This window comes from Toxorhynchites rutilus, chromosome 1, assembly GCF_029784135.1.
Source record: "Toxorhynchites rutilus septentrionalis strain SRP chromosome 1, ASM2978413v1, whole genome shotgun sequence".
NCBI classification, from domain to species: Eukaryota; Metazoa; Arthropoda; class Insecta; order Diptera; family Culicidae; genus Toxorhynchites; species Toxorhynchites rutilus.
This window is the reverse complement of record NC_073744.1, coordinates 152,379,326-152,430,716: the sequence shown is the minus strand read 5'-3', so window position 1 is coordinate 152,430,716 and position 51,391 is coordinate 152,379,326. Positions and strand designations below refer to the sequence as shown.

The following is a 51,391-nucleotide window of genomic DNA, read 5'->3' as shown; positions in this document are numbered from 1 at the left end:
CAGACTCATGTCTAACCATTATTCTTCGAAAATTTTCGCAATAAGGGAATGCCACTTAATTTTCCAATTCGCGACGTTCTGGCTACTCGTAATATTGATGCTATTTCTTTAATTTATGATTTTTTCAAATCCATACACTTTCAAATATGAATATATATGTTTAGTTTTCCTTTATTGTTTTGATTTTTATTATTAGCGTTTCCTTTTCTCTATTGCAACTTTCTTCTTCAGAATTCGAAAAGTGAGCAGATTTTCATCCCTTCCTCAGTCCCAAGGAGATAGCAAGTTCCTAGGAGATGGACATCTCTGTAACAAGAAGCTTAAACAAGAAGCCTATAATATTATGTTATTGTGAATTTTGTCATTATCCATATTGTAACATTTTACGAAAAGATAATAGGGTTTTTATGCCTTTTTGAGAGAGAACATTGGAATTGTTCTACTCAAATAGGCTTTTCCCTATTCATTAACTCGGCTCATTGTTACTTAATGTTGCTGAGCCATTTGAAAATAAATTTAGTACAAAAAAAAATAAAAAGCTCTCCGGTTCTCCCTTGTATAGTGATTGCTCTTTCGTTCGTTTATTAGCCACTAAGAATTATGTAGTACTGAAAAATTAGATAAAGGTTCCTTTATGTTTTCGCAGCAAATTCGTGCCGCCATTGATGATGAATAAATCGAGGCGTTGATCAAGGGCAATCCCCAGAATGCGACAAGTGAATTAGCAAATTTAATACAGATATCTAAATTCACCGTTGATGAGCATCTGCTGAAGCTTGGTTACATATTTCGAGACGATATGTGGGTTCCACACAATTTAAATGAAATGCCTTCAATGGACTGTATTTCAATCTGCGACTCGATTTATAAATGTAACCGTTATGTTATTATAAAAAAAAATGCCGTTTTGAAACGAATCGTCTACGCGATAGACGTCGTCTTTCCATCAGGCCAACGCTAAACTGCATGTCTCGATAAATTACACAATAAATTATTTTGGAGTCATGGTAGGAGATCCTGTATCACAATTTCTCAAACTAAACGGTTATTATACCCTCAGATTATCACAAGTTCAGGTTTCTGCAAAATTCATGCAAGGGCAAGAACTTCGATTCTATGGACAGCATAACAATAACTTGAACAGTTTTCAACGAGAAAGCGCACATGATCTGGTAGGATTACATTTTAACGCTGTATGGAACATAGCGATAGATTATGGAACAAAACTGTGCACATAAAATTGAATAAATGTATGTCTGCATATAAAAAAGATGCTTTTGTTCTCCTAAACATCGGCACGAATTTTCCGGACATTCCAAAATGAGCTATCTTGATTTATCATGATTTTTATTTTCATTTTTCCTGATTTTTGAAAATTACAGTTGGCAACCCTGTCTATGAGAATATATCATGAGAATATACATTTTAGAAATGATTAACCATGTATAACAGAATATTTTTCGCCAAAAACTGAAGTTATGGTATTATTTTCATCATGTTTTGAACATAATATGAAAAAGTCTATTTGTACTCAATAAATTGTGCATGAATGCAAAAAACACATTGTCACTTACAAAACAACGACAATTGCTGGCCTCTCCAAATAAGGCTCACAAAAGTAGACAGCAGCCCGCGGAACTTTTAGCCACAGATAAACGAAAGCATCTAATTAACGAATGAAAGGAAAATCAATTCAATCACACCTGGAAACTTGAAATTATGTCCACCATGAGATGATGTGGATATAATATCTAATCCGTGATCCCATTCGACGCGAACAATTAGAATGTTTTCAAAAGCGAACAGAAATTATAACTTGTGGTTTGAACCTCGCAAATTTAGTCTGGAAAAAAATAATGCGAAATTTGATATCTTTTACATCTTGCGCTCGATCAAGGGCGATCAAACAATTGAAAATGTGTTCAATCAGCCGCGTAATGTCCAGTCTGATGATGTTTTCTCATTTGTTTTTTTTTTCTCAAACAACAAAAAACTTTTGGTCTGACCGCTAATAAAATGCTGGCAGATAAATACCCACGGCTATTCTTTACAATGTTGGATGGTTGGATCTAGAGGTCATTTCACGCGTAACTCAGAAAATTCCCATAAATGACAGGTAACATAGTTCCAACACCACCCTCTGTTTGTACGCTTCGAGGAAGCATTCACGTTAAATCCCTCCTAACGAGAGAACAGGTTTCATCGTAGCTGTGGGCCCATCGGTCACTAAGGTGTTGAGTAGAGCTCTACAGATCACTCGCAGCCGGGCTGTGCTATAGACCGGATCGTTGTGCTCAGTGTTCCGCGTTTCGCGATCGTCCGAGTGGTCACACGACAGATTTGTTTTGCGATGTACAGAAAAGTGCTATTTGGAGGCGCGGTTTTGCTGCTCATCGCGACAGTGTCCATCAACGCCAGGCCTGAAGGTGTTCCCGCAACGGTAGAGCCCCTCACGAGTACCACAGAAGTGGTGGCTGGAAGCAGCACGACAGTGGCACCCGAGTCGAGTAAAATTACAAGATTTTTCGACGATGTCTCGTCCGCTATCATGCAAGGCACAGCAAAGGTCAAGGAGAGCTTCGAGAGTGCAGCTTCCTCGGTGAAGGATGGTGTCTTAAGGGGCTATGACTACGTGAAGGACAAGTTTCAAGGTTCGAACGGAGACGTGACGGAACCGGAAAACAACGGAACTGTTTCTACGTCAGCCATCACCACCACCACGGCCACCAGCGGATCAGCGCGAGCGCTTAGTTCGAGCACTGATGCGCTCGTCACCACGGTCACCTCGAAAACAACATCCCCAAGAACGGTCGGTTCGCTGGACAGTGCGGCCAAGAAGACAAGTGTGTACAAAATTGAACCCAACGATGAGGAACCCGCGGACGATGATCGAATTGTTTTCAAAGATGCAGAAGAAACCGGCACCGACTCGCCGGTAACGACGACAACGCCGAAGAAAAACCTAGACGATCGGTTCATTATCGACGGACCCCTGGCTTGCAAAACCGGCGAGACACTGATTAACGGAAAGTGTCGAAACACGTTCTAAACAGAGCAGGCAAACCAATTACGCAGTGCTTCACTCTCTTCCTGCTCTAGACAGACAAACGCAATCAGCACCAGAAGTCTAGAACAAGTGTGATTTTATAATTTAATTCTATTGTCGAGGTAATCTACTCTCTTAAGTGCTTGTGTAACCGATGAAATCGAGTCGAATAAATTGAATTTATTCTGATCAACCGTATTCATGGAAGCAGTTGTTGTTTGCCTGTCGCGAGAAATTTCACTCCTCAACTCCTGACTAATCGAGATACTGAAAGGCGGAGATCGTGACGACAATGAATCGCGTATTGTCATCTCGTTGAAGTTGTTGATTATCATCAGCAATCACGGCAAGAACCGGGGGTCCCTTGCGGACTTGGGTATGTGGCGTGTGAGCATGAATTCACTTAACGCTGGTTCCGACTATTGTGGATATCATCTTGTGCTGTACTCACGAAGATGCAAATAAGCAAGAACGGATGCAAATTAGCTTAATCCACTCACGAGCTATGGTTTGGTTATGTGTTTGGGTGACTTATCGTCGCGAGATTTCAAATACGAACTGTGGTGGTTCACTGGAAAATCCCAACTTATCCAAAATGATTAGCAAACGGTGGAAAGTGATGTGGCAAGCAGATTGATTGCAATTTACCTTTTAAAATACTAAGCAACCACGGTGTATTTTGCTTTCCAACCGAAAACCCCACGAACTTGAAATATTAATGAGCCCTGGATGATGAGCAAACAAAACGGCGACTGATTAATTCAGGTACCAGGCAACTTCGTTTGCAAAATACTCGTTATGATTGGGTGCAACTGCGGCTAATTTCAAGCCTTTCCCATCAATCTTGTAACGTTGGTAACATCTCCGCTGACCGATATTTTAGTTTTCCGGTTTCTGAAGATTTCCCACCATAGACAAACGTAAAACAAGTTGCTTTGACTATTGTAGACGCCCCTTAACAAGCTACTTAGCAGGTATAATTCATTACATTAGATCGATTTCTCAGAAGTGGAAAGAAACGGTACATAATCTTGATAATGACCCAGCTCTAATGGCATGACAAGTGAACATCAAATTTGCTGGCACCATTATCGAATGACTTCAGCTCTGTTTTTTTCTAGTGACCTCATATGACATAATGCGATGTCTTTTTGCTGTTTCGTTTCATTAGCATCCGGTTCGGATTGGTTTTATTTGCAATGAAGTAATTCGTTCTCTCTTGTGCACTTTTGAACACTAACATTTTGCATCAAAATCTGCTCAAACGTTCGCATTCTCGGCAAAGCGCTCGACGAAACATGCTGTATAATGGCAAATATGATCTGATGATTCACAGGTAAGATAAGGTGGCAGAGGCGGTGAAAATAGCCGCATGCACAGCATTAAACATCATTACGGTGCAGTTTGTCGTTTAGAACTAACAACTAACATGCGATGATAAACCTGTAATGTTTCAACAATGAATGTATTATCAAACGGTTTTGGATCTTTTGAAAGCAATGATTTAATTTTTTTGTATGGGAAAATTCATGTCAGGGATATAAATTGCGAAGGATGTTTATGATACCCTAACTCTAACAGCCATTTTCGTGCAATTTAAATTTCATCGACTCCCTGCCAAATTTCCATTTGCGAATCGCGATAAAATATTAGGTTGGAGAAAAAGTAATCCATTATTTTTGCTTGAAATTCAAAACTTCATTTAAAGGTAGCTTCATTATGCCTATCTCATAGACGTCCTTGCTGGTGAAAAACTCTAGTAATCGATTTTTAAATCTTGTCTTGATCCCAATTTCTAATCACCTAGGAAGTTTTGCAATGTGAGAAAACGGTTGTAATCACGTGGTTCAGACTACATAGTGGATGCATTAAAACTTCCCAACCAAGCTTTTAGAATTTGTGGTGAGTCACTATAACCCTGTATGGCCTTGCGTTATCCTGATGGAACACAACATCTCTTCTGTAGGCCAATTCTGGCCGTTTCTGGTCAAACAAACGGTCCAGTTGTTGACAGTAGATATCTGAGGAGCTTATAATGAAAGGGGTGTTAGTGATTTGATCGATATCTCTACATCGACTCTCTCTTTTGGTCATAACTTAGCTGCAAATACATTCCTAGCTGTATTTGAAAATGTGGAAGATAGGTCAGAACCTCATCTATCGGATTGTATAGCAAACTTAAATTGGAACGTTTTTGCAATTGAGTTATTAACTAAACAAAAAGTTGATGAAGAGAAATCGATCAAGTCACTTACACCCCTTGCATTCTGAGCCCTCATCTGAATTTACGCTAGATATCTAAATTTAGGGTCTCATAATAAATTATTCCTTTCAAGTCCCACCAAAACGCGGTAGAACCTTCCAAGCCGTTAGACCTGGTCTGGCCACCATTTGAGGCGCTTCACTCGAGCGTTTCGATGCAATATTTGTTGCTACAAATGTTAAATACAATACTTTCAACCGAGTTGAACGTCGGATGACTCTTCTTTCCCGGAAGATAGATGGTCCAATACTTCTTCATGATCATGACGGATCTCACTTGGATGAAAAACTCAAAACAAGGGACTCGGAACTGGAAACGAAACATTTTGAATATGCAGGAGAATTGTTAGCTGATGTGTGGAACAATATCGTGATCGATGGATATCCTGTCAATGCAGAATATATTGACTCCGAAAACTCCCAAAAATCGATGAAGCGGAATTAGTAGGATATTCAGCCGATTTAAACTTGGGTAGATGTCTGTTTTTTACGTTATTTTTCGCTTATTTTTTGTTGGCCTATTTCCGCCAATCACTGACATCAGGGAGGCGACGCCACCTGTTCCTACCTATCAGACTCAACAACTCATGAACCGGGGCAACAATATTAACAATATTTACAATATTTAACAATATTTGTGCACCCGTGGCCGAATGGTTAGCGTCATAACTAACATGCCGGGTGTTCGGGTTCGATTCCCGTTCTGGTCGGGGGAATTTTTCGTCAAAGAAATTTCCTCCGACTTGCACTGTGATCACGCGTATTCTAGAGCTTGCCACTCAGAATGCATTCAAGGCGTGTTATTTGGCATAGTAATCTTAACTAAGTACTAATAAAAATGACGCAAGTAATACTACGTTGAGACGGCGAAGTTCCTCTAGGAACGTTAGTGCCATTGAAGAAGAAGAAGAAGAACCGGGCCAACAAATTTCTGCATAACTCGAAAACTAATCAAGAAAGTGCTAAAGTAAAAGCTAAAATATCATGAAATTTTTTCAAACGACTTTGACTTTTTGCACAGGCGCTTTGTAGGCGCTACGAAACTCAAGGGTAAGTGGAGGTTCGTCTTGCGTTACTTATTAGGGAGCGGGAGGAGGTCCAAAAGCCACATTTTTAGCGTTACGTTATTTGCGTACCACGCTTAATATCATGCCGGTCATCTTCGATTTTTTCTGTGATTTTGTAGACGTTTCCCAAGGTATTTAATATGCCTGAACGTTATTGACAAAACCAAAATTGGACATAGTTAGCTGTAACATTATCGGTACCATAAACACCATTTTCAATATCAGCGGCTTAGCTTGCATTTTCATATTTATCGAAAAAAAAACTGTGAAATGTACCGAATTTTCTTTTTGTTGACTTGCATTGTTAACACCCTGTAACTCACAACTGATTGGAACAAACAAAAAAAACAGCAAAGATATTTTTTAGTGTGAAATGTACCCTTGACAACGAACATAAACTTGAAATGGTATGATCTATATTACGCTTTTCACCTTTGTTTATTTTATAGAGGCGTGAGCACGTAGAATTCACCCGTTCATAAATATTTAAATATCTCCCGTGTTTTATCAGTTCTCATCATCGTTAACAGTTTACTGTGATTGCTAGGTAAGTGTTTCGCAGTTGGCTATGAAACATAATCAAGTGTAATGTAATTTTCGCCCAATAAATTACGAAATAAATTGTCCGAAATTTGAATTCAATCTGTCCGAAATTTTATTTAGTGTCCGAAGTTTGATTCTTACTCGCTTCATTTAAAAAGCCTTTTATTCGATGATTTTTTTATGTTTTCAATCAAATAGGTATCAAAGTTGAAAGCTTAAAAGCATATTGAACTAATTTATTAAAAATATCAACCAAATAATACCTGTGCATAAAGTTTAGATCTGTTTTCTGCATCATATGCCTTAAGCGTCCGAAATATGATGCAGAACGGTATTCCAACCAATCATGACAATTCAAAATTTTCGGAAAACTCTGAAGGAAAAGGGAAAATTCGGAAAATTAAATTCCCATATGTTCTACGATTACATAGTGACAAGGGCTGTTGGTCCATTTGATGTTTGCGCTAGCGAAATTGATCTTTGTTCGAAACTGGAAATGGATTTTAATGTGATGAAACGCACTCCTATATTTTCTTCTATCTATACAAACAAGGATCGCCCGATGTGTTGATAAGAGCAGAACTCGTGGAAGGAATTTAACGATTTAGGGCTGTCTTTATTCTATCATATTTTCTGTATCAAACATTTATTCCATGTAACGGAGAAACATGTTTTTGGCAAGTGGTTGAAAAATCTTGAACGAGAATTGTGTCTGAAAATATTCTGATATTATAATGATGAGTTTTGGTAGAAGTACTAGGAATTTTTCAGTAAAAGGTAAATTCAACGTGGTCGATTAGAAGATCAATCAATGAAAAGTTCTGCGATTGGACTCATGAACTTGCGCTTAGTAAGTAAACGTGAATGTTTGAAGGTATTGATAACAAAAAACAAATTTTAGGCGGGACGAAGTTTGCCGGGTCAGCTAGTGTAAGTATAAATATTGACTCATCAATGCATAAGTAGAACCTTTTTTACAACACGCGTAAGTAAGTACTCAAATGGATCGACCAAATGTTCTGAAATCGGAAGAATTTGTTATGGTTATGTCTTCGACATTACCCACCCTTTTTTGCCTAACAACTCCATGAACAGGAATATTTGATTTCTTCTATCCATTTATTTCAAAATTTGAATGTTTTTTTTTGTGAGTTTCAAATTTGTACTCCAGATTTGGGATAAATTCGAATTGGTAGCCAAAAAAAATCCAATAGAAATGTCAAAACAAATTCAATAATAAGGACTGGAACAAAGTGTTACTTTTCTTATAACAATCTACTACAGAGTGAAAATATTGTTCTTAAGACAGTATTCTACTCTAGAAGCTTGAAAAAAATTCCTTCATATTTCTGTAGTTTAGGCATTCAGGAGTATGCGGCATCTTTACTGATCCAGAATCTGTTCGATTTTCTTGTTTCAGATAACCATAAGGGCTGGAATCGTGTACGCCATGGAACAACTTTTTTTGAATCCTCTCACTTCATCAGCTCTCAACTATTCTAGTTATGAATATTTTTTCTCCGTTCAATTTTTGTTCTATTGTTAAAAGATAAATGAACAAATGATGATATAATGGATAGTAGAAATATGCTTTGTTTTATTTTTACGGAGCTCAAAAAAACATCCGAAATTCGTGTCTTTACACTAGAATATCTCCTTACTGGCTAAATAATAGGATTAACAATAATGAACGAAATTAACTTTTTTCTTTCATTAAACAACTAAACAAACGGATTACACAAATTACAACATTTATTTTATTCGAGTTCATTCAAAAGGTAAAAAATCAGAATACATAATACTTTAATGGACGTATTTTGGCTGTAATGATTTGTTTTTTTCATTTTCCAATGTTTTTTTCGTGTTCATTGTGTGCAGTTAAATATAACTATTGAAAACTGTGAACAATGTGAATATTTCGAATTTTCAAAACCTTCAACTCTCAGCTGCGTGTAGCAGTAATATAACGTCACAAAGGTTTCTGCAAAAAGATCTTCCTTGGGTGTATTCTGGTTCAGTCAAAAAGGTAAACGAACAAAGCCCGAGTCACGAAAACGTTTGTTTCTATTATCGGAGAAACGTTTGATAGATAGTGTATGGGGAAAAAAGTTGCAAAAAGTTTCAAAATGCACTTGAAAAATATATTCGATTGACTCCGCATGTTTAATTATACATTTTTAGGGAAAATAATCATACCATAAAATTTTCGCACAAGATTCGAACCTACAGTAAAGTACCGAATTGCACCAAAAATCATAATTCTTTAGGCCTTCCCGGCCTGAAAAGTTTAATGTTTTTTTTAATAAAATATATTTTTCATGCGAAAAACCACTTTTGATTTTTTTTAAATACATTTCCAATACACTTTGGTGTTTTTTTAATAAAATATATTTTTCATGCGGAATTCACTTTTTGGTGTTTGCATTTCATGTTTAGGGGCTGTCCACATACCACGTGGACAGAAAAAGCACGGTTTTAGACTTCCCCTCTCCCTCCGTGGACAAGCGTGGACCTTTTCGTACCCCTACCCCCCTTTGTCCACGTGGACATTTTTCCTTTTTAAATTAAAATAATTAAGGAAATAACTGATTTGTGCCTAAATTCCATTTTATTTCCATTTAAGTTGTTTTTATTTCAAATTTTACTTGCTGTACCCTGTACCTGCTTTGTTGTGGCCAATTGTTCTTGTATGGTAGCGAAATGAGTGGTATAACAAAGCACATGCTTCTTGTGAGTTTAATTTTGAAACACTTGTGAGTATACAATATTTTTTGTTTTTCCATTATCAGCGAAGATACAAAGGCTATCTGGTTTGCTAACCCGGAAACACGCAATGTACAGTTAACCAGGTGAGGAACAATCCGAATCTGAATATAAGCTACACAACTACAAAGATTTATCTTGAGCTTTGCTAATTGAGATTGCAAGCTCCAATCAAATAGAAATAGATGAAATTAAAATCATTCTCAAATACATTTTTAGTTCACGATTTTCTAAACACTTGCAAAAAAAATGTGTTGATATCACATAGACGCCAGTAATAATCCAGTCAACTTGATTATTTCGCCATTTGATTCATATTGAATTCCAGTAGAACATTTTACTACAGAGATATTCTCGATCGAATGAAAAGTTATCATTTCATTTTGGATTATGAATATTTTATGACATAACGATCGCACAGCAAATCGAAGGGCAATTGTGGAAACTTGAAAATGTTCTATACAAGATCCAGTTATTGCTTTGACAAATGCATTGTTACAGTGTTACAGTGTTACTCAAAATTTTAGATGAAACAAATCTTTGCCCACTCCGGAATATGATCGATCACAGTAAATGCCGATTCATCTTCACTCTGGATTTTCGATTCACCTTTAGTCGGTAGCGCAAGTCAAACCTTTTTCCGCCATAGTTCGGCGAATTTTCAGAGGGTATTGAAGGCGTTTTAGAATATTTTTTTTCGAATCCTTATGGGCCATTCTGCACTGAGTGTCTAGATGACTTTCAAAGTGCTTGCGGGCAAAAATGACATCAGACAACTTACGATACATTGAAGTCTCAACTGTGAAAGTTGAATTTTTCTTAAGACTCATTTTTTTGCTCTAAATTGAGCCCAATTCAAAATTACGCAACTTAGAAGAATTTAATTGCATTCATTTGAAAGATGAGAAAATTTTCTGTTGTGACAACATTTTAAATAGTGAAATATAACAATAGGAATAACATTGTGGTGTCGTGGAAGGAATTGTAGAAGGGTTGGAGAGCTTTAATTTTGTTGATAGAAACAATAAATTTTATTTTTATAATATTTATAAAAAAACATATAAAAACCCTTGAAAAACGACAAATTTTAAGCATTTTTAACTTCTGAAAGGTACTTCAATCCATCAATTCAAATGTTTTACAACTGCATTATATGCGAAATTTTCTGAAAAAAACAGAATACTGGGTCAACTGATTCAAGTTTGACGACTAGTGGTGCATGGATCAATTCACGCAAATGTAAATATTCATTACTAGAAATTGACAGAATTCCAATACTTTGAAAAATTCTACCTGTTCGAGAAAAGTAATGCGAGAAAAAAATTTCACACAAAATTCTGCATGATAAATTATACAGACATTATTATCCTAAGACTAACTGTTCTCGAGATAGAACAAAATCTATAGAAAATTATATTTGATGAAAAAACCATATGTGTAATATCATGAAAACATAACCATTATGGAATCGTTTATTTTTTATAGGTTTGAGCTATGAACGTCTATGCATAGCCCGCAACTATAAAATTATAGGATCATACAAAATAGCTCTGTCGCTCACAGTTTACATGAGTTATTTTCAGAATATAGATTTCAGTGAAGAAGTTCAATGATATTAGTAAAAATATATGAAGCACTCTCAGGCTCAATCCGTTTATGGATAAATACGGAATACTCAGGATGGGCGGAAAGTTTTAAAATTCTTGAATACGGATCAGTTTTTATTTAATTTAGAATGTATCGGTGATTATATTTGAACAAATATTTATTTTTCGTGTCCACGTAGACATAGTCTATACCCCCACCTCCCTCACCGTGGACAAGCGTGGACATTTTCATACCCCCTACCCACCCTAAAATTGTCCACGTGGTATGTGGACAGACCCTTAGTTCAATGTTGCATCATCTTTTATTTCAGTTATCCACAATGATCTTACCTAACCCTGCGGATAATCGAGGCTCTACTGTAATTGGCTTGTTCGCTGTATTCCACATACGATGCAATGTTGCACGATTTTCCATTTTATGTTGTATACAAGCTGAAGCTGACAAAAGATGGATTCTAGTCAATCTTGCGTGCATGTTCTCTTTATTTTGGTAGATTTAATATCAAAGTGGTTTGACATTTAATACAGGTGCATTAGTTTTGCGTATCATGTGCTCAATTATTCAAACAGAGAAGATAATTGTCAGAATCACGATTTTTAGCTGAGAATTTGTAACAATTTCGTAAAGTTGGTTTGTCGTCTTTTTTACAAAATTGAACTCGGTGAAAAATCGAGCTGAAACAAACTGATACACACTATAAAAGCAACTATAAAAGGGTTTTAACTCAAAAAGCGATGTTCTGCTCTGACGGGGTCATTTATCATGATCTTCTGAGGAAAACAGAATAAACACTCGACAAAAAAAATTAGAGAAACAGCCAACAACAATTTTGAAGTTTCAACTTCCAAGTTTTGAAATATTTTACTTACACATTTATATCTGGGTGTGTGTAGATATAGTGAACAAAAATATCGAGAAGAAATAAGGAATGAAATTATGTGTGTTTTTCCGAGCTTTTTGTAGAAAAATACAATTTTTTGCTATTCAGTAAATCCATTTAACCCTTTCACGCACAGGGGAAATATGTTTCTCTTCTACAAAAATCCATATCGATTGTTCAATTATTATTGAATTGATATTTTTTTACTGTTTGTCAAAATGAAACGTATGTCCAAAGCAGCAAATGTGTTTCTGAACGAATAAAAAAAAAAGAACTGACTTAACATCGACAACATAGTGGATGTGTTATGTGCAATGTCCACTTGTACTTCACAAGTGAACGAAATTGTTTCGTAGAATACCATAACTAACTATCTATTTAACTGTTCTGATGATTTTTATGATGTTTTTTTTGTATTGCAAAGCAATAAATAAAATACTGATATAATAAACTTAACTTTTCGTTTATTTACTTTAATGGTCCACAGGAAAAAATATTCCCCATGAAATTATAGGAAACATATACACCCTCCTATGTTTTTCTGGTGGTATTCTCTTACTTTACACCCACAATGGCTAAAATATTGTGTTGTATTGGCATATTTTGTCTTGGACATCTTATGGTCCTGTAAGGGTTAACCTTATCATTTGCTTCATTTGAAGAAGTACAGCCCAATCACTCCTCCGGCATGAAAACCACACCAAACAGTAATTTTTGCGGATGCAATGGCGCGTCTTGAAGCACATGTGGGTTTGCATATGATTAATAATGCGGAAATGAGTCTCATCGCTGAAAATGATTTAGTGATAAAAACCATCATTTGCTTTAAGATTCGCCAGAGATCAAACGGAGAAATTCCGGCGCTTCATTCATATATTCAAGAGGCTTAAGTTCTTGAGTCAATTTGATCTTGTAAAGATATCGCCCAAGATATTTTCGCAATATACGCCACAATGAGGTTTGCGAGATGCCGAATTCTCGAGAACGCCGTGCAATTGATTAATTTGGGTCATTTCGAATTGATTCACTTGCGGCTGGGACGATTATTACGGTCGAAAATTGTTGCAACCAACGACTCCGAATTTCGGTAGTCTTTTTTTTTTTTTTTATTAATTATCGTGATGAAAATATTGATTTTGATTAACCTTTCGACATTGACAGATCATTAAAATGTTTCGAGGGTTCGTTCACACGAAGACACAAAACTGTCAAGTCGCTAATGGATGACACTTTGTTGTCATAAATTTGTTTTAATGAAATTTCAGATGATTCCCTATAAGCCACTCTAAGGATATTTTTCAGGAGTTCACGTTTTTTGGACAGATAATAATAATGAATAATAAACTGGAATCACCCGTTGAATTCGGTATCGAAATGGTGAATATGGATGGGCTTGGGCTTAGTATGAGCCATTGAAATGGGAGGTTTTTTTAACACTCCTATAATCGAGCATTGGTCTGTCAGACCGAGAAATCAATAATTCGTTCATTTCTCAGAAAATATCAACACTACCACTTTGCGATTCACTCTAGCTTCGTTATTCGTCGTTCGTCATCGTTTAGCGTATCGCATGTGTTGGTACAAAGGGGACGTGTGTCACTTTTTTAACACTTTCGGTCTGACACTCCAACGCGAGTATAGGAGTAACTTTTTTTGACAAGTGCCTTTTTTCATATTCTAGAATATTGTTGAACGAAATGTATAAATTAATGTTAGTGGCGTGGATTTCTTATTACATATAATGCATAAGATCATTACCGGACTATTCTTATTTGATTTCAGTCCCTTTTGTAACTGGATTGAACGGATCCATATATTAACTATTCGTAGATATATTCGTCGTTAGATTCATACGTTCAAAGGTAAAATATAAATGTTTGACTTTCGTATAGTTATTCGCTAAACATAATGGTCATACATATACACACTTGTGAAATAATTTCACTTGTGGAATAATTGTAAACAGTTCACTATAAACTAAATCGGTGGCTTATGGTAGTTTTTAACAGTTACAGTTTCGGGGATATTTTATTTATAATGGACAATATCGATAAGAAAACAAGAAAAAGAAAATGAAGTTCCTAGAAATCAATCCTTTTATATCATCTTTTTATGCCCCATCTAAAAAAGGCATCAATTCTTAGTTTACCAAGAAAACAGAGACAAAGAATATTAGAAATATACAAACTTTATATTCCAGAACCTTTATCATCTGGTAATTATCTAGAAGTTCGTTATACATCCTTCTCTTCGATAAAAGACTCGAAAAACACGCAACAACTGCATGAAATTTAAAAAATATGTTTGTTTCGAGCATGCAGTTATGCTATGTTCTGATTCTTACTCCAATAAAACCACAATCGATTAATACGTTTTTATGTTATTTTATAGCTCTATACACTTCCATGAATTAATTTCAGTTGCTTACTTTCAATAAATAAGAGTGAAAAATTCGAATTTCGTTATTTGTGTTGGAGTATCAAAAATCACTCTATTTTGAGGAGGCTGAATTAGATTGACTATTAAAACATAATAAAGACGAAGAAAACATATTTTTTTGGAGTTTTTTCATTCAATCATACCCTCTTCTTCAAAAAAAATGCCAATAAAGCCTGAAAAATACACAATAGCAACATTACAGAGAAGTTCAATTTTCGGTCTGTGACACCGTGCGCGAGTATACGTGTTATGATTTTGCACGCGAGTACAGGAGGGTTAAGAACGGAACATAAACGAAATGTATCAAAACAGCAGCGTTATGTGACCGTTGTGATCAACTGCATGCGATACAACAGAAAACAACATAATAATTTGAAATTCTATTTTGACTCTCTGAAATTCTATTCGAAGTATCATATTCCTTTGCGCTAAAAAGAATATGATGCTTAAAATTATGCGTAAATTGTTATTATTATAAGAAAGTGTACTGTTCTGAATCATATTCCGAACGCTTAAGGCATATGATGCAGAAAACAGATCTGAACTTTATGCACAGGTATTATTGTGTTGATATTTTTAATAAACTAGTTCAATATTTTTTTAAGCTTTCAACTTTGGTACCTGTTTGATTGAAAACATAAAAAAATCATCGAATAAAAGGTTTTTCAAATGAAGCGAATAAGAATCAAACTTCGGACACTAAATCAAATTTCGGACAGATTGAATTCAAATTTCGGACACTTTATTTCGTATTTTTTTGGGCGAAAATTACATTACACTTGATTATGTTTTATAGTCATCTGCGAAACAATTACCTAGCAATCATAGTAAACTGTTAACGATGATGAGAACTGATGAAACACGGGAGAAATTTAAATATTTATGAACGGTGTTTTCAGATTTTTGCCGATTATGTTATAATTCAAATGAAGTTTTCATATGAAATGATAGTGAAACCAAAGGATTACTATAAGGAGCAATTGTGATAACAGTTTTATAGTTATATCATCAGTACATAAGGCATTTCAAGATATTAGAACAAAGTGTCCGAAATATGATGTTGTCCGAAATATGATTCAGAACGGTATTAAATGTCAGTTTTTTTTCTCGCCGGAGATGACGTCGCATTTGAAGTGTACGCTGCTTAAGGGATTAACATCCAAACACATTAAAAATAATTTCTTTGCTCTTGTGAATTCCAATGATTTTATCACTTACTGTCATTGTTTCACAGCTGGCTAATTTAAAAAAGAATATAAATATTTTCGGATAATTAAGCTCTCGGAAAATTGTTGGAATCATTTTGTGAATTTATGTGTATTTGTTTCGTGAATTTGTTTCAAAGATATATCTGAACAATTACTGCTCATTCGTTTCATCAGTCAATTGTGCATTCAAACTCGCCCTAGCTACCATTGATTTGTTTTATATATAAACTACAATACTATATGTACACATGTCCTAAGCTGCCATAGCCAATGTATCTTTAAGGCTACGGTTGCCACTGTTCACGATATCATGATTGGCTTCCAGTTTACTTGCCAATCGCTTTGTAGCCGGTCACAACCGGTAGTGCCTTCTCCGATGCCTTGAACACTCGTTTGCCAACTCCTTCCTGAGAACGATTTCAATAAGTATAACTTGAACGATTCCTTTAGCTAGAATATGCCCACTCACCAATTTCTTGCCGAGTTTCTTCAGTCCACCGGCCTCGGTTTGTCCTAGCAGTACCAATGCTGCCAGAAGGACGATGGCGAAAAGCTTGTTGAAGTTCATGATGATCCTTTCTTGAGAACTTTGAAATGTTCGTGTATATTCAGAACGTTGATCACAGACAGACTACCACTCGCTCCCCAAAGAGATAGCTTTATATTCCTTTGCATCCTTCCGTTGCTTGCGCGGTAAAGTACCGCACGATCGCGTCGTAAGGAGACGGTGATTTTCCATTTGTTTGTGAACGCCTCGCCGAACGTGAGCTTATCGTTTCTCGGCGAATCATGAATGAATAGTGATACTACGGCTGAATGGTGGGAATCACAGATGTGGAGAAAGTTTCTGCCGCAGTTGAATAAACTACGCTACAACAACGGGTAAACTAGAATGGGTTACGTTGTGTCGGATGAATTCCGAAATTTATGGGGAATGATAGAATTGCGAACGATACACAATCGTTATCAATTGTTAAATAAGCGTATCACGTAAATTCGAACGACAATTTCGATGCATAGTAACAATGTGATAGCAATGTCTGCACCGTAAGATTATAATTTGAAGAATGTGGTCCTTTTTACTATCTCATTAAGTTTTAAATTATGTATTGATTTTTGAAACGATTCTTGGTTATATAACGCAACAGTAAAATCTAAAATGCATATGTGAACAATGTCACATACTCACTCACTTGAAACAAACGACGAGCAAGTAAAACAAAGGAACGTGAAGTTCACGTAAAGGAGTGATTGCACCTATGTGATGCATTTAAGCAAAATTGTTTCTCTTTCACGTTGGAAATATTTGGCCGGCTGAGTGTTTACAATTCATCCATCATTTTTCATGACTCGATTGCGCGAACGATTCGCAGTACTCTTTTTACCAAGGTGCTCAGCCCTCTAGAGATCTTTTTGGCTACAATAATATTAGAGTTTTTGAAACACAAAATTAAACAGAAATATCCAGAAGAAATATAGAGGTTCTTTTATTTGATAATATTTTTTCACGTGTGTCTGTCCTGTTCTTATATTCCCCTTTATTCCGCGCGGCGAATGAAGTGAATGAGGTGAAAACAAAGTTGCGTAGGTGTGACCGAGCATAACCCGAGAATGGTTCGTCCGATTTTGGTTGTCCTTATTTTGTTGTATAAACCCGCGTCAATGAAAGTCAATGAAAGAGAACTGATTTTTATGATTGTTTTTTTTTAATCATTGAAAATCGTACAACTAAATAACCCTATGATTTCTTACTACAAAAAAGTTTTTTGCATTGAACCACTCCGTACTGAAGAACTAAATTTGAACGAGTCAAAGAACCAATATTGACCAGTTGATTCAAGGTGAAATCGAGCAGAAATTATGCAACAGTGCAGAAGGTTTACGTTAGGTGTGTGTGATTCCCATCCCGGTCCATATGCTATTTCTCGATGAATTACACGCTCTGTTCACTCTCTGCTCTTTGTTATTATCCACAATAACCGCTTCCTGGCGATCCCGGTGATTCACTCGTACTTTGTCGCTACGACAAAGGTAACGAATATTGTCCAGTATATAAAAAGATTGCTTCCTAAAGGAAGACATCGTCATTTTGCAATCAGCGTTCGAATAGAAAGTACGCGTTGTACAATACTAAGCCAAATCACAATGAACTTCAACAAGCTATTAGCCATCGTCATCCTGGCAGCGCTGGTCCTGCTGGGTCAAACCGAGGCGGGAGGACTGAAGAAACTCGGCAAGAAATTGGTAAGTTAAGAGCTGAAAAATTATTCGATATGAAATACATTAATTTGATTATCGCTGTCGGTTTCAGGAAGGTGTTGGAAAACGAGTGTTCAAAGCATCGGAAAAAGCACTGCCGGTAGTGGCTGGCTACAAAGCGATCGGAAAATAATAAATAATAAAAAATTAAATAATAATACCCGGAAGCTATCTCAATGTAGGCTATTTGTACAGAGTATTAGAGTACCAGAATCAGTGCAGAAGTTCCTACTATTATGTACCTTTACACAAATGAACGTGGAATATAAAGTATGTTGCAGATTTTAACAAACGAGTTTAATCATGTCTTTCCTGAAAATGAAGCTTCTGACCATCGTCGTTTCGAACTTATCCCGATTCTCCGGAAACGCTAAAACTAGCTGTTATTTTGAATCATTCACAATAGTTCAGGTCATTTCCAACAAACTGATAATTACTATGTTTTCAAATTGGTTCTCTTGTATTTTAAGCCAGGCCAAAAATATTAACTTTATTCAAATTTGTTGAATTGTTTTAGTTTTTCTGTTGACTGTAAATTTAAATGTTCGTTTTCGGAAAAATATTGGCTTGTATTCTGCAGTCCAATATTGTCCAGCGAAAGAGAGAATGTTGAAATGAATTATCTCATCAATTGTAAGAATTAAAAGATAGGCTCAAGTACAAGTCTATTTTTTTTCTAATTTCAATTTTTCATTCAGTTATTTTCCACATTTTATTACTCGGCTTCTAGTGTGAATCATAAAATAAGTAAAAAAAACTTTTTAAGTTAAACAGTTTAATTTTGATTAAACATAATAATGTACTAAAAGCTAGAAAATTATTAGGCATATAACAGTTAGCAGTTATCACACCTCTCCTTCATTAGTCCAGGGCATTGATAAGACTAAAATAAAATCGTGGGACATATAATGAAGTCGCTAATTGTGAATAATGGAAATACAACGTGCCCCACGATTTTATTTTAGTCTTATCAATGCCCTGGACTAATGAAGGAGAGGTGTGATAACTGCTAACTGCTATTTGCCTAATTATTTTCTTGCTTTTAGTACATTATTATGTTTAATCAAAATTAAACCGTTTAACTTAAAAAGTTTTTTTTACTTATTTTATTTTCTAGTTTTTAGTACATTATCTATATTTTTAATACATTATCAATATTTCTCTACAATAAAACCATTGTACTGTATACTATCAGTCAAATAATTTCATTTGATACCGATATTGAGTGGATTGCAGGAAATACATAGTGTGTTCGTTCGTTTGATACACATATCTCAATCAACCCTTTTTTTTGAGATGATATGGAATCAGCTATTTTGTTGCGGCGGCCAAATTGGATTTTTCAAGATAAGCAGTTTTAAAATTTCAGCATAGATAAAAGTGTTTTATAAATTCGGTCAGTTCCTATTGGTCAAATTTCTTTTAATGTGGGACAACCCTACAGACATACAAATATTTCAAACTATATAAAACCGTGTAATAAATTACTTTGCTATTTTGTAATTGCGGCCATCTTAGATTTGGATTTTTTTTTATCCCATTTATTTATTTTATTTAAGGCTCATTAGCATTTTAGCTGTAACAGAGCCGAATTTTAATCGTGTACATGTCACATGGTTATCACATCTATAATTAGCACATTACACAGTTGCCATTCGCCAGTATTCCTTCCTTACCATTACATATGGTACATTCACACAGTAGCCATTTAGGCGTAAGAGTATTCTTTCTGTTCTTCCATTATCCAGTTGGACCACCGGACAGCGGAGATAGTTGATTGATCATTGTTGAGTTATTTATAGAACAGCAGCCCGATGTGTCTGGCAGAGCAGAGCAGTTGTATGAATGAATCGATCTAGTTTCGACCGTGGATCGATCTCCATCGCTGATGATTGTTGCGTGGACGTAGCTATTCTGTAACAACACAAAGATGGTCAATGAGGGCCCTGAGTTTTGAACTCACGATCGATCGCTTACTAAGCGAACGCGCAACCAATGTGGCTACGGAGACCCCCCAATTTGGATTTTTATGATCTATGATTTTGTGATCTATAATTCAAGCCGTTTCATTTGGTACCGATACTAATCGGGTTTTGAGAAAATATGTAGTCCGCTATTTTGTAGCGGCAGCCATATTGGATTTTCACTTTTCATGAATAACTGTGTTTTACTAGTCAAGCCCTTTCATTTGATACCTATATTAACGGGTTTTTGGCATAATATGTAGTCCGCCATTGTGTCATTTTGTAATAATCTTGGATTTTCATTTTTCATAAATTACCGTGTTCTACTAGTCAAGCCCTTTCATTTGATACCCATATTGATGGGGTTTTGGAAAATTGATAAGGTTTTGAGAAAATATGTAATCCGCCATTTTGTAGCGGCCGCCATCATGGATTTTCAAGATCAGAAAATACGCAGTTTTAAAATGACTACAGAGATAAAGAGTTTTTCGCTTCCAAATTTCAGATCAATCGGTCAACAGAAAGGGGGTCAATTTTCTATTATTGTGGGTCAGCGCTACAGGCAAACATGTATGTTACATACAAACAGATTACAGGGCAAGCTAAATAAAACCGTTTAAAAAACCACTGACGGTGGGCTCTACCTTTCGATGGAAGAAAGTTTTCGTTTAAACCTCATTCCAATTTTCTGAAATTTGAAGAGTAGTAATGGAATGTTGATGCGGTCAGATGCTTCACTGATGTCAGTGCAAAGAGTTTCTAGCTGTTGCCATAAATGCCAACAGATTATTCACAAATGAACGGCCTTTAAAAAAGCCATGTTGCATACACGTTATTCTATTCTTTACTTGTTGGAAGACTTTTTCATTCACTATTGCTCCGAATAGTTTAGGAATGCAAGAGATAATGACAATTCCACGATAATTATGTACGTCAGATTTAGCGCCTGATTTAAAGATAGGTACCAAGAAAGTTTGTTTCCATTTTTCTGGGAATATTCCAGTTTGTAATGACATATTGAAAATGCAATGTAAAGGAAGGGTGAGATCCTCAGCCAGGTTGTTCAGGTGCTATTCCGTCAGGTCCTAGTCTTTTCGTTCCGTCTAATTTCTTTAATGCATGTCATATCTCTTGTTGTAAAAGATAATTCACCGATACGTCATTTGGATATTCAGGTGAAAATGAAAAGTAGTCCCGATCGTGATTTTTTTCGGAAAATGTGGTATTTACATCCTTAAAGAAATTTACAAAGAGATTACAAATTTCGTTCGAAGAATTCCCCACATCTTAATCGAGATGCATCTACAATGGGAAGTTATTGCTTTTGAGCTTAGACTTTACGTAATAAAAAAATGTATATTCTTAACTATTTTTCCCTGATGGATGTTTTTTCGGCGATGTTTTTCAAATCGGTGAGCATTTCAATCTCTGGTACCAAGAATTGGAAGGTTTTTCGTTGGGTAAATTCGTTGGATCACACCCTGTTCAGTGACTGTAGGAAAATGAGCTCCGAAAAGTATATTCTGACAGTTTTTATCGTATCAATGTCGAGTCTAGAGTACTTTCAATAAACGTGCAAATTGAAACAGATCTAACCCTATTTCATTATTTTTACGTAGTAATATCTGATGATTTAATGTATTTATATCTTATCTATATTCTATTCTATAATAAATGTATCTGATAATTATGTAGTGTCTGATGAATCTAGAGTATCGAACGAGTCAAGAAATATGTATTTGGTGTGCAACTTCATTCTTTCAGGTTTTTTGTTTGTTTGTAGGAGAAACCTAGGATGAGTCCAGCCAATTTTTGATAAAGGGTGTGTCACATCAAATTGCATCACGGAAAAAACGCTGTAGAAATTCGCCCAGTAGACCGATCCTTTTGAAAATTTTAGACAGTAAAATAAAAACTATTAAACAACTTTCGGCATTTTCTTTTTATTCATACTTCGAGCCCAAGCCCGTATGCTCGCACCTTCCTCTTTACCCCGTCCATAAGGTTCTGTACAACGTCAGGTTGTAGTTTTTTTGAACAGAAATCCATTTTCTCTTGAAGTCCGCCTCCGATTTGACAACTTTTGGGTTCTTCCGGAGGGCCTGCTTCATAATCGCCCAATATTTTTCTGTCGCTTATTGGCGACATCCCGGACCGAATTTCTCGGATCACGTCTAAACTGCTTAACTACGCGCTTGTGATCTTTTTCACTGACGGAGCATCCATTTTTGCCGTTCTTCACCTTCCGGTCGATGGTTAGGTTCTCGAAGTATCGTTTTAGTACTCTGCTGACCGTGGATTAGACTATTCCCAGCATCTTACCGATGTCCCGATGTGACAACTCCGGATTCTCGAAATGAGTGCACAGGATTAATTCACGACGCTCTTTTTCGTTCGACGACATTTTTCCAAATTTACGAAAAATTGACAGTGAAGCATGGCCAACGTGATCTATACACTCTTATCTGATTTTAAAGCGAAAGCTGAAGATATAATTCCTAAAAATTAAATTTCTACATCGTTTTTTCCGTGATGCAATTTGATGTGACACACCCTTTACTCTGTTCTGAAGTACAGCGTATTCCACTCGAGGCGTTCTGCATCGATCGAAACAAATGGCAGTCGGAACGGGCAAGATCTGGTTTATAAGACGGGTGAGCCAGAATTTCCTATCCACTATTTTCCAAATAGTTTTTCACTCGAACAGCAATATGATGTCAAGCGTTATCATGATGGAACATCATCGACTCGTGTCTGATCGAATAATCTGCACGTTTTTCACCTTGTTGCTTGTAGAAGTCCCCATTGATCGTTGACCACGTTGTAGCAGCTCATAGTGGATCACACCCTTTTAATCCCACTGAATATTAAGCATTACATTTACACCGCGGATATTCGGCGTTGATGTTCCTGGTTGGGCAAGCTTCACATACGATCCTTTGTGTTTACGATTGTCGTAGTGAATCAATTTTTTGTCTCCGGTGACAATTCGATACAAAAAATGCGTTGAAGCAAAATTTTGGACAAGTGTAGAACATTTGAGTCGTTCAAAAATAGATTGTCTTTAAGAGACGAATGAACTCTCAGAGTTTAAAGTCTCTCTAATTCATTACCATTACCATAGATTGTCGAGTTACTTCCGATGATTATGCAAATTCTGTTTGCGTTTGTCACGAATCTTGATCGAGTAATGTCTCTAGTTCTTCATCATCAAATTTTGACGGTCCATCGAGATGTTTTTTGTATTTACTACTAAAATCAGCACTTTTAAATTGTCCAAAACATTCCCTACAAAATCTATCCGGTGGTAGAGAGTCACCAACTTCCATTAGCATTCGATGCGTTTCAGTTGTACGTTTCTTCCAATGGAACAGAAAAAAAATAACTTGTTGTGCTAAACTCACATACTTGTAGACAATATCTGATTGACAGATGTCAACACTTCACGATTCAGCCAAAATCAGCTGTCGACATTTTGCGTAAACGGTACGACTAAGGTACCACCAAATAAAAATGTTACAGCCTCTATAATTTATCTTTTAGATCCACTCTAGACAGCGAGCAGCCAACATCATTTTGTAAGGCTAAGGCTGAATTCGAAAGATATAAAATCTGCTACACGAAAGTTACAATCAAATCACACCAGAAATCTAACAAAAGAGTGAACTATTGAATTTCGCTCCTTCCTAAGATACTATGGGAAGTTTCTATGCCAATCAAATTCAATATTTGATTAAAAAACGCGATTGTTTCTTGAGCACCACCCACATTATTATCATCTTAACATTTTGCAGAAAGTCCCTTTCGAAAATTCGAAAGTCACTTTTTCCATACATTCATTGGCTCTCTAATGTACATAAAATGCAACATAGCAAAAATTAAAAGCTAACATTTAGTGATTTAACTATAGTAAATTTTCTCTAAAATAGTTGCACGTAATTTTCACAGCAGGAATTTTTTTTTCAATGGCAATCCGTTTTCCTCAGCCCAAGTAAAAACTTTATCGATTCCACATAAGGCTGTTTCATTAGAAATACGATTTTCGGACTTTCCATCTTCATCAACCTGATGTGGCTCCAAAACTGATGAAGCATTCGCTCACTCGGAAGTCTAGATCGATTTTTTATCATCGTAGAATGATGTGTTTGGATGCAAAACAACTCCACTCTCTTGTCATGCACGGTATTGTCTAGGTCCATCAATTTCCGCTGAATCGAAAGTATGCGTTCTCTTACAACCGACAACGGGATATCGGCATTTTCCATGACTTGACAATGGAATCAGCCGGTACCTCGTCCCAAGCCTTGGCCACCCTAAACATAGCATCCTTAATGTTGATTCGCTTAACCATATCATCTAACTCTCCTTGGCGTCCAAAAAGCTCAAGCATGAGCTTTTGCTTGTAGCTAGACTTCACCTTTTGGATACTATTTTGATCAATGGGTTGTAACAAGGCGATGAATATTTTTTTTCAATTTCCAAAACATAACTTCTTTCCCCAGGACGCGCCAGACAATTTCTGGCTACGACAATGCAATATACAAATAAATCAGTGCAAATAATAGTTATTATTCTTTTTGACGTAGAACTACGTCTTTCAGGAAGCGTGCCAAATAAAAAAACAGGTCACGTTTTTATGAAACAAAGTTAACGTTAATAACTATTTTCACTGTGAACGAATTCTCATGATTTGAGTTCCAATCGAATCGGAAATTATCTAAGATTTGTTTGATATGCTATACATTACAATTCGCTAATCTCTAAATGGTTTAAATTCATGAAAACTGGAAGAACTTCCTTTTTTCCCATACATTTGTTCTGCCGATTTGTGTGCTAACCCTACCCGTATTTCGAATGCTCATAACTCCAACATTTATTAACAGATCGGAAAGATGTTTGCATCAATTGATAGGAAATATTCCTACGCGTCTATCACAACTAACAAAATGTTATTTTTCATGAGATGAACAATTGAATAACTGTAAAATGTCAAGCGTTATCTAAACGCCCTAACTGCCAAGTTTTGATTAGCCCGATTTACGGTTTCCCCAACACAGACTTCAAAATCGTTTTGGTTGGGGGAATCCGCATCATCGGGAGTATTTTTATTCCCACCGTGCTGTGTTTCTCTAACACGGACTTCAAAATCAATGGGCATGGGGGAATCCGCTTCGCAAATACATGCAAGTCGGGGATATTTTTGGTGTTGAGTACTTGTCGTTGTGCAGACCTTTAAACTGAGGAGCCTAGGAAGATCGTCATTTCAGATACTAGAGGCGAATGAACTTTCGCGGTTCGAGAACTACGTAAACATGAGATATAATAATATGCAATAATTTCAGAGGGAAATGTAATGTACAATGATCGTTTGACGATTTTTCCGTTAAATATTTTGGTAGTCCTAGACATCATATCAAACGTAAAAGGACGTTCATCAAATTTATTTGTAACGAAAAACATAGTCTATTACCAAAATTTCTATGCATTCTAGAATAATATTCGAAGTGGTAAACTAATGGATTGCATAATATGATTACGTAGTTCTACGTCGAAAATTTGCGGTCGTGTCCTAGATACAACCCCTTACAATTTTTTAAATTTTTATTTTATTTTATTTTTTTATGATTCGATTATCCGGAGTGAAAAAAAAATAAACACTCCGGATAATCGAATCCGACCTGTATCACTATTGACATAATGCATAGAGCAAATGTATGAGAAAATGGATTTGTTTTCTCTTTCTTTCTGTTTCCAATTGAAACTCTTTAGGAAGTGGGAAATCGTATAGTATATCAAACAAATCTGGGAGAAAATCTTAATCGATCGGTCAACGTGGGAACCATTTCATAAAAACGTGACATTTGTAAGATTTGGAACTATTACTGAAAAATGTGACCCTATGTAAAGTACTCATTCTGAATGCGATCCAAGAATCGACCTAATTTTTGGGATTGAAAAAACTGATGTACTGCTTACAAACCATGAGTCATTGACTAAAATAAGTGGTAAATACGACGGGTAGAGTAGAACTTTACATTGAAGCGCATCCAAAGTTACATTGACGACTTTTGCAACACGCGGCTCAGCATTGTCGTGCATAAAGACGACTTCGTCATGAATTGTGGCGTATTGGTTGTGTTCTAACTCCTATGCTCGACCCGGAATATGACCAAAATGACTAAAAATGCTCTGTTCCGCGAGCCAAGGTTAATAGAGGCTCAAGAAACTTCGCATTATTCAATCTCAAACTTGTTATTTATTTATTAAACCTCCAGAGGACATAATTACAAACAGAAATATTTGTCTCAGAATATTGAGTACGAATAAAATGTGAGAACATTCATTAATTAACGCAAATTGTTATTTGCGAATAAACAGATTATATCACAAATTGTGGCCTCCCTTATTGATAATTACATGTGCTCTCATTTCAATTCAATTCCTGTTGATGGTATGGGTAAAGTGAGTGTAAGTTAGACGAACTGGGATCGGTGATATGTCAATTGAAGCGCGACGGAAGTCAATAATTGTCAATAAATGTCAATCAGTTTATGATGAATAAAAATTGATTTCTGATCAATGTAAAATAAATATTTATTAATTTCCATATATAGACAGTGATGAGCTAGCCATTATTCTTACTCTAGAAACGATAATACTCTATAAACAACAAAACTTCTAGAGAGACGATTTATCCAACGGCCTTATATCCTGTCACAACAGGCAACGCCTTTTCAGCAGCTTTGAAAACATTCTTGCCAATTTTTTCCTGCAATGAAAGTATAACAATAAGTCAATTATGAATTCCCCGAACAAAACAACGAAAAATATTACCAATTTTTTGCCAAACTTCCACTTGGGGGCGGCCTCAACGCCGGATAGCCCCATCAGCAGGAACACTGCCACCGAGAGGATGGTAAGCAACCGAATGAAGTTCATTTTGAGTTGGGGTGTGACGAGGAGCGAAGAATAGCTTGACTGATTCAATGTTTCTCAAGATGTGATGCTGCAGAGGGGCCCTGCTTGGTATTTATAACCACAGTTACAATCGCCAACGTAAACCAAGTGGAGCGCGTGAATCCCCGCCGTTAACAACACCGAGCATTATCAATGCATGCTTTTGTGCGGCGAGAGAGAAAGTTTGCACGCCTTCCCTCCGAAAAATCCCCTTTCTGTCGTGGGTTTAGGTGTTTTCGGCTCCGTGCCAATCATACGAGGAACAATGAGATGATTCTTTACAGGATACTACTTTTTTTGACAGAACAAATAACAGTTCACGAGAAGAAGAATTTAGAGAATTTTGTTTTTGTTGTGAGGCGAATAAAACGACACCACCAATTGGAGGTTTAATATAAATGATTTACGTCGAATTCAAATTCGCTCTTGATCTTAAGACTTGGGAATAAAAAATCAAATTTACTTATGAAAGTTAGGTACCAAACCAGGTATTTTTGTTGAACTTGGATAGATTCATGGTTTTGAAAATATCTGCCCCATACCCCACTACCCGTCGCCAGTAAAACTCCTGCCCCGTACAAAATGAACAAAATTTAAAGATATCCCCACCCTGCTCGGGAGCTATTTCCAGTACAGATGTACTACCAAATTTCATATATTTGGAATATACACCATATTCCAAATAGAGAATCATTCTACAGTTTGTGACTGAAACTCGGAAGTGGTAGATTGGCAAAGCCAGCAGATCCTAAATTAAATAATTTGGTGGCAGAGAAGTGCTCGAGAAAATTGTGCGAAACTTTCAATATTTCGGAACTAAGGCCTGTTGAAGAAAGTGGATGGAACTGCAATTGAACTGAAGGATTCACGCGGAAATGAAATGACAGCCAAACAGGATGTCATTTAATTTCATCTTGCAAAGTATGATAGACCGTGTGTTAAGAAAAGTCCGTGTAACGGCCTATGTTAAGGAGGAAAACTGAAAAATGGTCTTACAATAATCACAATATCCACTATTGTATATCTGTCACATTGAACTATGGAGAATGAAACGAGTTTTGAAACCCCAACAAGAGTTTCGTCACCTGGTTTTCACGTGTTCAACCTTTACTCTTTATATCTTTTTTGACGTAGGACTACGTCTTACATTACAATCAGAAAACAGGTCTCGTTTTTATGAAACAAAGTTAACGTTAATAACCATTTTTGCTGCGAACGGATTTTAACGATTTGCATACCAATTGAATTGGAAATTTTCTAAGATTTGTTTGATTTGCTATACATTACAATCCTATAGTCTGTATGTTCTTCTTCTTCTTCAATGGCACTAACGTTCCTAGAGGAACTTCGCCGTCTCAACGTAGTATTACTTGCGTCATTTTTATTAGTACTTAGTTGAGATTTCTATGCCAAATAACACGCCTTGAATGCATTCTGAGTGGCAAGCTCTAGAATACGCGTGATCACAGTGCAAGTCGGAGGAAATTTCTTTGACGAAAAATTCCCCCGACCATAACGGGAATCGAACCCAAACACCCGGCATGTTAGTTATGACGCTAACCACTCGGCCAAGGGAGCACCCCATAGTCTGTATGTATATGATTTAAATTGGAAGCCTTCCCATTTCTCCATACATTTGTTCTGTCCATTTGTGTGCTTCCCGAACAGAGCTGTCAATTACGGGCAACTTATGCAGCCGCTAGAATAGAAACAACGAAGGGGGATAGCGAAGAGAGAATATTTGCGAAGTAAGCTCCACCCTTGCCTCGCTCCATTCTGCTCGTTTAGTGTTTTATGTGCCCCCTTGAGCTGTGAACGCTAGCGAATATTTCACTTGAAGTGTATCTGGAATTGCAATTAACACATACATCCGAGCCATGGCAAAGCAGGCGAAGAAAGAGAAGAGTGCAAATGATTATAGGTCGCTTCTAGCTATCAGTGTTTGGCTTTGTGTGTGTTGCTTGTTTTCGTTGCGCGAAACTTTGAACTTCCTAGAATTAGAAATAAAAATTCCTGTACATGTGTGGTGAATCACACCATTGAGGGATGTGGCGGTTCCTTCGGCTGAAGGAGGCCAGGATGATAGCTCAGGATACGGAATGCGGCTTGTTTGGAGAATGGAAAAACACTTGGAAACTTCTAATTAAACACTTGGAATACTTCAATTTATTGGCGATGTAACTCTTACATATTGGATATGGAATGGTAAAAGTAGTGATCCCCGATAATCGTTCGATTAATCGATTAATCGAATACTTCCTACAGAAATCGAATATTAATCGAACGAATACTGCGCAGCCAATAATCGGAGTGAACGAATAATTTACGTCGATTAATCGATCCAAACCCAGAGAAAAAAAAACGTACGGCCGCTGCAGTTTTATCCTGAAAATCAATCATAATCTTTGACGCTCCCCTAACTGGTAAACGAAGCTTAATGCCGTCAACGCGAATTGAGCTTCGATTACGAGTTTAGGGGAGTGTAAAAGATAATAATTGATTTTCAGGTGTGATGAACACTTTTTTGATTCCAGATGGCTTTCTAGCAAATATTATAAAAATATTAGTCTAACGAATTCGTTCTCCCAGAGCGACGTTTATCGATTAATCGATTATTTGGGGCGATTAATCGTATCGAATAACAAACTGCTGAAAAGTATTCGATTAGCTGATGTACGACTAATTTCAAAAAACGGGGATCACTAGGTAAAAGTATTTGGTAGGGATCTTCTCGTATGCTATTTCGTTGTATTCGTTCGGCTCAAGTTATTTGCGCATTTTGTTATTGTGTTGGTTATGGTTGTGAAGGGTAGGGTTGGAAAAGGAGAGTTACTTCATTTGATTCTTGCTCCTCTTTCGCGCTGTCGGTCGCGAACATTGTGAATAGCACACCTTCGATACTTTTAGTTGCCATTCGCATTTGCTCTCGAGCGCATCGACTCTGTTCTGATGCAACAAGCTCCTAGCTTTGTTGACGGTTTTGACCGAGAGTCGAGAAACGATTTTTCATAAACGGTCATTCTCGGGATGTTTCATTTTTATCGCTGCAACTGTGTGCATCTGTTAGACGCGTGTTTGATGCTTGTTGAATGGCGATGCACGAAAGATGCCTCTTGTTAAATACTCATTGTAATGCGTACATTGATATAACGAAACAAATTGCGATATAGAACCAATTAGTGTATTGTTCTCGCAAAGGCAAGAAAGAATCGTTGATTCTCTAAATGATTCTACAAAACCACGCAAGCCGTTAAACCTTTTCAGGGTCCCCGGAACTTTTTATTAAAGAGTTATTTAAGAAATTTTGACGTATTCGCAAATAATATCCGAAATGATTAACCTACAAATTAAAAAAAAAGATTGCGTAGTCCTACGTTCTAAGCGGTCGTATCTCGGATACATCCCCTCGATTGTTTTTTTTTTATGTTTTTATTCGCTTTCAGAAATCTTTTAGATGTAATAATTAATTAATCTCGTAGATAGTTTCTGTCATCATAATTGTTATCATCCTTTGCATGCAACGAGTGTGTCAACTCCCCCATTCTATCGCATTCTACATATGAAAAAGTTCAATGTATTTTTTTCTCCTGGGTTGCCTTCTTCTTATTTACTAACCTCGCTCTCAACATGGCTCTCAAAAAACATTATAAACCGATAATCCTTCGTAGTTCGAATACAAAAAAAAATCAAATTATTTTCAGACTATGGGTCATAAGACACATTCCAGCGTGACGTGACAACGTTTTGACTCACTAAAAACAGATTTTCTCGTTTTCATGTATAAATCATATGATTTACAAAAAGTAAACGATGTCAAAGTAAAATTAAGAAAATTTCCTACAAAAATCTTCAGTTGGAAAATATTTCATAGTTGAATTCGTTGCCAGTCCAATACTTTTGTGACATGACCTGACTTCTTGCGGTTCCTGACTCTTGATCATTAATATTGTATTTTCAGTTCCGTTTAATGATTTGATTTCCATGATTTGTCAAAAAAAGATGAACGCGAATTTCTGTATATCATCTACAGTATGGGTTTTCCATATTTTTTTGGTCATTATTACTAGTATCAGCAAACCAAAAATTGAAACAAGAATATATTCTATATTGTGGAATCTACGTTCACCTATTGTTGATAAATCCTACAACAAAGTTCATGTGTATGTTTTAAAACGGAACTGTAATTAATTATTTTAATAATTGATGTTTAACAGTTGTTGTCACATTACGCTGGAATGGGTCGTATACCTTTCGTGACGTGACAACAACTTCTTGAGAGAGTTAATACTCCTCCATTTGTGGACCTAATTTTGTAGGTTGTTGACCCTCATTATTTGCTAAGAGAAACCCGAGTATAAAAATGGTTGAACTTAAGTTCATCTGTTCAACTAAAAAAATCGAGTTCAAAGAAAGAACTTTAAATGGTGATATCGATCCACAAGGCATTTGTATTCGAGCAGTGATTATATCATCATACAGTATCAATAATTATACAAACGTTCCTCTTTATTTCAACGGCTATCCAAACAAATCTAATTGGAATCGTTTTCTTGTAATGTAAATTATCAAACTGTTATTTTGCGTTGTGTTTTTTCTTGTTTAGCTATGAGAGTCATTGCGATTTTAGCCACTTGGTGGTATTGTCTAGGTTACGCTCTCTCCAGGTTAGCTTGAAGAATCTATAAATGTGTTGAGTGATTCATAAGGGGCTGTCCACATACCACGTGGACAAGTTTAGGGGGGAGTAGGGGGTAAGACAATGTCCACGCTTATCCGCGGAGAGGAAGGAGGGAGTATAGATCGAGTCCACGTGGACAGGAAGAATATTTTTTTTAAATACAACCACCAGTGTTATGATAAAAATATACGTGGAATTAGGTAGCTGATTCGGAATATTTCAGGAGGTGACGGAGGATCATATTTGGTGAAAAAATTCTACGTATTTGGTCTATTCTCAACTAGAGCTATTGAACTTTTCTTGAGTCCAATTTTATGTCTTGAACTGACACTAATTTAGAAAGTACGCTACTTAAAATAATTATGCTACTCATTTGAAAGATAAGAAAATTTTACGTAGAATGCAGTTGTAAAACATTTGAATAATTGGACCCAAGTAACTTTTAGAGGTAAAGATAAAACTTAAATTTTTGTGCTTTTATAGGTTTTTATAAATTTTCCAAAAATGCATGATAAATTGGATTGTTTCTATCAACCAAATTGAAGCTGTCCAACCATTCTACAATTCTTTCCTTGATACTACACTGTTATCCTTCTTTTTATCTTGTAAAAATTCAAATGATTCACAACATAATCTATGCACAATTTTCTCAAATGAAAGCAACCGAATCGTGCTAAGCAGCGTAATTTTTTAACTTAAGTCAGTTGAAGGCAAAAAAACGATCCCAAAGAAAAAGTTCAATCATTCTTTCGTAGATGAGATTTGACCATAAGCGTGGAGAATTTTTTCAACAAATACGATCCTCTATCACCTGAAATAATTTGGATCAGCTACCTAACAACTTGTATAAAACTATATTTCAAACAGATATAATAGTTTTCGATATTCTATTTAATTTATGAGAAAGTTTTCTCAGCAGTTTAACCCATTAGCGACCAAGCTGTAAAAATTATTTTTTTTAATGAACTCCATTGGTGTAATTTTGATCATTGGCGTTACAGAAACCCAAATCTTCAAGAATTTTTTTTTCATCCTCCCGTTTTCCGGAAAATGACAAAAAATCGCCAAACAAAAACATTGGCTAAAACCTACATTTATGATCCTGTAGGAGGTTCAATACAATGGTTTCTTTTCTACATCACAATGTGTGTTCTTTTATCGAAGTAATACTGTAAGAAAGTTTACATATTTTTTATTAGGTTATGTGAGGTTATGTATTTTTGGCACATAGTTGCTTTAATCCGAATTTATTGTCCAATAAAGAATGCAATGCGACATCGAAAGTTTTTAATGATTTTTGAAACGCTATAACTCTGTTATAAATAATGCATTTGTCAAAGCAACAACTGGACCTTGTACAGAATATTTTCAAGTTTGCAGTGGGCAGATTTGATCATCGATTTGCGGTGCGTTCATTATGTCATGAAATATTCATGATTCAAAATTAAAGGATAAACGGATCATTCGATAGAGAATACCTCTGTAGAAAATAGTTCTACTGAAACTTTCTATGAATCAAATAAAAAAGCGAAATAATCAGGTTGATTAGATTGTTATTGTGAATATATTTTTAAAATTTACAGAAACTTTGAAAGCATACGTTTGACCTTTTCTTGCAACTTTTCGAGTTTATGAAGCGCACTAAAACAAACAGAAAAATTTTAAATGCATAGATTTTTTTATCAATTAAAAAGAATTCCAAGAAAAGAAAAGATGGAATAGATACCATGCACTGATATCTAAAGATCTTCATTTGATAAAGGATTGAGGGGTAAAGGGTCGAAATTCCTAAGCGATGTCGAAACGCCTGTACTTTCGATATAAATCATGACATGAAGACAAAAAATTCACCATATTCAAACTACAAATTTCTGGTTTATGGATATATATTTTAGTTTAATGTGTATATGCATAGCAGGTAAAAATCACATTATTTTACAGAATATATTGATTTCGCGCGTAGCTTAGTCATTTTCTCATATTGTAAAATTTCTCAGCACGCAGCAGATTATAGTTTTTTAGTATAGTTTTTATAGTCATATTTATTTCAAATCAATAATATTCAAATTCAGAGGGGAAAATAGCATAAGTTATGACACAAAAAGATTCTGATTGAATCATTGAAATGAATTGTACTCAATTCAGATTAATGAAGAAAAATCACAGGAATCATCAGCTTGCTGGTGCGTTGGAGTCTGGGCGGGTGGAGCAGCTCTGCTTGCGAGTGGCGAGTCTCTGTGGTGGCATTTCCGGGGAGTGGATGAGCCTGAAACTATTGAGAGCCAGAGCAGAGGGTCAAATAGATATTTATTACTATTATTTGTAAGGAAAATATCCTGACCAACGATATCCCTTATCGTATTTTATAGTTGCTGAATTCGGTAGAATTCTTTTGCGACTGCACAATATTTTCTTCTGTATCAATCAGGATGATTTTGACATTTCTCTTTTCGTTTCTCTAAAGCTTTGGACCCTCTTCTCTGGTTCTCGATAGTTTTGGGTGCTTGTTGGACATTCTATTGTAGAGATCCGCCATTCGCGGGTGGAGTTGTTCCGACTGTCTCGCATTTTGACGCATTGGTCGGCTGATGATTCTAATATGATGGTTCTATTACTGTTATACATGGTTATTAGGCAAAGAAAGAAATGGATAAACACCTAATCACATCACTCACCACAGTGATTTAGTTTTCACCGTGGGATAGCGTTCGTGATCAGGCTCAGTGTTATTCGAGCAAAGTAGTGTAGATGAATCGTATTGAGAAATGGTCTTAAACATCAACTATTAAGCTTGATTTTCTATTTTGAATTTTACACTTGGAATCTAAGATTTTGGTTTTCTGGTTTCAGTTTTTGAATTGAAGAATCTTCTTCAAATCCCATTTCGCCGAATAGTCGAGAGTTCGCGTTTTTAGAATCACATCACTTACCGCAGTGAATCCTGATTTTTCTTAACCATTCCCACTAACAACTATCCCTTCCTTGATAAACGCTAGGGAACCACGCTATAGAGGCGACCCTTCTGGCCTTCGGGCGGCGAATATCATACTAACATTCCTTCTTTTCCCATGGTGACTGTAAGAACGTGGCCGGCGTGGTTATTGACAATTTAAAGTTTGAATCACCGGAAATTGCACAACGAGAATGATTTGCTAGTCCCAAGCGTCATTCTGTGTGTTATTTGTGTAATTTGGTTGGTTCAGGTCAATCACAGAGAGCAACTACGAATTGTACAGTCTACCCAAGCTCTGATCAACTAAAAAAATTCTCTATTTTGTAACGTGACAACGCTTCAAAATACCTGTTTATCAAATGCTTGTTTCTCATAAATTACAAAATTAAACCTAGGTTTACCTACGGCTCATCAAACAAGTAACCAATCATCCATTCAATGGTATATAGACATTGAAGTTTGGTTATGCGAGTGCGGTGATATCTCAAGAAACATAAAAATAGTGAAAACCTAAAATATTTTAAATGTGTAAGTACAGTAAGTACTATGCTTTTATTATGTACTTTCGTAAACCCTCTCAAAGGTTGGTGCATAAAAATCAAATTCTTTTCATTTTATGCTATGACTAGTCCTTATTCAAATAACGTTTTCAATTTTGTCCTAAAACTATTTTTGAAATTTGGTTCTTTGGTGCATAACCTCATGGAATGGATCTTAAACGTCGATCTAGAACCGAGCATTTATTACTATTTATTACTACTATTGTTTCTATCTCGGGCATGAAATTTGAGTTGAATCGTAAGTATTGATATATCTTTAAAAAATCGGTGTGAACAAATCCTCACTTACTTATAAATACAATACCAGAGTGGAAAAAGTTTCCATATTAATATGATCAACGTTCTGAGAAGAAAATCCAGCTCTTCGATTCCACAAAAATTCGATTCGATATCATATTGGTCACATTTTATATCTTCTTTTTCGAGACTCGACCTAACTTGTGATCTCTGCTGCAGGATAAACTATCATCGCAACTAACTCGTATCCTCAACAGTAGCATTGATGTAAAAGTTTTAGTACATTACTGTTACTTACAAAGTAAGATTTCTGTGCACTTAAACCAAATTAGCTCGCATCTTGTGTAGTTCAAATTTTCCCTACGTTCAAATCTGCTTAATCAGCAGTGCTTGAAGGTAGATTATAGGTAGATTATTTCATCAACAGTGACAAGCCGTTAAAACGATTGAGACTCATATCACAATCTCATTCACGCAGACGGCGTGGAAAAGGGGATTTATACAAACAGGGATCACAGCTTCCACCGCAATCACATACCTCATGGGGGATCTACCGGCGTTCGCATGGACCGTCATGTTATAAATACTGTCCTGCCGTCTCTCTCGCAGCATCACAAATCATCCAGCTCTCGCTTGATCAAGCTCGTCCAACGAATCAACTATCCGCGAGGAACACAGCTTCGACCACAACATGAACATTAAACGATGGTTTCTTCTCGTGCTGTTAGCCGCGCTGCTGCTTATCGGACAATCTCAGGCTGCCCCCAGGTGGAAATTCGGCAAGAAGCTGGTAACATTCTTGCTCTTAAAAATCTGTTCACAGTGTCCTATAATTTATGTTTTATTTTTGGTATCTTCGCAGGAAAAAATCGGGAAGAATGTGTTCAGGGCTGCCCAGAAGGCACTGCCAGTCGTGGTCGGATACAAAGCCCTAGGATGAAGCACGGTGTCTGACACATGAGCGTGAGGACTTCAAATTGTGATATTTACTTAAGTTATTAAGTTAGGCTGGTTCAATTTTCGAATGATGCATTTAAATAAAATTTACAAATTGAATATAGTTTTCCTGAAAACTCGGTTTTAAAACAGCAAAACCTTTTTTGTGTGAAATACATTTTATGGGAACCTTACCTTTCTCATTCATTCATTTTTTCTACGCACGGTTTTTTAAAAATAATATACAGTAGATCCCCGATTATCCGCGGAATAGTCGGGCTAGCTCACCGCGGATAACGCTGTAAATGACTAAAAATGAGTTCCAAACACAAAAAAAAAGATATTTCGGCATGCAAACTATGTTTTATCAATACATGAATCATTAACCATTAACCGCACCGCGGATCATCCACTCGCGGATAATCGGGGTTCCACTGTATTGACTTTGATATATTTTGAGCGATAGGTTGCATATGCGTTAGGCGCATATATAAATGTACGAAATGAATGGCGCTGCAAGGGCAAAGTGGTATACATTTACTTCAGGTATGCTAGTTTTTGACGTAGAACTACGTCTTTCGTTAAGTGTGCCAAATCAGAAAACAGGTCACGTTTTTATGAAATAAAGTTAACGTTGATAACTATTTTTGCCACGAACGGATTTTGGCGATTTACATATTAAACGAATCGGAAATGTCGTAAGATTTGTTTATTATGCTATACATTAGAATCCCCTGGTTTGTAAATGGTTAAAATTCATGAAAACTTTAAGCGTTTCCATTTTCCCATACATTTGTTCTGTCCATTTGTGTGCTTTCCCGAACAGAGCCGTCAATAACGAGCAACTTATCGACGACCAACGAAGGGGAAATCGTAGGATTTGAAGTCTCCGTGAAAAAAGGAAAAGTAGAAGAATGAAGGGGAATACTTGCCTAGAGTATAAACAGTGGATCTCGCTGAGGCAAACTTTCATTCGGCATCGGACTGTTGAGCAATCCAGTTCACTTTGCTTTCGCTGCGCTTCGATCTAAGATTGGACCCCACCAGTGGTAATCCAACTTGGATATCGCTTTTTCTGTTCGTTTTTCGCGTTATTCGTGTCGTGTGTTTTTCTTCTCGCGTCATAAATTGGACGCTTCGCCTAGTGTGTGATGAACAAGAAGAAAAGGAAGGCAGGCTCGAACCCTGCAAAAAACGAACGCATTGCCAGGGGTAATAAAATTTCGAGGCAAGCTTTATCTAATTATGCACGCGATGTTGGTGCAGCGAAAAGCGCTCGCATTGAATCGAGTCTTCGCGAGTGTGACACCGCATCGAACAACAGCGAAGTAGGCGTTTTCGGCGCGTCGGTCGAAGATGTCGACGCCGTTATCCAGGCAGCAACCAAAATCAAGCTCTCCGCGCTGGTGGTGATGGCGGTCGCTCTTGACAAACTCATAATTCAGTCTTTTTCCAAGCAGTCAGCATTGTTTGTTTTCCGTCATCATAAGGGCTTCTTTGGTGTCTTTGAGAATGCATCAATGCTTTAAACTGACGCTATGGCGGAGCAGGCGTTAAGGTTAAAAAAAATATTTGGAGAATACCAAAAAATTATTTGGGAAATACCAAGCATCTTGAATGTTTTACTGGAATGTCATAAGTTATTTAGGTTCGCGTGCCAGTCGCAAAACTGCCTCCAACTAGGATTGCATCTGCGCTAATATTGATCATAATGAAGCATTGCTACTGTTTTCGAGGTTGTTGATATTAACAAAAAGAGTTTATTTCGCTTGTTTAGTCACCAAGAAAGTAAGTGTCGTTGTGGAATTTCTTATGTGATTTGGTTTCGCTTACCAGTAACAAAACTTCCTCCACTAAGGGTGACAGCTGCGCTTCTCTCGAGCATGAGAAAGTAATGTAACTTTTTTCGAGGTCAGTAATATTAAGAGCCCCCGCAGACTGCAGACTGATTTGTCGGCAAATAGTTTGGTCGGCTTCTTAATCAATACGGAGAGGTATGCATGTGCGCACATTACGCCGATTCAGTTGGGTCGGTTTTTGCACCAGAAGGCCGACCCGACCAAACTGTTGGTTGACAGAAAGTCTGAGTGTGATGAGAAGTGTTTATATTCCTATTCAAGCCACCAATGTATGGGTCTGTATGCGATTCCTCTGAGGCAATACTAAATAACATTGTTTCCGCAGTGGGATTTGAACGGTTTGCGCACTTGAAAAGTCGGACAGGAACTACGAGAACTGATTTTAACCACTACACTTTTTAATCACATGATTCAAAATGATATATATTTACGAAAACTTTTATTTGACTACGAATACAGATACGTTTCAAGCGGTCCACTTTGGCCAACTAGTTACTTGTTTCCGTATTGATAGATATGGGAATTAAGTACAAATAGAGATTCATCTGAATTGATTTCTGTCTCTCTATCGAGATCAGTTTCTCTCCTATCTGAAGCTTAATTATAGCAGATGCAAGTTGATTCTAGTGAGATGACTACATATAAGTTCATTACTGTTGTAGGGTTTTTTGATCATGAAAGTTTCGTTGCGAAAACTCTTAATATTCTAGGGTTGCTCCAACATATGCCGGCTCCTGTTGAAAGGATACACCTTTCAACCGACATATCTGCGACAAGTGGGATGATGGGATGATGATGCTTCCTTATCCTCCGGAGACTGTTATCCGTCTGGTATTATCCCCACATCATGGTTGGGCCATCGGACTCTGACGAGTTTTGTTCGGTTCGGCTGCTTTCCTATATTCCATGGTTGTGGTGACCTTCTTGAAGCGACGGAAATGCAGTTTTCGGGATCCAGGGTTCACTTTGTTGTCATCGGAGTTGGGCGTACTCAATGGTGATCCATCGAAGCAGCCGTGGGTGCGCTACATATGCCGGAGTAAAAAAAATCCATTATTTTTTGAAAATTCAATTAATATAATACTTACAGGGTACGGAGGCTCAAAGGCCTCCGTTCGTTGCGCAGTACTGAGTACTGCGATGGAAGAACCTAGTGGTCCTCTGAGCAGAGGCTGGGTACTTCAGTAGGCCCAGCTGTTTGTTGGATAGGCAGCACACATATCTTTGTGATACCTCGTTGGTACTCTCCTTCTGCTGTTCGGACGTCTACAACCCGGATATTTCCATCGTCTCCATGGTATATTTTGCTGACTCTCCCGTATCTCCATTTAAGAGGCGGCAGATTATCGTCCTTAAGAAGGACCATCGTTCCTATGGCGACGTTGTCTCGTATGCGAGTCCACTTGGTACGTGGATGAAGACCAGACAGGTAATCGATCGTCCAGCGTTTCCACAACCGCCGAAGAAGCTCTTGATTTCGTTGCCAACGATCGAGTCTGTTTTGGGGTACATAAGACAGATTGGGTTCCGGGAAGCAAGTGAGAGGACGATGGACGAGGAAATGACCTGGTGTCAAAACTTCCAAGTCATTGACATCAGCCGTAAGTGGAGTCAGCGGTCGAGAATTCAAGCAGGCTTCGAGGCCAGCAGGGTGACGAATTCGTCCAGGGATAGGATCGAGTTTCCTACGGTTCGACGGAAGTGCTGCTTGAAGGACTTCACCGCTGCTTCCCATAGCCCACCGAAATTTGGGCTGCGTGGCGGAATGAATTTAAAGGTTATCCCGTCATCAGTACAACGGTTGACTATTTCGCTTTGATGTTGTTGAGAACGAAACTGCTTGGCTAATTCTTTTAGTTCCCTCACAGCACCCTTGAAGTTCTTGGCATTGTCGCATTCTATGAGGTTCGGTTTTCCTCTTCGGGCGACAAATCGATGTAGCGCTGCTATGAACGCTTGAGTGGAGAGATCGTAGACTAGCTCCACATGAACTGCCTTGGTGATAAGGCAAACAAAGATGGCTACGTAGCATTTTATTGGTGGAGCCCTGCTGGCTTTGCGATACTGGAACGGTCCACAAAGATCCACTCCAGTATTGAGGAAGGGTAACGTTGGAGTAACTCGTTCTGAAGGCAGATCTCCCATGATCTGATCGAGGGTACGAGGACGACAGCGAAAACAGTTCACACATGAGTGCACTACGCTTCGTGCTAAATTTCGAATGCGAAGTGGCCAGAATTTTTCCCGGACACATGCTACAAGCAGCTGAGGACCGGCGTGAAGATTTTTCAGGTGATAGTAGGTCACAATAGACGTAGTTAGTGGATGTCGTGCAGGTAGGATTATCGGATGTTTACTATCTTCGGATATGGCCGCATGCCTGAGTCGGCCACGAAGTCTTAGAATGCCGTTGATGAGAATTGGTGCAAGTGTTCGTAGATCAGAGTGTGAGTCAACCTGGCCATTTTTAGCTACAGCAGCGATATCCTTGCTGAAAGACTCGAGTTGTGCCAGTCGAACTAGGTTGTTGGAGGCTTCCGCGAGTTCTGAAGCTTGTAGGAAACCATATCGTCGATTTGAGCGATTGATAAGCTTGCTGTTATTAATGAAGCGACGAAGAAGTGCAATTAGACGAACAAGCGCTGGAAACGACGATCGTAAGAAAAAGATTTCATTCGGAGGGTGCACCCGCACTGGCAGAGAAACTGTCCTTTCTTCCAGCATTTCTGACGGCAATTCGACGGAAGTTTGTGGAATTAGAGGTGGCCAAAAACGCGATGGTTGGCTGAGCCAGGGTGGACCATTCCACCAGGATGCGGTTTCTTGCAATTGTGCTGGCCGCATACCACGGGAAATTATGTCTGCAGGATTTTCGATGCCTGGAACGTGCGCCCAAATACCGCTTTGTGTGAGATGCTGCACTTCAGAAACACGGTTTGCGATGAAGGTTTTCCATCTAGATGGTGTCGACCGAAGCCAATGTAGAGTGATCATCGAGTCTGTCCAGAAGATTGTCTTGACATTCAGCGTTGTACTGGCTTGAACTTTATGGTACAGATGGCTTAACAGAAGGGCAGATGAGAGTTCCAACCTCGGTAGGCAGATGCGTTTGTGTTTCTTCGAATCACCGAGAGGGGCCACCTTAGATTTGGCGGTTAGTAAACGCACGGCTATTCTGCCGTCATTTGAAACAACTCTCAAATACAAACAGGCCCCGTAAGCCTTCTCAGAGGCGTCGCAGAACCCGTGCATTTCAAGCACTACGCGATTGAAGGAAGGGGTTGCCCACCTTGGGATGGTAATAGATACTAATCCTTGCAAACTACTGCGGAACTCCAACCAATGCTGCTGTTGATACTCGTCTAGTGGATTGTCCCAGGATGTAGAAGTTCGCCAGAGAGATTGAACAAATATCTTGGCAAGGACTATCACCGGCCCAATCAGGCCGAGAGGGTCGAAAAGCTTTGCTGTATCCGACAATACGGTTCGTCTTGTGATGTTTTCTGTTTGGGACCAATTAGGAACAGAGTAGTGGAGTAAATCGGTCGATGGCTCCCATATTAGTCCAAGGGTTTTTATGGTTGCTGGTGAGTCCAGTGCTATTACTGCTCGATCGTCGCGTTGGTCGGGAGGTATGGTTGATAATATAATTCATCATCGACACCGGTAAGCATGTCATCCATGTAAAAATCCTTTGACAGGACTTTCGCGGCTAGAGGAAATTCATTAGCTCCCTGTTTCGACAACTCAAGGAGACATCTTGTAGCCAAGTATGGCGCAGAGGCAGTACCGTAGGTGACTGTGGTTAGTTCAAACGTTTTCAGCGGTTCCGAGGAAGAGGACTGCCAGCGAATCCGATGCAGTGGAAAATCGTCAGGGTGGAGGCGGATCTGCCGATACATCTTTTCAGCATCCGTAATAATAGCAAACTGATGAATTCTGAAGCGAAGCGAAATGTCTAGAATGTCATCCTGTAGAACCGGTCCCACTATTAACGCCTGATTCAGCGAAAATTCGCTGTTGGTTCGACAAGAGGCGTCAAAGACCACCCGTAATTTGGTGGTTGTACTATCCACCTTCTCTACTCCATGATGAGGTAAGTAGTAAGACGGAAATGTGTTATCCGTGTCGTCGATCTCACGCATGTGATTGAGTTGCAAATACTCAGCAACAAATGAAGTGTACGCTTCTTTTAGTGGGAGGTTCGCATCAAGTCTGCGTTCAAGGGCAAGGAACCTTCGAGTGGCTATTTCCTTGGAACTCCCGAGTTCAGACAATATATCTGGGCGTTTCGGTAAGGTAACGACAAATCTTCCAGATTCGTCACGAAAGGTGTTAGCAACAAAATGCTCCTCGCAGAAAGTTTCATCTGGGGATCGTATACTATTGGACCAACAAGATTCTATTTCCCAGAAGCGAGAGATTGGATCATCGACTGATTCTGCGCTGCACACGTGAGCTAACTTGTGTTGGGTACGAGGGTGGTGAGCTCCAATTTTTCCGGATGCTACCCATCCGAAAACAGTATTTTGAAGAACTGGCTTCTCAGGGCCCAGTTTTATTAATCCTTCAAGAAGAAGATCGAAATATAGTTCCATTCCCAGAAGCAAATCTATTGGCCCTGGAGCATAGAACTTTGGATCAGCCAGTATGACTTCGGATGGAATATTCCAAGTGGACGAATCAACATGGTTCACTGGAAGCTCACGAGTGATTTTCTTCAATATTTGACAAGATTCCTCAACCGTAAAATTGGTGCAATGAGATCCTATCCGAACGTCAACAGCATGATACGACACGACGAGAGTGTTTCCAACTCCACCAATTTCTTGGCGATTTGGATAGCGACGAAGCTTTAATTTCTGGACCATGTTTTCAGTAATTAAGCACAACTGCGACGCAGGATCCAACAGTGCCCTGGCCCACAGGGCGTCTCCACCAGAACCGAAAACCTTGATGATTGCGGTTTGCAGCAGAACTGTAGCAGGCATCCTTTGACTGCTACCAACGAGAGTGGTGGACACGAGGCTAATTTGGGCCGAGGTTGAAGGCAATTGAGATTCTGTGGACGATGATAACCGTGGTTGTGACGGTTGGTTTGATAAGCTGGACTGATCAATTTGATGCGATGGCGAAGTGGTCAAAACAGCAGAGGTGTGTGGTTTCGATTGAGTGGACAAGCGATCTTGCGATGGTTGGTGGAGCATAGTGTGATGCTTTTGGTTGCATACTCTGCAAGCACCGGAAGAACAATTTCTGAGTAGGTGGGAGGAGGAAAAACAGTTGATGCACAGATTTTTCTTTTTCACCTGTTCGAAGCGTTGGGCTACCGACAATTTCTGGAATGATTCGCACTTGAATGGCGAATGCGGTGATTTCAAACAAAAAGGGCATGAGCCCTGAGGTGATGATGTGGTATTGGTAGTTGTGTGGATTGTATTTATCTTAGATTTCTGTGATCTATTTGAATCGAATCTGACTGGATCGACCGAACGTGACTTCGACAATGTCAAAGATTGTAACACTGTAAGATGTGTGCGAAGGAATGTTATTATATCATTGTATTTGGGAACTTCCGTGGATTTGTGTTGAATTTCCCATTGCTTCAACGTCGACGCATCTAGGTGACTACAAATCATATGTGCCAGCAACACACTCCAACCGTCCGTTGGAATGCCTATCTTCTCGATCATGCACAGATTCCGCTCGAAATCGTCAACTAAATGCATTAGTGATTCGTAACATTCCTTTTTTATTGGTTCAATCGAAAAAAGACTATCAATATAGGTTTTTACAATCAACTTTTTATTGTCGAATCGCTTTTCCAGCAGTGCCCAAGCAACAGTATAATTTGCGGCTGTGTGTTCGACGGATTCGATAACTTTCCTGGCATCTTTAGAAAGAGATGCCACGAGATACGACAGTTTGTCTATTGGCGACAGTTGGGGATTCGAGTGCATGAGTGATTTAAAAGTATCCCGTAAGGTTATCCATTCTGAAACACATCCGTCAAAGGTTGGTAGTTTAACTTTGGGAAGCTTAATGCGCGAAAAAGAGTGGTCTGTTGAAGTTGTACTACCAATAGAAATGGTAGGGAAATTTATTTGTAACCTTTTTATTTCTCTCTTCAGAAAGCTAACCACTCGCACATAATCTTTTTTAAATGCACGTCGAGCAAGACGATTTGTTTCTTCTACGACACTTGTTGTTTCTGCATCCTTCACATCTTTTTCGGACCTATCGGCTACATCTATACACATTTCAATTTTCAACCGATTTGCCTGAAATTCAGTATATAATGTCTCAGCTTGTTGCTTCCATCCCTCAAGTTGTTTACTGTCGCGGTCAGCTTCGAAGTTTCCCATAAAATCTTTTAGGTTTTCCATGGTGTCGAGATAAAAAAGTTCTTGACGGGTAAGTTCTCTCAAATTCGGTGCCATTTTTCACAAATCTGCAACCGTTTACGAAATCTACTCAACTCCTCACCTACGTTCACCAGAAATTACCACTAAGCAATAAGCGAACCAGAGCACAAGCTACCAACCAACAACTCAATCAGGATGAAAGCAAACAAGCCAATCGAAGCTAGTAGTGTTCTCGATAAGAATAGTGTTTGAACACACGGGTACTCACAATGCCAGCCACAGTGTAGAAATTTGCTGCTTTTGATCGACCAATGACCCGAGCCAAGCCGTCGTGCCACTCTCGCCTGATTAAGAACACTCTAACTGCGGATGAGTTGGCTCTCCTCTGAAGCGGCCGATAACACGCCAACGACACTAATCGGAGATCGAAGTCGAACAACATTCGATCTTTCGCGCACTGTAATTATTCTACTCCAGTCTTCTGTTCACTTGCAGCAACGAGCGTTAGAATTTCACTTTGCGTATGGGCCAGCGAATCCAGTCCAGAGTCAATTATTGCAATGACCACTGATGTCCGATTGATGTCCGAATTTTTCACAGTATCACAAAGCACTTTACGATCACTTAATCCTGGTCGACTAGGACCAAAAATGTTTCCGCGATGGGATTTTGAACGGCTGCGCACTTGAAAAGTCGGACAGGAACTACGAGAACTGATTTTAACCACTACACTTTTTAATCACACGATTCAAAATGATATATATTTACGAAAACTTTTATTTGACTACGAATACAGATACGTTTCAAGCGGTCCACTTTGGCCAACTAGTTACTTGTTTCCGTATTGATAGATATGGGAATTAAGTACAAATAGAGATTCATCTGAATTGATTTCTGTCTCTCTATCGAGATCAGTTTCTCTCCTATCTGAAGCTTAATTATAGCAGATGCAAGCTGATTCTAGTGAGATGACTACATATAAGTTCATTACTGTTGTAGGGTTTTTTGATCATGAAAGTTTCGTTGCGAAAACTCTTAATATTCTAGGGTTGCTCCAACAAACATGTAGCATGATATTTAATACTTGCAAGTGTTGTCATTGTTGTTGTTTCCATGCGGTGCCAAAGATATATTGATGTGGAATAATGGTGCAGGTGTAACATTTATATTATCGACTGTAGCCGAGTCTATGTCAATTATCAATGCATTGACATGAAATAAATTGCGATATACGATCTGCTAGTGTATTATTTTGCGAGGGCAAGAATTAATCATCAATCAATTATCGACAACTGATTCTACAATGAAAAAAACATTTCAGAGATTATTCTACTAAGCAGTTGTTTCTAAAATTTCACAGCATTATAGAATAATATCCGAAGGTATAAACAAGCGACTTATATAAAATAACAGCGTAGTTCTACGTCAACAATGCGGTCGTATCTTGGACACAACCTCCTATAATTTATTTTTAATCCTACACAAAAAATTATTCACGCGGATAGAAGAGTGTGCAAAAACTCAATATTTTATTTTGAACATGTAACATTTTGGTGAATTTGATTCACTTCAATACGGTTCCTGAGCTGTTTTGTTTTTCCAAAAGATTCAACTCACTTCAAAAAACCTTACTTAAAATTGATTGCTATTATTGGGTTATAATTCAGAATGCACGTGAATGTGCCCTTTGAAAATGATGATAAAGGATTTATGCTCTGATGGTGTATTTTTAAACGAGAATACTGTGATTAATATTCGTTCAAAATATGTGCTAACTTCGATATAACGTACATTTCACTTTCAAAATTGTACGTTGTATCGAATTGTACGTTATATCGAAGCATAATAAAGTACTAACAATCGTAGTCTATACAACATTATGGTGTTGCTGTTTTAGTACCGTTAATGAATAACTTCAATCAGAAGACGAACTCAGCCTTTCTCATGATGTTTCCCTTCGTACTGTTGATTAAAGCTTGATTCATTTAGAATCCGGAATCACAAAACCAGCTGTATTTCGGGATTGACTAAGGTACAAAACTTGTTTTAACATCACAATACAGATAATTCATTGTTCTATAAAAAATATATATAGAAAAAAAATTTCCTTTACACTTTGGAAATGTGTACGTTATATCGAGTGACGTTATATCGAGGGTACGTTATAACGAGGGTACGTTATTTCGAAGTTTCCCTGTAATTTGGTGAAGAAATGTCTAAGAAGCTGAGCTTGGCTGTGTAGATGATATTGCCACTTATAGGGTGACAAGCTTTTAGAATATAATTCAAACAGACAACGACACTTAAATTTCTTGGAAACCAACAAGAGAGTAATGAAAACTTATGGGCTCTCCTGGTAGTTAATCATCCTAAAGGGTGAAGCGATAAAAATTTGCTCGAAGAAAAATACGTGTACCTTGAATAAAAAACTATCTTTGAAATCATTTTGTTTCCTCTCGGTATTCTCGGCATGACTTGTCATCATCGACTCTCTATAATGGAAGGATTCCAAATTTAGCCAAAACAAAACGGGTTTGTTGAGGAAAAGCAGCAGACGATTCTCCATACATTCCTTGACGTATATGTCCTGGTTGATAGTCCAGTGGTGATGAAAATTCCGCTTTTCCAGCAAAACTTTTCCAGTATTTTTTGGGGAACTTGGATAGTTTCATAGTCCTTAAGGTTATTTCCATGCGCACTTAAAAGTAAAACATCAAATTGAGGTATTGGTCGTTCCACCCTTTAACTGACAAAATTCATATTTTCCAATATCCTTCAAAATGGTGGTTGAAGAATGAAACGTAGTAAATTATTCATGTTTGCATATAAAATTTATCGAACAAATTGAAAAAATTTCATCGAAATTTTATTTTCTAAATTAATGTTTTTTTTTTCAAACTTAAAAAATCATGAGAATAACCCATATAGTTACCAACAAGTCATCCATACATCGGAAGAAGGGCACTGCTACAAGGAAAAAGTTTTCCCAACAACATTTTCATGTTTGCTTTGAAAAATAACTACTAATGTTCAACTCGTAACATTTGTATGTGTATATTATAGCGATTAACATGTTCTGCAAACCTCTTTTTTATTTAGAAACATGTCAAACGCGAGACATATATTACGCACAAATATGAGTCGAGTAAAACATAATTTTTTTCAGGAGTCCCGATATAAAAATGCCATATATTTCATAAACTATCCAGGATAAAAAGTTGTCAGCTTCGAGAATTAAAAGTCATATTTTATGAGGACGTTTTAAAACTTTTCTAAATATCTTAATGTTTTTGAATACACTATTTCGCTATCTTGACTTTAAACAAAACTAGAAGAGTTGCAATTTTTTTCAAAGAAAACATGAAAAAGTTGTTGTTAGAAAAACTTTTCTCTGTAAAACTGCCTATCTTTCATTGTATGGGTGACTTGCTGGAAATCGGAAGGGCTATTCATATAAAGTTTGAAATTTAAAAAAGCTTAAAATTGAAAAAAAAATGAATTTTAAAATATTTGTTCGGAGTATTTAAAAAGAATGCTGGTATTTTTCATGAAAATTCAAACGATTTCCTACATTTCGAAATTTGATAAAAATTTTGTAGGTATTGTAGTTTTTGAGTTATAAATTTTTGTAAAAAAAAATGAGAAACAAAACTTTGGCCCTTTTCAAAAAAATAGTGTATTTTTTTTGATGATTTCAAGTGACTAATGCATTTACATTCACAACGTTTCACTGCAATCTGAGATGTTGCTGTCAATAACCAGTCGAGTTGGCATGAAATTAGTCAATTAGAAAAAAAAATAACGTCAACCTACTCATCTTTCGATTCATTTTATGTTCTGTGCCAGGTGTTGAGCTTGAGCTTGAGCTTGAGCTTGGGTAGACTGTACAATTCGTAGTTGCTCTCCGTGATTGACCTGAACCAACCAAATTGCACAAAGAACACACAGAATGACGCTTAGGACTAGCAAATCATTCTCGTTGCGCAAGTTCTGGTGATTCGAGCTTTAAATGATCAATAACGACGCCGGCCACGTCCTTAAAGTCACCAGGGGAAGGGAAGGAATGTTAGTATGATATTCGCCGCCCGAAGGCCAGAAGGGTCGCCTCTATAGCGTGATTCCCTAGCGAGTATCATGGAAGGGATAGTTGTTAGTGGGGAAAGGTAAGAATCAGGATTCACTGTGGTAAGTGATATGATTATGTAAACACGAACTATCGACCACTCGACGAAACAAAAATCCGAAAACCTTATGTGTTACAACTAATGGCAGAGATTATCTTAAGGTATCCTGAGAAGGAAAACCTGTAAAATTAATAGGACCGGCTATATATTCTATTATTTATCGCATGTACTCTTTATGAAAACCAAATCGCGACGGCGGAGATTTAACTGAGGGAAACCTGGAGAACTTCTCTAAATCAACCGGACTGGCGTTATAATCTTTTATTCATCGTGTGTATTCTGTACCAAACTTCAATCGCGATGACGTAGTTGTTTTTTGGAAACCTGGCATCGTCCAGGCATTATGTGCCGCTGTGCATCGCGCGTACCGTTTATAGAAATACAATCGTGACCGAGAGTTATCACTGGGAAACCTGAGAAGGTAACCGAACGAACTGTATCGAACTGCAATCGCGAAGCCGGAAAGGAATTAAAAACTTTCAGAATAAAATAATTAAATAATCAAAACCGCAACGGATTAGTTATTTAAAAAAAAGAAAAACAAATTGATATAATGATAAAAGAACTAAAATAATAGATTACAAATTAAAGTATTACGACATACATTACAATGACGCCACATGGCTACACACAAACTACCTGTTCACAGTCGAGAATACTAGCATAATGTGTATAATTTGATACCCTCAAGAACTCAATAAACCTATATACATACATAAACACACACGCGCAGAAAAATTAAAACGAAAAAAAGTTATTATGGAACAACAAAAATGTAACTAATATATTTTTATTACAACGGAATTTTATATAAAGTAGATTAAATCGGGTGCAATTTAGTAAAATAAATCTGAAACACATAAAACTACCAAACAACCATCAACAAATCATGAGAAATCCAGTTACCAGTCGACATTCACAGACTATTCAAAATATATGGAAAACAAATCAAAAATAATTATTTCTGATCAAAACCATGACATTTCATTAAATGTGATCGGTTATGTGTATTGTAAAAGTCGGTTTGTTGTTAAAACAACACAAAAAAGCACTAATTTGAAGATATTTGGAAAAATTATCTGGCATCCCTGAACACCAGAGAACATCAGATCCATGACCTACGCCGATGGAGGAGAAATAAATGAAAAATGAACAGTAACACACATGCAGCCCTATTCCAGATTCCCCTGAATAATGCTGAAACCCCTATTATATATGTGAGAAAAAGAGGGAAGTGAGAGAGCTTTGCCTCCCAGCAAAACTATACAAACAATCACAAAAACAGGGGGTCTCCGTAGCCACATTGGTTGCGCGTTCGCTTAGTAAGCGATCGATCGTGAGTTCAAAACTCAGGGCCCTCATTGACCATCTTTGTGTTGTTACAGAATAGCTACGTCCACGCAACAATCATCAGCGATGGAGATCGATCCACGGTCGAAATAAGATCGATTCATCCATACAACTGCTCTGCTCAGCAAGACACATCGGGCTGCTGTTCTATAAATAACTCAACATTGATCAATCAACTGTCTCCGCTGTCCGGTGGTCCAACTGGATAATGGAAGAACAGAAAGAATACTCTTACGCCTAAATGGCTACTGTGTGAATGTACCATATGTAATGGTAAAGAAGGAATACTGGCGAACGGCAACTGTGTAATGTGCTAATTATAGATATGATAACCATGTGACATGTACACGATTGAAATTCGGCCCTGTTACAGCTGAAATGCTAACGAGCCTTAAATAAATAAATGGGATAAAAAAAAACACAAAAACATTCCAAGCAGAGAGTATCAAGGACAGAGAAAAAATATACTTAGCGGGCATCACTGATATCTCCACCATACTTAATTTATTTTAATTTAATCTATGCACTGATTAATTAACTTCTATAACTCGAAATGTAAATATGTTCACACAAATGCACATTTAGAACATGACAAGAAACCCAAACTTAACTACCATGAACTATTAATCTGACGTCGATACCCCAAACGCGCGTTTATATTTTCAACTGCTGATTTGTTATATCAAACCTTGCTCTTAGAAGCCTATGAACTCTATATTTCACTACGCGCCGTTGGAAAATATCTTTAGGTGACCTAAGAAGGTAACAGAAAAGATTATTATCTTTCTTGAAGCAAACGCAAACATAAACAACAATGAATTATCAGATGTAGGTAAAAACTTTAGCCTGGACAATCCAACTATATGAAGCATTGATGATAACATTGTTGAATTCATATTGTGCGGCTCTTTTATATTTTTAATTTTCCTTTTCTGAATTGATGCAGACTAACACACTTGCACTTAAAACCACACCACACAATCAATGTACACATGCGCGCCCGGAACGAATACATTCGCATACAACCCTGAGTACACTTATAATGCTGCTGTTGTGATAACAACACTACGCAAATCGCAAACGAATACGATTGCGCTCCTGGCAATCACCCCGATTATTGCAGTCAGCTGAGTGTTCCTAAACAACACAGAATTTATGGACATGTACGTTTGATTTCACTGTCACTGAATCTTTATGTTCTGTGCCAGGTGTTTTCAGGTCTTTTTCTCGGCGGTCACTTTTCATAGCACAAATAAAGCTTTCAACAAAAAAT

At 37.4% G+C, this 51,391-nt stretch overlaps 2 protein-coding genes and 1 long non-coding RNA gene across 3 annotated transcripts; 2 read left to right on the top strand and 1 right to left on the bottom strand.

Annotated features, from left to right (window-relative positions):
- Positions 1 to 2,239: 2,239 nt before the first annotated feature.
- On the top strand, positions 2,240 to 3,244 carry LOC129768088 (uncharacterized). The gene has a single exon (XM_055769508.1). The coding sequence runs from the start codon at positions 2,351 to 2,353 to the stop codon at positions 3,047 to 3,049; it is 699 nt and encodes a 232-aa protein (XP_055625483.1). The 5' UTR covers positions 2,240 to 2,350; the 3' UTR covers positions 3,050 to 3,244.
- A 32,809-nt stretch (positions 3,245 to 36,053) lies between these two features.
- LOC129768151 (uncharacterized) lies at positions 36,054 to 36,497 on the top strand. Its single transcript, XR_008741637.1, has 2 exons — positions 36,054 to 36,192; positions 36,287 to 36,497. It is a non-coding gene; the product is annotated as an uncharacterized LOC129768151 (long non-coding RNA).
- Positions 36,498 to 39,845: 3,348 nt separating this feature from the next.
- Positions 39,846 to 44,179, bottom strand: LOC129761523 (uncharacterized). The gene is made up of 2 exons (XM_055759248.1): positions 42,010 to 44,179; positions 39,846 to 41,722 (listed from the first exon to the last, which is right to left on the bottom strand). Exons 1-2 carry the CDS (start codon positions 44,177 to 44,179, stop codon positions 39,846 to 39,848), a joined length of 4,047 nt encoding a protein of 1,348 aa, XP_055615223.1.
- Positions 44,180 to 51,391: the final 7,212 nt, after the last annotated feature.

What these genes read in the sequence shown, in the direction of transcription:
- LOC129768088 (XM_055769508.1), top strand. Translation starts at nt 2,351, where the DNA reads ATGTACAGAAAAGTGCTATTTGGAGGCGCGGTTTTGCTGCTCATCGCG.
- LOC129761523 (XM_055759248.1), bottom strand. Translation starts at nt 44,179, where the DNA reads ATGCACTCGAATCCCCAACTGTCGCCAATAGACAAACTGTCGTATCTC. An exon ending in ACTAACCACAGTCACCTACG is followed by an intron (nt 41,723 to 42,009) that starts GTACTGCCTCTG and finishes GGTCCCAAACAG; the next exon opens with AAAACATCACAAGACGAACC.